General features: G+C 34.0%; 1 protein-coding gene across 1 annotated transcript; it reads right to left on the bottom strand.

Annotated features, from left to right (window-relative positions):
• Positions 1-17,744: 17,744 nt before the first annotated feature.
• On the bottom strand, positions 17,745-61,006 carry LOC132703646 (muscle segmentation homeobox). Its single transcript, XM_060673029.1, has 3 exons — positions 60,361-61,006; positions 20,133-20,320; positions 17,745-18,318 (listed from the first exon to the last, which is right to left on the bottom strand). The coding sequence occupies exons 1-3, from the start codon at positions 60,917-60,919 to the stop codon at positions 18,025-18,027; spliced, it is 1,041 nt and encodes a 346-aa protein (XP_060529012.1). The 5' UTR covers positions 60,920-61,006; the 3' UTR covers positions 17,745-18,024.
• Positions 61,007-72,089: the final 11,083 nt, after the last annotated feature.

Raw genomic sequence — 72,089 nt, 5'->3', positions numbered from 1 at the left:
TGTTAAAACATCAGATGGATCAAGCTTTAACACAAAAAGTTAAATTTATCATGACAATTACGTGTCTGTCAGATGTGCACTTACGGGAGTAAACAATACAAGTGTAATAGTGAAATATCTGGATACGGAAATGTTGCGACAGAAATAAAGAACCAAGCTACAAGAGCGTGTAGGGCAGCAGAAACCCACCTGTGACCTTGAAAATAAAAAGAATATTAGAGACCACGGAAATGAAAATAGTTCGATGAATAGCAAGAAAAACACTCATAGATAGGGAAAGAAGTGAAGATATTAGGCGAGTGTGCGGGGTAGACAACAACAATGACTGGGTGTTGAAATATAAAATGGAATGAGCACATTGATCGTAAGGCAGAAGAACGAATAGTGAAAATACAGAGGGACAAATCATCCGGACGAAGGAGCCTTGGTAGCAGAAGTTATTATTTTTCTAAATGGCTCCTACTATTCCAGTGAACTAGATCATTTGTTCAGATTTTGAAAGGATACATTTAAGCAGTTTTCAAGTTTAACAGCTCCGCCATTGTTTGCTTAGTTTTAAACTATGAAACTAACCAAAACTAACTTTCTACTTACTTTTTACTTTTCTCTCTCAGGTCTCTTTCATACTGCTAATGGTCACGAATTCTCTTACGACTTCTCCATCAGCAGAGTTCAAGCCGGAGAGTCCTCTGTCTACAGTGACCCGGAACACCTTTAAAATATCTTCTAAGATTCTCTCCTTATTCAATTTTGAAAAAGTATTTTTCTCTACAGGGCTTAAAGAAACAAGAGGCAAAGAGCAACCATCGGAACTGTGTAGTCTAATCAGAAACTAATCAAAACTAACCTGTATAGCTCTATAGCTATGAAAAGAGTCGCAATAAATTCTTTAGGTCACAGTGACGGACAGGCCAATTGGTGTTGAGTACTTTCTACCAAAAGTTATGTATGAAGACAACTCACAAGGGTGTCATGGCGTTTTTCTACAGTTTCTTCTAGAACCTATACATGCCTTCCTTGTGTGGTGCAGTCTCTGTTTCTCTTTCTGAAATTTGCAGGGGCTATCTGGGTATTATCAAAAAATTATTTCCAGGAGATCGTCTTGCCCTTTGCCGATGTTTGCTATTTCACTCATCTAAAGCTATTATAAAGACATCAAAGTGCCTGAGCTGCTCAAATTGTTAAACTTATTTATTGCGTTATTCACTCTAATATACTACTCCTACTACTATGCTACTGTCTGTTTAGATAATTGTGCAGGATTCGTACTCCTCTATGTATCGTATTAAGTCGGTTAGCGAACCGCGCATCAGTAATGTACTTAGCATCATCGGCTCCTAATATATAGCAAGTTAGCATCATCTGCTGACTTAATACTGCTATTTAGTGAAACGCGCGTCTGTTGTTGAACTCCGACTGGAATCCTGCATCCGACTGGAATCCTGCATCCTACTGGAATCCTGCAGATGTTTCGCCGAAATTTCACTTGGCATCTTCAATGCTCGCGCTCCGAAGACACTTCGAACACTTCGGAGCGCGAGCATTGAAGATGCCAAGTGAGATATTGGCGAAACGTCTGCAAGATTCCAGTCGGAGTGTCATCACATTTTTCCATCTGTGAATCAATACGTGAATATATATATATATATATATATATATATATATATATATATATATATATATATATATATATATATATATATATATATATAAGTTTACATTGGGATTTAAAGTTATTAACTAGGATTTGTTAAAATGGTTATTATGACCAAAATAAGACGTCACTTTGGTCCTTATGTAATGTTCATTATTAATTATATTATTAGTTTTGGTATGGACTGATGAATTTTTCAAAAAAAAAAAAAAAACTTCAAATGTATATAAATAATGTGGGTATAGATCTTAAATAAATCGTTTATTGAACATCACTTAGCAGCGTTCCCGCAATACAAACTGGGAGTATAAGTAATACTTCGATGACGTATTAAGCGCATTACATAGCGTACCCAGGGTTTAAATGAAAAGGCGTTCCTGAGATACGGGCGTCAAAAGGGGGACGATAAGGCCAATAATTGAACGAAAAGTTACCCTCGCTACGAGGGGGTGAAATCATGTTTAGATCGCACATTTAGATCAATTTTGTTTGTTGTAGCTTAACAATTGATGCCTTATAATCCGCGCTTTATACTACTGACTGACATGTAGATAAGAATTACAGGTCTTTGTTACGACAATAATGGAAAATTATTTTTCAACCCTCAGCGGTGACAACGGGCTCTTTTTCAAATTTTATCTGTCGATGTCGATTTTTGCGATGGATGTAATAACTGTATGTGGGTGTCGAAAATTTACACGTCAATGTAATGTTATTAATAAGGATGTATTTATAAAAGTATAAAATTTGAAATCGTCCTTAGCTTAAACAAACTAACATTTTTGTTCTATGTTGCAGAAGTATGTATCGTGTTCTGCACTGTCCCCATCCCAAAAATATGTAGAAGTGTAAGTGAGCGTCTTTTTTTTGACCAGTTGGTTTAACTTAGAAAAGTGTAATTTTATTTGCTTTCTTCCTAGAAGTTGCTAAAGGTGCAAAATATGGAAGGCGTTCCAATGCAAATCTCTCAAATAGAATAAACAAAGAAACGCTTTTCAGACACCTGCGCTGATAAAGTATTTGAACTCAACAAATATCAAGGATTAGACATTAAGAATAAGTAATTAATTATTTCCCTTTGAAGCCGTAGACGATAAAATTATGTATGCATCATGTGCTCGTATGTTACAATCTTCGGAATAAAAACGGGACTCTAACGACCAAATCATGACTGTATACTCTCATTGCTAAAATATTATACAAAGAAAACCAAATGTAGTCATTAGTGCAGAGAGATAAAGACAGATTCTTAACTGTGGTCCCTAACATTCAATGTGTGAATAGAAGATAGAGAATGAATGAAGAAGAAGAAGAAGATGAAGAAACTGGAGCAAATATGTAATCGGAAACATTTAACAAGAGTTAAAACATGGACTAGTAAAAAGAAAACAAGAGAACTAAAGAGCAAAATATTGAGATGCGTGCTGCATCGGTGCAACAAGATCTTACAGTAACTATTCAATATATTTTCGTAATATCCTGCGCATACATCACCATACTATTTAGAAAATATTATTTACAAATCTTCTGGATGATTCTGAGAACCAGTTTCAGTTAAGCTCTGAATAAACCAACAGAATGAGGGGCTAAATGTCAGCAAGTTGGATTTATCAACCACCGGCGCAAAATAGATCCAGCGGATGTTTCTTTGAAAAATACACAATATTATCAATTTTCCGACCATAACTTTTAATTTAGTGAAATTAAGTCTGCAAAAATTTGATTTAAACAATCTTTTATTCTAAACAGAGCTTTGCTAAAATTTAAATTATTAAATAAACACGTAAGCATACTAACGACCACACATTGTTTTTATATGTGTATTATTAATATAGGGACTTTTTCCTTATACAATTGAATTGTGAATTTGTGAATTTTTTTTTAATGTTGATGATGAATAATAATATATTATGAAACAATTTTGATAAACGGCTTTGGATTCACGAGTTTTTTTTTGGCACGAGAGGAGCGAGTGCTTAATAAACAAGTCATACAAAAAGTTTGTCAACTTGTTGCATAGTATACAGAACATTGGTTTTTGGGGATAGTTTTGGTTGAGCCGAGTGACGTGTGACATGAACGTCAGAATTGACAAACGTCAAAATTTAAGGCATGAGTAATATTGCCCAAACCATCCGATCGCCGAAACCCATCACAAATATCCCGGAAATGTCCGAAGTGGTGTAGGTAACGAAACTGGCGTCGTAAACTGACACTTTTAACATGCTCGGTAGGTGTATAATTTACTTACTTTAGAGAAAACAATATTGACCGCCAGCGAACATAACAAACAATCAAAACTGAGCAATGAATGTGACGTGCCTGCCTAGAAGGGATAAAGTGTTTTTTTTTTCATGACTGCCAAATCATTCAGCCAGCATCTAAAATTAAAGAACGTCTTTTATAACGTAATCCTGGGGATGATTAATTAAAGAATTTCAAACTTCCATTGTTCGCCACATGCATGTACCAGAAAAATGTATTCATCGTTAGCATTTTAAGTCTTAAAACTACAGACGCAGTCGCAGAATTTCTAAAAAATATTTCGCACCAAGAAGCGGTAATTTAGCAAGAGAAGAATTAAGCAACGCGCATTGTCATTTTTAACAGGATTTCCAATTTAATAATCGTTTTATAACTAATGACATTGTTAATACACGACAACAAACTGCCGCAGTAAAAGTGGTAACAACACAAAATGTTAATATTTAATTAAAACCTACTAGTACTTGCCGCAAGAATTACCATATTTCATGCATTAATGAGGCAATAGGCCAAATATGAAATTTAAAAAGGGACGTTTGTTATTTTATGTCGTACTTTATAATTAAACAGAATTTTAAAGAAAGAGATAAGGCGCCACGGATGTAGACAGAATATTTCTTATTCTTGTGACTAATTACTTATTTTTTCACATCGCACAAAATAATTAGAGAATAACGCATAGAAGTATGTATCATATCAAATAAAGTTTTAGTCACAGCCTTGCCGTATTCTACGTATTTTTCGTAAAGCAAAATGTTTTATAATATAAGTAATATAAAAATTTATTACTGCACTCCCTATTATCAACAATTTCAGCAACATTACTAACTTGTTCTCTGTTATGCCACTCAGTAAATCCTTCTCAGGGATAACAACTTCCAGTGCCTCTTGCTATACTTTTAAACAAGTATATCAACTACAACCATCTCTGTCAATACGTCGGTTTATTTTTTTTGCAATTTCCTATTAAGAACTGGCTAAAACTATACGGCGATGTGAAAATTACGTCTTTACTTTCTGCGAAGTCTTCGACAATAGAGTTCTTGGATTGTTTATTCCTAGTATAGATTTGACTGATTCATTGGTTAACAAGTTCTTCTAACTTCTAAGACAACTAATATTAACAACTGATAATTTCAATAATGTGTTCCTAGCCTTCCGAAAATGTGCGATTTTATGGAAAATTGTGTTTTTTGTCTAAAAGTTAGGTAGATGTTGTTTTAATTTTGAAAAATAAGTTCCCATCACTACGCGTACGAAATTTCATTGTGTGAATACTTAATACCTAATATCTGAACTGCAAACGATATCTAGCCAAAGTCGATTGAGAAATCGTGTTCTGAACAGTTTTGGACTAATAAAACACTGACGCAGATTCATTTCTGCACCACTAAAAATTAACAGTATATTATGCAACGAGTGCGGTAAACGTCACTTGACTCACGAGTTTATTTGACACGAGCGGAGCGCAGCGGAGCAAGTGTTTAATAAACGAGTTACTTAAAACGTTTATCGAACGTGGTGCATACTATTCTTTTTCTACGGCCGCTAGTTTTTGAATTAACAAACGTCAAAATTCAAAGCGTGGGTAATATCTCCGAACGCATCCGATTGCTCCCAAACTGGTGCCGTAAAATCCCGAAAATGTTCGACGTGGCTCAAATTCATGGGAAACGAAACGACGTGGTAAAGTGACGCTTCCCGCACGCTAGATCGATGTGTAATTAGGTATTTTACAGACGGGAGTGGAAAAAAATAATTATGTGGCTTATTGTGGGACAGGCCGTAAAAATTGTGGTTAGAAAGTGTAATTATGCCTGAGTTGGCAATAACTGACCTACCACCTTTCTAGACTAGTGCAAGCTGAACCGCCTGTCGGTAATTGAAATTCAATTAGGTCCGAATATTTCCATTGTTAGCGATAATGATTGTGAAAATCCCATCATATATGACTTAGCGCATTATGCAAGAACCTTTTGATGAATGACACGTGGCGATGTGTGACGTCGCTGCCAGAACTGACAAACGTCAAAATATTAAAATCTACAGAATATATCCGATCGCTCCTAAACCCGTTACTAAAGTGGCGGGAATGTCCGAAGTGCCTTACAACCGTGATCTTCAAGTGGCACTTTGGGCAAATTGGATCGGTGCATAAACGGTTATTTTAGAATACGGAGTACGAAAAAATATATTTTTAATTAATTTTATTAATTTTTCTTATAAAAATATTATGTAGGACAAGTTTTAGCAAATGGTTTCGATTTGGTAAATGTTTTATAACACTAAAAAACCCGATTTTGAAAAATGACCTATTTTCAGCTATATTTGAAAAGTTTTTTATAACCGCGCCAAATTTTTGAATATGACAACCAAACAATTCTTACAATGTGCCGCCAGGTGGAGACGCCTCTCCGCTATAATATGTTTGCTCATTTAAATATAAGTTTTTAAAAGAGTATTTGCATATTTAACATTAAACCACTGACCGTTAAGACATTATCTGGCATTATAATATAAACAACCTTATGTAAAGACCAATAAAAATAAAACGTTGAAAATACGTCGGACGTAAGCGAGCCGAAAAGTCGAAAACAAAAAGAGTTTTCAAGTTTGTAACACTGATCAGAATTTCGATAAAATTTAATTGACGCTGAGGATTTTTGACTAATTCGGATCAAGATAACGGCGTTAACAGCTACCAGTGTTGTTCTCTGGCAGTGAATCTGAACATGCGATGAAAGTATTTTCGGCCAGCTCGTTGAGCGCTAACGATTACAGACAAGTTATAAAAATAAATTGGGGGGCAATTCCGACGAAATTTTTGTGTTTTCGGAATCGGATAAATCGGTTTCTGTTCGCGTTTGCTACCGACAACCGCTGAATTCTTTTGTTCATTTCTTGTGTTTACAGATGAAACGGAGGAAATGCAACAATTTATTTTCGTATTACAAGTGCGAATTCTGTAATCTCTGGATATAAATTTATCTTCTGTTAAAAAAAAATTATATGTCGCTTAAGGAGCGTTCTGAATAGATTACTTTACCATCTGCTGGCTGCTGGCTACAAAAATCCACAGCATGCAGCCGATAGTTTTGTTAGTTGGTAAATGTATTTGAAAATAGTTCCTGTTTAAATAACTAAATAAAAAACTAAATGATTTCTGTATGAAACATATTGCTGCAAGAGAGGAGGGTCGCTGATAAAATTATTAAGAATCGGAGGAAACGAGCTTTGCCATGGTGTTCTGTGTACGGAAAAAAAAAGAAAAAGTAAAATTGGTTTAGAGACTTGAAGATCGCAGATATATTTCAAATACATTTTCCGTTTTAAGTCCTTCCAAAGTGACTTCTGAATTGGCAAGATTTAATTCTTCAGTCAGAGTCCCTGAACGATTTATCCGTGGATCTGTTATTTCTTGATTGGGGGACTTGATTTGAAAAACACATAAACATAAAGAAAATCACGTGATTCTTCTTCTTAAAGTGCAGTCTGCGAATATTACGTCCATCTACAAAATCACCTTCCATTATCAGATTAAGAAGCCCTACTACTTTGCATTATATGGCCTAGATAGGTTCTTTTCTTGACAATTATTAGTTATCCGCTTTCCTGTTGTACTGTACATGGACCCTTGAGTAGCCTCATTTGGAACTTTTCTAACGTGATTAACCAGCAGCTAATACTGTGGAGTAGACGTTACTCAACTCTACTGCTTTTGGAAGAGCAGTCTAGTTTGGTCGTCACTTTATTGTAAGTAAAAATAATTCAATAATGGATAATCCAAACTTTCTATGTGTACATAAAGCTCCTTTTTCAAGGAAGGCAATAAAATTGTCTAGATCAACAGTTGACTAAATAACTTGTTTCAAATTATCTCCTGACTAATGATAATAGCAAGATTAATTAAAAATTGGAAACAAACTATTAACACAAATAATGGATACATAGGAAAGAAAGGATCCAAGTACCTTGCAGTGAGAATTTCATATGAGGGTAATGAAATTCGTAATTTTGTGGGGGTATTTTGTCATTTTTTAAGTTAATTTTTAATAAGTTTACATTTGAGATTGCAGTGCCCTGTCAATGTTTTCCAATAGGTTGTAGGCGAGTGCCCCCTCCTCACCAAAACTTCTGTGGTCCATTCGGTGAGATTTCTTCTTCTTCCTTTTTATTTTACCTATTCGGTTGCTTTCAAAGTCAAAGTTAGCTTATTTCGGCTTTCAGGGAAACTAACAACTCTACACGAGTCGTTGTATATTTGACAACAGGAAAAATTAATAATGCTAATAAAATCATTGTTTAAAAGAAATAAAGATTCATTGCAGAAACAATTTGATTGTCAATTGTTAATTGTACATTTGGAACGTGGTGAATTTTATCATACCAAATTAAACTCAAATCGATATCAACGACAATTCGAAACACGTCCTCGCGATTAGTCGAAATTTGAAGGAATTTCTCTGTCACAAACTCGCATGGCAAACCTTCGAAACCAACTTATTTCTGCGTTGTTGCAATTAATCATCTATTGACAGTTTCTGGCAAGATGGGGCGTCCAAATTTGAATTGGGAGGAATATTAATTATTACGTGACGGAACTTGACGGCCAGCTAGCGAAGTGAATGCAAATGAGTTTACAAAAGAATCATAACTTACACATAAAGTCCTACATAAAAATGGTTTACAGTGCTTACGAAGTCGATTGGAAGTTGCCGTTATTCGGGTCTAGTCAATCTCCTAACATATATCATATGAAAGTGACCTAATTTTAGAACCGTAAGACCTTCAATGAACGCAAAAACAAATAATAGAACAATGATGCCTAGTCTACTTCAAACACCTGCAAGCATTTGTACTGCTCGCTAATAGTTTTGTGATTTAAATATGGGTGCGCGTAGGTGTTTGTAAATTATCGGAAATAAATTTGCTAATCTAATCTAATTTAAATTGATTTAAGTGATTACCCGTAACACCCCCCTTAATAATGTTTGTTTTTCTAATTATTCCCTTTCCATAGTCCCACTTTCTCATTTTATGCTATTTGAATTATAGTCGAACTTCGATAAGTCGAACTGCGATTTGACACATGAAAAGTTCGAGTTATCAAGACTTCGAGTTATCAATAAAAACTACAAATGCATGTACTTTTTTGTGAGTTAATGTTATACGTTACATAAATGCCCTAATATCTATGATTTTTGAACAAAAAACGAAAATAGTAGTACATATGTATGTATGTATTTACTTAATTGTATATGTACCCAGTATATATATAACATATGTATGTACATATTAAAGTTTACTCTTTCACCGCAAAAAAGTCAGTTATTTGTGACTGACGACCGGATTTATTAGTTTGATTTTCAACAAAAGCTTTAATTTTATTTAAACAATCATAGAGGGAATCGGTTGTGTATTCACTGGTTTTCAAATAGACAAGACAATCAACGAATTTTCAACCAATTCATTTGAAGAATCATCTTCCAATTCCTCCTTCATCGTGTCACTTTCGCAGTTATCTTCGATGTTTAACTGTACCGGTTCGGATCTGCATGACTCTGAAGTAACAATATCCTCATCCACATGTATAAAATCGTTGATGGTGCTGTTGCTATACCTCTAATGTTTGTCCAAGCTTTAAACTCGATTTCTATTTGGATTTCGTCTTCACTCTTTTCTTTCAGGCGTTCACTTAGGAAAATCAAGGGAATCTTATCTTCTTCTTCCCATTCAGAATACTGACCAAAAGCGGCTTTTTTAAAACAATTGGAAATTGTTTCAGGCTTAACCTCGATATTCCATGCGGTAGTGTAATTAGTGTAATGTTATTGTTTTTGTTTTCTGACTGAATAAATACATATAATTTTAAACTAATTCCAATACGTTAATATCCTACAGAATGACGACCAACTTTGGATGGAACTTTAAAAGGTAAAACCTTTTTATTTCACAGGCTTTTATTTGAGATAAATGGATCGGTAGTGGCATATCTCGAATTAGTAACTGTAATAAGTAAGTTTATAGATAGATTAAGCAAACTTGAGAATCGTAAAAGAATTTAGGGTAACAATTTATGTCAATCATTAAAATTTTATTTATTTAAAAAGAAATTGTGATCGGTTAGTTATGTTTTCCATTTTTTTTTTATTTGAAAGGCAGTATTAATATTTTACAATCACATAAACTACAATGATTGCATTAATTTAATTTTTGTAGTGCGATATTATCTAATATCACGTAAGCAACTAAACAAATAATAAATCATGCTCGTGATTTATCTTGTAACTGCTGTAACTGAATATTTTCACCATTCGCATCGATAGCCACAACCCTAAGTTTTATTTAGATCACTACGTTCTTCCTCATAGATTGACAAAATGCAACTTGCATCTTCTAGTACGCATAAAACAAAAAATTAATTCATGGTGTTTTGAAATTTCTTTATTTCGACCACATATTTGAAGCCCTCTGTATTTAAGATTATATTATCTTCAACAGTTAAGTCATAATTGCTGGAATATTTCTACCGAATATTTAAGATTTGTTAAAAAAACATTATTTTCCTTTTTACGCATTTATGGTACACCCTGTATATATGAAAATTATATTTGGTTACGCCCGTCATGGGCCGATGCAAATATTTATTTTTATTTTCTATAGCCAACCATTTCCAACATACCAACCAGGGATGCGATACACTGTGTTCTGTGACCAATTATTCAAACTTTCAGATCTTCATTTCTTAATTGAACTTGAAAAATACTAATCTATGTTAAGGCAAGAATATAACGAATCCTTAAACAGTGCTTATTAGGTTAAATGATAGAGACAATGTTTTTAACATAATATACATACATTGCCAAGTCGTAAATAATTTCGTTTGGTTGGAATTAACTAGCATGTCGGAGATAAAATTTTAATTTAACGCTCAAACTTTACGCAATAGGAACCGAAACAATTACATTTCCACGCACCATTATACGTCCCGCTTACTAATTAACAATTAACGAAAAACATAAAAATCTCAGCGTCCAAGTTTCCCAGAAACGTAATAAAAATAATACCTTTTAATAAAATCGTGTTTACCTCGGTGCCCTGTCAGTGTTTCGGTTTCGGTGGCCTTCGGGTGCCCCACGGGGGTCCAATTATGGGCCCATTCTGTTCTGCGGGCGGCACCGAGACCCCTAGAGTCAGCTGCTATGGCAATCTGCGTCGCCCGATACCCTATTATTTTCGACTTAACACTTGCTGACGCCTTTGTGGGATTTTTATGGAAATTGATTGCAGTTAGATATTTTTTGAACCAGTCATATTTTATAGTGCCGTTTTTCTTTACGTTGCTATTCTTTCTTTAAAGCATTGTTGTTGACAGCAACATTCTCGGCGAAAGCAGATCGGTATGATATAGAGGCATTCCAGTAGCACGAGTTTTGCCTTAAAAGCAACTCTTTTCTCCAATATTGGATTCGTCAACTAGATAGCCAAATTTTATATTGGCAATTATTAGGTGTATGGATCAAATACATTGTTAATCATCCTCGGCGAAACTTGTTATTTTCTAGCGAGTCTCTTTTTACAACGGTTAAATTAATTGTAAAAGAGTCTTTTTTCAAAACTGTAATCGTAAATTTTTGCCCTTTTCTTAACTTCTTATTTTACATTCTAGAAAAAAAAATAATACAAATTTCGTAGAGTTTAATATATCTTTTTGTTTAATTGGAAGCCTTGAACATTATTTTATAATTATTCAATATTCATTTACTTCCGCTGATTTAAAAAAATATATAATATAATATATATGGCAATGTTGCGATAAATGTTGAAAACATCCTCCATTTTCCCGAGTACATAGTTAATACCTTTTTTTATTATTTAGTTATCTAAAGCTTTAACTATCCAGTCAGGATTTAAATCATTAATTTTTATTCCTAATCCGTTCTTTAATGTCATTTAAATTGTTATGCCGCCTAAAATAAATTTTCTAAGCTATTGGCTAACCATAAAATGGTGCCGTATCGCCCAATCCATGTTCGATATATATTAATATTCTGTCACTGGAACATTATGAAAAGGGGCGCCATCCTGTTTTCTTAAGGATTTTCTATATCTTCTCTTAAAACTCTTAAATAGATTTCTCCAGTTAGCATCCAGTCCAGGACTTTTTCGAATTTTCTACCAACCCATAGTGTAAGTTTTTTCTATTGGGAATTCCTGCAGTGGTAAAAGTGAATTTGTCAGTCTATAACCCTTGACATGATTTTAATAGGCAAAAAAAATTGAAATAGTCCAATAGTCGCCTTTCGAGATTAACTCTCGCAAATGAATCTCAAAAATATGATCAATCTTCCTTAAGTCAATCCTAAATCTAATGCAGCAATTCTGGATTATCTGCAGCTCCTCCGATCTTGTTCACAAGAGTGAAGGCTAATGAAGCGAATTGCAATAGTTCAAGTGACCAACCTTGTCATTTGAAAACAAATCTTTGAGCTTGATATAAGTATCTTAATTTATAATTTAGCTGATTTGAATTGTTTATAAGTAGCAAACTAATAGCTAGAGCAATATTTTATAATGATATAAAAATCAGCTATTAACGTCGGAATAGCTAGATTTTGATTCTATACTTTTGCAAATTCAAATAATCCTGAATTAAGCGAATAGTTCTTTTAGCAAATTAAAAATAAAGTTTATGATTCAACGTATCGAAAGCAGCAAAACTAAACATGGTAAATTGCTGTTGTGTCATAGTTGGGCCGAAAGTCAGATTGAGTAGAAGAACGTATGTTATATTGCTAATCAAAAAAGGGATTCCAGTATATAAAATATTATCAAGAAACTTAAATGCAAAATATTAGCTCAGACGGATGCAATTTTTTTGGGAATCTTAGTTTTTTACAACTAATTTATATTTTACCGGATAAGAACTGCTTAAGGCTATAGCTTTTCCTGTTAGGTACGTTATTTACCTTTTAAATGAAATCGCTTTTTTGTGCTCTTGCATCTCGAACTTTATAGAGCACCCTCCCACCCCACCCCAACGCATTTCTAGGCAGCTGTAAAAGGTTTGGTTAGTTTGCCATTGATAAAATTTTTGCACCTACAAATTGCAGTTTTCTGACCGTTCAAAATTTTTCACGCACTTATCTTACTTAGTAGCATTTAACTCTGTGAAATCCACACATTATGTATTGATTTTCTTATTTAGATGGATTGTAGATGCAGCTTGAAAAAACTTGAGCCTGTAATTTCTGATATTGTTTTTGTCGTGTATTTTGAATGGATGTAGTACTGGATACTGAAGGAAATAATGAAACACATTCGCGATATTTATGTGGTATTTATGGTGAAGCACTTTGTCTTACATCCTCGGAATATAATCTTCCAAATGAAACCCCCTTCTACTATTAGTTCAATTGATATTCAACAATCTATTTATATAAAGTAAAATTATAATAAATATAATACACATACATTTATGTCGAAAATGCACTCTACATAGTTATAATACAGATGTTTGTACAGTTTATTTACACTTTTGTTTCGTTACAGTTTTATGCCAAAATTAATTTCTAAATATACAAATCGAAAAACGTATCTATAACCAAAGTATCCATTCATAAATCTACTAGGGCAAAACTTTTAGCACTTTTGAGAAATGTAACAATTTTAACATGTTTTTGTCTGCTTAAGACTGGGTTGAGATAAAAATACACAAATCATTTACAGAATTGAGTTCAGTTGACGTTATAAAATAATTTGCTGTTTGACCTTAGATTCGAATGCCTTTGAACCTCGACGAATTCAAATAATACAGATAAGCCAAATGAAATTAATTTGTTTCGAATAGAATCATTAAACAATAACAATTACTGTACCAATTGCATCAAGTTTAAAATTAAGATGCCTAATTGCTTATAATTTCTGTAATTAACATATTGACTGGCGATACGCAGTTCTTGGTTAAAAGCAAATATGGTCGACGTTTTGAAAATATTAAAATTTAGAGAGAAATATAAAAGTGTTATTTTTATATTATTGCATTTTTTATATTTTTACTGTCTTTCGGTGAAAATATGGAAAGTGACCTTAGTAACAGGTATTATATGTGTGTATGGATTGATTGTCCATGAGGACAATTAAAAAATCAAAGTTTCGAAATATTCCCAAAATAAATAATTCAAATTAAATATTTATTGAAAAACTCGAGAAAATTGCGCACACGTGAGGTTTAAAAAATGTTTCTACTTGTCTTCCACCCGTATCCGCCCTAGCGTTTATAGCTTTAATGAAGTTTGTAACGAACGCTCAATTTTTGGCCTCTTTCTGTTGGCACAGGCCGTCACTTTATGCAGACGCTGAATTAAACGCACCGAAAAAAAAAAAGAAAAGTCGCCGACAAAAAAAGGAATCCAAAGATATATAATTACATGACACATGTGCCTAACATAATTTTAAACAAGCTTTTAACTCTGGAAAGTAATCTAATAAATCTTCGGCGAAGCGAAAATAAACGTACTAAAAGACTGTATAACTTTACAACCAATTAAAAAGGTCTTAAATTATAATTACTAAACATCACGTGACAGTTTATAAAGAAATGAAGTACGAAGATCGCGAGATTAATGCGAAAATGGGAAGATGCGAAGGTCTCGGTTATTTTTGCAGTAGATGAATGGCGAATGTTGGAAAATATATTTTACTAGAAAATTATTACCTGTGCTTTAACATGTTATATCTCTCACATGAAAAGATCAGAATTGTTCAATTGTAACAGCATGTTGCAATTGTTCCAGATCATTATCGTAAGTACTATCTTAAATAAATTAAATATAATAAATAAAATAAATATAAAGTATACCAATAATCAATCTATTATCAAAGCTATCAAAAAGTTCCTTTTTTATAATTTTATTGTATACCTAAACAGAGTGTTATGAAAAGGTAGTTCAATCCGTTAACCATTTTGTTTTTGTTTTCAATATATTGGGTGTCAAAATTAAAATCCCTATTTGTACGATTAGTTGTAACTTTTTTTATTTAAGCTAAGATTTTTTATGCATTGTTTGTATATCTTTGAGTTGAATAAAAAAGTTATAAATTATACAATTTCTGTTGTTTCCTCCTAGTAATCTAAAAATCGTAACACACTGTCAGATTATTAAAAATTCCTCCTAAAAGTTAGACAAACCAAGAACCTCCAAAAAATAAACTTCACGCCATAAACAAGCTTTTATTATCACAAAAAAATCAAATTCTATTTTTTCAAAGAAACTTCCACATTCTACTGTAATATTATTTACAAAACTTCTGGATTCCTCCTGGGTCGGTTATTATTGAATCGAACTTGCTGACGTTTCAGTTAAGCTCTGAAGAAGCCAACAGGATGATTGGCGAACGATTCAACATCAACCGACGCAGGAGGAATCCAGAAGTTTTGTAAATAGCAATCTAATTCCTTCTTTTAAAATTAATATTTTAATTATTAATTAATATTAATTTTTTGAACATTTATTTACTTACTTCTCGATATTCATTTGTAAAATTTATGTTCGAAAATAAAGACAGTATTATTATTATTATTTTTATGATTATTCTGTAAAGTACTTCATGTTAAATATAAGCTCATTTCCTTAATGAAGAAGCTTTTGCTGCTATTACGTGAAATCCTGTCTATGTTTATTGAAACCTGCACTGATAATACTCAAACTTACCATCACTAAAGACTACCGATGAACTCATATCCAAGGAGTCAGTAGAGTTACAGTACATATTAATTGAAGATAGTGATAGCCCGATCAAATAACCCCCCTCCATCACTAGGATTTTCACTAAGAAAGAATTAAGGATTAGTGTTGGCTGCTGGTTATTAAGTATACTTAAGCATAATTTAGTGTCAATGGTAGTTATAATTCTGTCTTCGTCAAGTCTTACTCATTTAATTTTGTTATTTTGAATTGCGGCTTTTTTATCAATGTCACTGGAATAAATTTTAAGCAAAATAATACTTCTTGACAACCCCGAGAGCCAAGACACTTCAACTGAATTATGTCCTACTCGTAGTCCAATATGAAACAAATTAACGGGCTTAATAAAAAAATAACCCCCATACTAATGGGACGGCTAAGTCCGTTGTGAGCAGCTTTTTAGAGTGTATTAAAGCGGGAACAACCCGCAATTAAATCATTAATAAGCAGTTCTCGCATGTCAGCTTCGTACTCGATAAAGTAAACAGCAATTTGCATACAGGTAATTAACGATTTAAAAATGGCTTTAACATTGGGAACGCACGCACCCGTTGGTCCTATACTTCAACATTTAACTAATTTTACTGGAGTGAAGAAATTTGGTTTCATCAGTTTTGGAAGGGTTTTGCTTCTTACCGACCGAAAACACGTTCATGTTCAAGCTATTTTTTTAAATTTGCAGTACTAAAAATAAAGTTATTGGCTTAATGTCTGTAAACTAGGGTAACAGAGGTTCCAACGAGCATATCATAAATAAATAATTTACTAATCTAATCGTCCAATGCCAAATCAAATTTCTCCGGTTATCACATAATTAATTAAGCAACTCGTTTTACAGATACGGCAGCTTGGGACCACCCAATATAACAACAAACAAGTCAATATCTCGCGCATTTTAGCGCCATAATATTAATTGCTATGAGCGTGGAGGATCCTCGAGATCGGAATTGAAGGAGATAAAACATTTTGAGGTCATGCAATTTTAAAAACATTTAGTTAATTTATTCAATTCGTAGTTAGCGTTTAATTACCTTCGACTTTTAACTTTTCCATCAATCCAATTATCCAAATTTAACTGTTAGGCTTAAAGAGAAATTGAGAATTACGAACAATAAAGGTAGGTACTTGATAACTTACTCTAATACCCCAATTCTACGAAACATCAAAAAAAAATATTTTTTTATTATTCTGATATTGGCACTTTTCCCACTGAATTCACAGAGTGTTGTCAATAAAAGATTTTAATTAACTCAGTATTAACAAACGATTTGCACGGGCATCTAGTTTATATCATTTTTTATACATGTGTGCGAGTCACTATGTTTCTGAATCGTTTCTTTTCACCCTTATCTCAGCAGCATAGCTAAACCTGCTGGTTTTGTCTAATTGCTGAATGGAAAAAAATTTGGCGTGATTAGGCACCAAAACAAACAACGCATAGTAAGAATTACTATTGCATTTTGGACTATAAATGTTAACAACAACAAAGGTTCTGTAATTTTCATGGACACTGTGTTTAAAGATAAGTCATTTCATTCATAAATAAAGTTCCAAAAGGTCAATACATAACTCGATAAATTAATCTTTTTGGCACATATAACCTTCGAACTTTCATTTTTCAAAATAAATAGTTCTATGTACAAAATAATCACAAGTTTATAGTTTATAGTTGCATAGTCACAAAGTTTGTGGGAAACACAATATAATAAAGTGATTGCACCCATTGCTTGACGATTAACAAATTCAACGGGACATTAAAAATGTGGAACCAGATTTAAGAATACAAAATAATGTCTGCAATTACAGAACCATAATCAGAGTCACTGGAAAATCAAAACAATGAGTGAGTCCCAAGGGAGCAATGAGACTGGTAGGTTCTAGTAAAATTTTGAGCAAACATTTTCAAAATATATTCATGCTAGAGGATTGCGGTAAAACACAAAAAGCTGCCAATCACATAATGGTGGCAGCGAAGCAATATGATCGCCATGTCATTAAGAGCTGCTGTCAAATAAAAACATCTGTGGCGTCAAACCTGCCAAATGGTCAACGTTGCTCTGCAACGATAACTATTTTCTTATGGGAAAATAAATTTAATGCACAGTAATTATTGCTTTCCCGCATATTTTGTGACTATTTCAACATTCCTGGTAATATTTGCGAAATTCTATATAACAACAATTTGGAGAAATGTAAAAGCGTCAACAAACACTTAAAAAACATATTCAAAAAGTCTTTAAGAAAATGGGTGTTGCAAATTGCATAAACTTTTTCGTTTTCGAACCCTGTTTGTCGTTCTGTAGAATTTCTTACCAACCTCAAAGACAAACTGTACAATAAAAACGTTAAACTCGCAATTTAGGACATTCGGGGGCTGGGGGTCCGAACACATCCTTGTGGCGAAGCCGTCAAATGTGGAGCGGAGGGCACGGGAGGTGGCGCCTGAGGAATGAGACTCAGGGGACCCATAGGGGGCCTCGCACTTAATAAAGAAGCCAACGGATGAGCCCCCGATGCGAAATAACCCTGCAGGGCTGGGTGGGGGTACAGGGGATGCGGGTGGCGTGTTAAGGACGCCATTTTCAGCTTCTCCAATTCTGCTTCTTGGAGGCGTTTCGCTTTGGCTCGGCGATTTTGAAACCATATTTTCACCTGAAAAGAGGAAGACTTGCAAAAAAAAAATGCAAATAATGACCAATAGATTAGAATAACTAAAATTTGCAAAGTAAATTATAAAACAAATATTTTCTAAAATTAATTAATGCTCTTGACCGAACATTTTTCGAAATTTGCTGGATATTACCTATTCGGCATTAAGACAAATATAACAAAAGAATCAAAGTTTAATTGTTGCCCGAAATTCAAAAAAATAAGCAACTTATTTACCTCCCTCTTGTTTAGAACTAGGTAGGTATTGCCTGCTTCTTCCGGTTGGATAATAAAATATAAAAAATAAACGATTACTGCCTTCTAGCACTAATAGCACGAACAGAAATTAGAAGTTTCTCTAAATATTAAACAATACTAGACACAATTTAAACACTGTGTTATAGCACAGAAATTATAGCTGCAAAATTTTGCCCCAATTGGAAGCTGGAAAACATTTGAAAAATTTGGATTCTAATTCTGATTCTTTTTCGTCGAACACAAGCTTTTTTTAATTACTTCTTCTTTGACTGTTCGTATTCAGATGAAAATGATTGCTTATTAATACCTTAATGGGATCAGATTTAGAAATTAGATTACTATGGAAAAATTCATAGTATTTAAATTGCAGGAATAATACAACTATTTTTAAACATACACAATTTAATGATATCCTATCTGACTTACAAAATAATATACAGGGTGTTTTTGAAAAAAAAACGCGCCTACATTCGGCCTGAGATTCTTCATCAAAAACAAAAAAGAAAAAAATAGCTTACAAGAATTTTGTGGGTGGCAATTTGGCAATCTCAGTTATAATTGCAATTAGCTCTTTAGTTTTGCTTCAACTAGATTAAACCCTCGGAAGGTATCATAGAATAGTTTCGTCAAAGAAATATAAGCCACTTATTTTTTTTCCAATTCTTGTTATTTAATTTATTAAAAACAGAACTTTTTCTCGACTCTTAAGTTTTTTTTTGTATGTTGGCATATGTTTATGAAAATTTTTTTAACCCTTTAATCACTAAAGAAAATATTGAAATGTTGAAAATGATCACCCTCAACTTAATTGCAGACATGTAGCCAAAAACGTAAGCATTTTTGCACGGGCCGTTTTTGTTATGGATTGAACACCCGTACCTTTTGGATGACTAATTTGGAGGACGGCCACATGACAAAAATTAAAAAGAAATCAGAAGAATGCTGCCAATATGCAATAATCTATTAATTAAATAAAATTAAAATTAAATAACAGAAAACTAAATTATATTGTAGTCATCTAACTACCTATTCTTCTAGAGTGTTGATTTAAAATTAGTGGGAATTGTTAGTTATGTAATACGTCTAGACTTCCCAACGCTTTAGTAATTTTTAACATTTCTTGAAGGTTTTCTTTTACAAGTACAATCTAAGCATATATAAATTATCCCCGACAAACTCTAAGGCATCATTTGTGTATAATTTATTCATTTCTTCATTCAACTCTCGTTTTCAGCCAGTAAAACGCTGTCCTAAAATCAACATAGCTGTTGGCAGTTCATCAATAGAGCAGTATTCTGTTAAAGTGTGCCCAAATCCCATTAAATTTTCAGCAAAAAAAAAAAAAGTAAAGTATGTGGAGATCGCAGTTTAGCTAGAAATTGCCACAAAGTGAGTATGAAATTTTGAAGCATGCAAGATAATTCTTCGACTTTCAACATGGCAATAGGGTATGTCAGATAATACAAATAAAAACTATTAATTCAGCAATTCAGATAAGCTAATCAACGTCTAACTAAAAGACGAAAACTGATATTATCACGCTGCTTATTTATTTTTACCTGCGTCTCAGTCAGTCGCAACGAGTTCGAAAACTCCGCTCTTTCGGCTATACTAAGATACTGCTTGTCTCTGAATTTCTTTTCTAAAGCTAGCAGTTGTTGCGTTGTGAAAGGAGTTCTTGGTTTTCGGTTCGGCTTGTGCTTCCTCAGGTTGCATTTCAGCTTCGGACCTTCGCCATTGGAGTCAACTGCAACAAAGATAACGTTATAGTTTCAATTAAGGTGTTACCAATAGAGTAAGTTTTTTTTAAATTTAGTTTGAAATACGAGAAATCAAATTTTTTTTAATGAGACTTGTTGTTTACTAGATTGTCCATTACTTTCTACCAATAATTGCTTTTTTACAATGTTCAAAAATTCTGTTAGTTTCAATTTTCGATTTATATACAATCATGCGTAACAGATGTGGCGGACAAGTTCAATAGAAAATATTCAAAACGTACAGGATAAGCAAGACCTATAAAAAAGAATAAAAATTTCAACGAAATACATGCCAAAATGGGACACCTTATACGATCAACTTCACTATCACGAATTAGTTAGTCTTAACATTTACTCGTATTTTATACTATTTGGAATTCTTGCAAAGTTATTATTTTTATTTTTTTCTTTTTTAATTCTGTTTCTCTATTACATTTTTTAATTATCTTTTTTACCAATAAAGATATTATTATTATTTTTTATTTGTTCTTTTTATGATTTTTATAATATTATATTATATATTTATATTTTGACGGCCGAATACCGAAATTCCCCGCCGACTGCAATAAAACACCTGCAGTAGGTAAAGTATTTTCAAAATAAGTACGATTTTATCCAAATATTTTCACTGCACTTTCACTTCGTGGTCATTAAGATTAAATACAATAGGCTACCAATATGTTATTTTGTTGCCAATTTAAGGATCGCTCTATCCTTTCAATTCTGTATTCTGTGTATTGAACCAAGTTTCATATAGGTAAAGTATACTTCTGTTTTCTGGTCTATATTGTTTAATTTGCTCTTTTTCTCAGAGTTCCATCTTCTACCCAAGGTTGGAAATCATCATGGCAATGCCTACCTTGTTGGCAACCGCTCTAAACAGTTCAGTGCTGCTGCAGGGAACCAGTCCCTCAAATTTCTCAGTCAGCTTACTTTTCGCCTTCTGACACTTCGTCTACCTCGGATCTTCCCCTTTACAATCAGTTGCAACAAGCTATATTATCTTGGTGCCCTCATTAAATGTCCTAGGCATTCAAGTTCGCTCCTTTTGATAGTTACAAGAATTTGCGGCTCGCATCCCATCCTTTTGTAAACCTCAACCTCAACGTTTGAGATAGTTTCGGTCCACGATATTTTCATCCATCTGTAACACCAGAGTTCAAACGCGACCAGTTTATTGGCTTGCATCTGCTTTAGCGTCCATGCCTCCATACCATATAAAAGGGTAAAGACTACGTAACATTCTCACATGCAAGATCAAATTCATGTCCCTGTTAGTAAAGAGTTTTCAATTCGTGCTTTTATTTCTTTGGTCTGATCCATGTTTGAAGTTATCCACGTTCCGAACTACTTGTGCGAGTCCACTCTTTGGACGTTCGTGTTGTTTAAGCACTAAATAGATATTTATGCCAGGTGATTTAGTAACGACCATAAATTTTGTTTAGATCTTTAGACCGTATTCATTGCAGCATGTATTTATTCGATTCATTAGGTTTTGCAAGTCGACGATAATAACTATATCATCAGCAAATCTAAAATTGTTAAGAGTTTCGCCATTTATCTTTATCCGGCGAATGCTTTTTGGAATATAGCCTTGCCTCGTACGCCCCTCAATATTTCAATATCTTCGGTATATCAAGTCAACGAACGCTAGGTATATATCCTGATTCATTCCCATTTCTAAAACCGAACCGAGTGTTACTTATGTCCGCTTCGAGGGTTCTGCAAACTCGGTTCTGTACAACCTTACGAAACACTTTTAACGTATTATTTATCAAGGATATGGTTCTATGGTCGGCACAGGTTGTGAAATTTGAATTCTTAGGGATCGCAACGAAATTTGACTGAAGCCAGGTCAACTATAAGTTTTATTAGTTTAATTGGAATCTTATTTCGTCCATTCCGCTATTTTCTCCTTTATATCTCCAATTATATTCTCCGCGCTATCTTTAAGAATATGTTAATGATTCCTACTCCAGAGTTCAGTCATTTCTTAGGTCTTCTTATGTAAGTTCAAGCTGCCATATTTTTTGTCTAGTTCTTTTATTCAGATAGGCATTTTTCTTCTTTCTGGGCTTCTTTATATTTACATGGTTCATTTGTTTTGTGTTGTCTTCTTTTTTCCATCCATTTTTCCATCCAGGGATTTCATTTTCCTTTGGCAGGCTTTAATTTCTCCTTACCAGTTCCAGCATCCTGTTTCTCTTCAGATTGTCATTTACCATTTGCTTGGTCTTGTTGTATATTGGTTCTTCTTTAAGTCTTCTAGGATTCATATATTGTACAGATGATGTTCTTTGATTGCTTTTAATTTGATGTTTATGGATGAGATAACAGGGTTATGGTCCCATGATATGTCTGCGCCTGAATAAGTCTTGGTTAATTGATGATATAATCTATTTGATTTCTGAGAATCCTATGTTGGGAAGCTTAAAGAAGGTGCAATTTTAAATTAAACGAGTCTATCCCCGCGCTCAACTTGTTTCTTGTCAATTTTGCGGTATTTAAATCCCATTTTACAAGTAAATAACTATGGAATATGGCATTTTCTTCTAGTTTCCTTTTTAAGTATGCAATGTAGGAACAATCTGGTTTTGATAAAGAGAATATATTTTCTTCCATATCTTATCTTGGCCAGATGGTGACATTGAAAATAACAGTGTTTTTTTTATTTCATTCAATAATTCACTGTTAACATTATTTTTTATCGAAATATTAGCGTTTTTGGAGCTAGGCAGGTTTCTTTTGAAACTTTTTGTTTAACCAATCCTTTACATATTAAATATTCATCAATATTTTTCACAATTTGCCTTGCATCGAATTAGCGATATACAGGCGTGTTCGAAACGATTTTTAAAATGGATTATTCAACGCTGCAACGGATATCAGCTGACACGTAGTCTACATCTGATACCTTGAACCATCACAAAGATATTCTTTTTCAAAGATCTAACAGCTTTCGTAGAGAGTTCAAACGCTCCTTGCTCCCGGCTCAGTTTTCTGTAGTACGCTAGTCGGTTTCTCCTTTTATTTAATAATTAGTAAAATTTAAATGATAATCTTTACATCGTTAACCTCGCTTGGTGTTAAAATTCCCGTTATATTTTCATGTTGTAATTTCCGTATATAGTAAAGTATATATATAGTTAAATATGAGTAGCCGTAAGATTAGACTTCGCTTTTTTTAAGTTTGCAATAGGACATTTAATTTAAAAAAATTAAATAAAATAACGATATTCAACCATAGCAAGTACTGTGCTTGCACCATAATAATATATATTGGGACAGTACGCGACACATATCTAAAAAGACAATCATCTATTTTATTCCGTAATTAAAACAGGATACTATATTATGTAACAAATTTGATAGATGCCATTTAGTAACGAACGGAGCCAGTGCTTGACCATGTACGCTCAGGATTTCTGCATTTCTCTTGCTGACGTCTCGCCAAATATGCTGTAGACCGATTTCTCTGAAGACACCTTCAATACCAGACGGCTGCAAAGGGGAATGGGGAGGGGGTTTAATTACTTCATGGATGATCGTATCTCAAATGGAAGAGACATTGAAAATTATGTCACAATTAATGTTCTAAGAATGTTTGGTGATTTTGATAATCTCGAATGTTTCATCGATAGGAGAAATTGTGTTTTGATCTTCGGAATAAAATCTCGCGTCTCGTCTAGTGACAATTCTAAGAAACTGCTGATGTCGTTATTTGTCGAAGTCAGACTGATCACCAAATATCCTAAAAACGTAAGCCGCGACGTAGGTTTCTATCGGTTTTCTATAATGCCATAATGCAATGAACCCGCCCCTCCATGCCATCGTCAATATTTAAAGTGAATGCGGAGGAATCGATTATCAGTTTCAGGGCCACAAGTTTCGCAGAATGCCGAAGTTCTTTGAAAAAAATAATTCTGAACCAGTGAGTTTTTCATAAAATTTCAGAAATGGTCCTTAAAAATCAGATGTGTTCCCATAAAAAAACGACTGATACGAAAGTGACATTTCACAACATCTTGTGCTCAAAGTGGATAATATGGTTAAACACAAATTATATTAGAACAAAAAAAGTTCAGATTTTCACAGTTTTTAATGCTTTATGACAGCTGTTTCGGCAACACCGTGCCTTTGTCAAATACAAAATATGACTATATTCCCACACTTATATATAAAAACAGGTAGTAATGGATTTTTAATTACAGGTATAGGGTTATAAATTTAAATTTCACAATAATCAAGTAGCAGCTGCATTTCAAAAAGAAAAAGGTAGTTTTCAAATAAAGAATTCAAACTTTTGTCTTGTATTCTACAATTTTCAGTAGCCACCCATCACTATCAATATCGGAAATTTGATTTATACGTAATAGTTGGACCGGAGACCGATTTAAATCCAATTGGTCATTAAGTAATAAATTCTCATATCTCATTTTGTTAATCTCCATAGCTTCTAACAAATTTAGTTTTTTAAGTTATGGAGATTAACAAAATGAGACATTCGAATTTATTACAGTTCTCCAACAATACTTATCAATAGGTTGGATTGGATTGGATTTACTTCTAATGGCCACAACTACATTAGGTCATTCGACCAGCTTACGACAAATGTCCGACAAAAATCCTAAAGGATACCTTCCTAAGAGAACAGTTCATCATCCTCCAGGTCGATTAACATATACAAAATGGAATTTCAACAAAAAAAAGTTCTTTGACCGATAGCAAAAAATGGTCTTCCCCGCTACCCTCGCGGACCATCCGGGCCCATCCGGCTTCCATACCGGCGTTAACAGGAAAAATCAGCGGGGCCGACAACTATTACAAATTTAAAACGTTCACTAACACTAAAAACACTAAATCTACTTAGCGGAAACCGATTTCAAAACTTTTGGGGACAATAACAAGGGATTCTGTCGGGAGCGAACGGAGGTTAATCCGCCATGTGCACTGCTCACGACAGAATCTAGCAATAGGTTAACAACGCAAATTGCGATATATCTGTGGCAGGTTCATAAGTTGCATAAGTAAATAAATATGGCGGCATCTTCGTCGGAAGAATTTCACGTGTATTTGATCTCAGCAAAAACCAATATTTACCCAGTATGATTGCCAACAATTTAAATAGACTAATATACCATTACGTTACGTATGCTTATCCGCAATTTAAACAAAATTACAAAATTACAGTCGTTCGCTGGTACAGCGTCGATCTGCAGTAAAAGCCGTAAACGGCGACAATCGTGTTCAGCTTCACAGTTATTAGTCAATAGTCAGTCAGTCAGTTGTTCCGGGAAATTCAAATCGGTGCGGTTTTCTTGAAAGCGATTGCTCTCCTAATTGATTAAAATCGACATGTTTGCGCTGCCATCTACAGGCGCGTCGAAAAAAATCCCATTTCGCCAACTATAAACAAACCGGCGGCGGCCATAGGAAGATTGCAGCAAATAGCTCCGCTTGTATAATAGAGCAATGGCTTTTTATTGGTTTAAACTGTCCGGTTATTTTAAACGACCGTTTTGTAAACGGCAAATGGCTATTAATTAAGGAGAGTTTGTTTTTTTATTTGGCGATTATAGTTGTAGGTATAAGGCAAGACGTTGATCGGAATTATGGCGAGAGCTAGTTTCACGGGGGGTATTTGTAGGAGAACTGAGACGCCATTATGGGAAAGTTCGGTTTGATACGTTGAATGTTTTTCAGTATTGTTCTATCGATACTGAATAGAAATCCAAACATTTACATTGCATCCAATAACGGTCGGGTGATGAGATTTATTAAGGTAACTTCAGTACCATATTAAGGCACATCTATGTAAATCCAACAAAATTCTCTCTGGTTGATTGAGCGAGTATTAATTTGAACTTGGACTCACACTTCGATATTAACATATTTGCAACAAAACAACATTATAAGATAGTCGGTAATGTTATAGACGTTGATATCTACATTTATATCTGCACCCTCTAGGAGCATTTAGTTTTATATATTTTGTACGTTCTGAGCCAGTGCGGTTCAATTAGAAATTTTCTGGAAGATTCCTAAGTGGTCACTGCAAAATATCGATCTACTTCTTTAGGGCGACGTCGTTTTTGGTTAGTGTAATTCACGCAGTTTTAACATTCCGTTTTTCAGTTTTTGTTTACACCATTAACATTAGTTAAATTTTTTGTTATTAATAATGTCCAATAAATTCGAATAACATTTTTCGAGCCTGTCTACCAACAGAAGTGTGGTGATTTGGATGCCTACTTTTCACAATGTAAAAGTATTAAATTCCAATTGTTACTTCAATCCTCCTTCGTGTAAAAAAAAATAATCTGAATACTTTCGATTCCTAGTTAGTAAAAAAAAACTTAAAGAATGACCACCAGAACAATATTTATAACAACAATAATATATAACAATATAAATATTAAAAAATCAAGTAGCAGCTGCATTTCAAAAAGAAAAAGGTAGTTTTCAAATAAAGAATTCACACTTTTGTCTTGTATTCTACAATTTTCAGTAGCCACCTATCATTATCAATATCGGAAATTTGATTTAAACGTAATAGTTGGATAACTCAACTTACAAATTACAAATTTTTGCTCTACAAAGTTATTCAGGTTGTCGTTTCTTTACTTCATGAACTTAATGTTGGATTCTAGGGTTATTCTCACTGGAAGTAGTTACTAACTAGTTTATTGTGAACAAGTACATTATTTTATGTTTTTATTCCTGAGAAAATTTTGATTTTGATGTAAATACTGCTTTTCTTTATCAAAAATCATCGAAACCATCAAAAATATTTTCAGTTAGCACTAAAATTGACATAATTTGGAATAAAACACCGAAATAGTGAAATTTAAGTTTTTTCTAACCACGAGAACTTCTAACGAATTGTTACCGTGGGAAACTCTGTATACCCATTAATTAATTTCCCCGTTTTTATCAAGCTGCAAATTCAGAACAACCTCGAGGTCTGAAATTTCGACAATGGTGTGGTATTCAGTGCATATTTGATATGCGGGTTTTACTGCAAGTTGATGTTTGGATTTCAGTTGGAACTTTTAATACGACACGTGCTTAAGAACACGTATTTATTAATTTAATTTTATTTATTGTAGCAGATACAATTCTAGCAAGCATCCAAATGAAAATCACCCACCTAAGCCCAATTAGCGAAAAACATGTTTGTTCTCTCGTCTACACAGTAAAATTTCGACGTTTGTGAAACTAATTAGCATCCGGTTCAAATTTTTATAAACGATGCGCGTACTGTAAACGACCGACGCAAATTAAAAGTGTTAATTAATACGAAGCAATTTCAGTAGCGTATCATTGCGAATTGTGAAGCGTCTCGTATCAGTTGGATAATAATACTGCGAGCGTAACTTAAAACTGACAACATTCGCTGACTGTGGAAAATTGGACTGTTATCGCGTAAATGATAAATAAATGTCAAAAGGATTTCAAATAGCTTTATGCACTACGTTAGATAAAAAAACAAATTACATGCTTTAGTAACACAAATTAATATAGTTCAAATTATCTCAGAGTAAAAAAAGAAAGGTTTAATTTCGTGATATCATTTTTTTTCACCATATTTTTAATTTCATTGGTTGTTGTTAAGTATAATTACAAGATGTTTGATGTCTACTAAGTGACAAGAGAATATAAACCTATTAGCATGGCTTTGTCATTGACTCTCAAGTGCTTTTATTTAATATAACTCAACCGTGGTCAAAGTTTACTGAAACACTTAATAAAAAGTTGTATAAGAAGTTCAAAGAACATGTAAAGCTTTTAAAAGTATCATTTACTCAATTTTGCAAAAACTCAAACTCAACTTAAACCACTAACATACATTTCCAATTTAAGGAAAATTATGGACAAGGGATACCAAAAAAAGGAAAGATAAAAATTTTAATATTGTTTTTTTAATTTTTGTTATATATTTTTGAAGCAATAATAAAGGGGTAAAATATGATAATTTTTCCAAAGAAACAACTATACTAGAGCTGTTATTCTTCACACAATTTATTCGATTTTATCAATCACCCAACATAGTCGCTTTTCGGAGAAAATTTTCTATTGAAATTTGAAAGCAAATTTCCGATTTAAAATTAAAATTTTTTAAACCTTAAATAATTAAAATACTGCAAACATTCACAAAAGAATCGCACGACACTGGTGTAATTCTCAACTGATGTTAAATGATCATCGGCCAGAAGTGAAAAGAAAAAGAGCCAAATCTACAATTTTAATTAACGATATAAAATATCCTTTATCAGACTAATTAAAAATAATATACAACAGTGAATTTATTTACAACCATCATTTGTAGACTCCCGACATGTTACACATAATTACTCGAATATTTTAATTTGTTTTAATTAGCGCTTTTCATACCTTCCAATTTAATTATGGATCGTTTGATGCGTACCCACCGAGTATTTCTCTCTGCTTGACTTAATTGAGAGTTATGCGGTTAATTTATACGCATTTATGTTTGGTAAAGGAAGTTATTAACGCGTCAAATGTTTGGTGTAACGGAGTAGTTATTTAAACAATTTTGAGGAATTTACAAAACCGGTTTCCTTGACGCACTGTAAATTAAGCGTATTTTGTGGTAACTGAAAGGTTACAAATCTTTTCGCGTTTACGTACTAAAAATACTAGAACACTAGTATAATAGTTTTATATAACTTTTTGACAAATTTTTTAATTATTTTTGGACAATTTTCACATTTATATAGGTTTAGGAAATCTGCTTTTAATTTTTTTTTTCGGAAACATTTGTTAGTTTTGTTTAGTTTTGGTTAGTTTAGTATTACATTATGTCTCTTAAGGCTCTCTCACACTCACAAGATTATTTATGTTGTTAATCTGTATCGAAAAAGTTGACTTCTTGAGATATTGATTACTTCAGTATATGTCGATCAAACAAACTTGAGCAAGCATTTTAAGGAAAAACTAAAAATGCAATAATACTCAAAGTATTCCCGCTTTATCTCCTGAACCACATCTAGTTAAACAGTCAATGTTGGCTACTTATGCTCCTCCAATCGGCCAAAAATGTACACCTAATGCTTGGAACAGAAAGGAAGAGCACTTTCCACATAGTTTCGTGTTTCTCCAGAAGCCGTATAGCAGCATATACATATCCATTTAAGTTTTGAAATCACACAGGATTACAAAAGTAGAGAACGAACAAAATTGGAAGAACAGCGAAGAAATATAGATGAGATTCTAAATTAATATGACTTGGGTCGATATGTGCGGACGATCCCATGATTTTTCTCAGTAGACTCTGTTTGGTTAGGTCTCGTAAACCCAAGCTCTTACCAAGGCTGGATCCCAAAGAAAAGAATCCAGCCGAGTCAAATTAGATTACCGCACAAGGCAACGTAACGGTTGCATGTACAAATGCCACCGCACGTGCCAAGTAAAGTGATGGTCGTATCAAAACTACACATCTGATGTCTGTTATGTTCTGAGGCGCAGCCTACAACAGTTTTGGAAGCAAGTGCTGTGAAAATTAAACCAAAATGCTCTCGTTTAAGCATTTCTTCTTCTTCCTCTGCTTATCCATTAATGGTTGTTTGCGACCGCATTTTCCATAGCTTGTCTATATCTGGCCGTGTGCCAGTCCACTGTCGCGCGTTCCTCAGCCATGATATTTTCTTTCATCCCAGTCCTCTTCTGCCTACCTGCAGGTATGCAGTCTTTCTTTTTTTACAACGTTAAAGAGTTCGCGATCTTTGTTAATGGTATCTTAAGAATTCTGTGGTATATCCACATCTCAAATGCTTCCGATTTGTTTATAGCTTTTCTCTTTGTGTCCAGCCTTCAACATCGTACAGAAGCACTGACCAAACATAGCAGCGCACAGATCTCAACCAAAGACCACAAATCCTAACCTAAATTTTTCCACCCGTTTTAAAGCTTTTCTTGATCTTTCCTTGTATTTTTTTTTTGTAGGCCCATTTCCGAAAAGGGGTATCTTACATCGTTGCCCTCTACAACCCCCATAAAGTTGCCACTATCAGTAAGAAATTATATTTTTCTACTTCCGTCTGTAAAATACTTAATTACACACCCATCTAGCGTGCGAGAAACGTCACTTTTCCACGTCAGTTTCGTTTCCCACGAATCTAAGCCACTTCGGGCATTTCCGGGATTTTACCGCACGGATGTTTTCGAAGATTTTTCCCACGCTTTGAATTCTGACGGTCATGTGAGTGAATATATTCTTATTGTTTTGCAAAAATGTACCCAACAACTAACTGTCGTAGAAAAAGTATAGTATGCGACACGTTCGGTAAACTTTTTAACTCATGAGTCAAATGACGTTTACCGCACTTGTTGCATATATACTATTATAAATTTCGTAAGTGAAATTTACAAGACAGGTCAAAAAATGTTCGTCTAGGGTAAATAGATTATTATAAAATAAAGTTAGCTTAATTAAAATTTATAATAATTTGAGCTGTCATAATCTTAAATGCCTCAAATTAGAGATTTGGTTCTCTACTCTAAAGGAGCGCATAGAAGGACCATGTTGCCTATTACCCATTCCAATGATTCATTGTAAGTTTATTTTTCGTGTTTTTAACATTAATTTAGTTCGTTCAAACATTGTATCTGTATCTTTCCAATTTAATAAATTATATGTAGAAAAACTGAAAACTGTTCTTTTTTTTATAGTAGTAGTTATCGGAATAAGTATCCGGGATTAGGTCAAAAAATAATCAGACATTATTTTATTTTTATTTGTTAATGTGGACTTTTCAAAAACATTTAGCAAAATTTCATAAAGAATATTTATTTAAAAACAAATTTTAGAAACGGACCATTTTAATAAATTCTAGAAAATTAAGAAAGTTTTAACTACAAATAATGCAGTAATGCAATTCGATTTAGCCTAGAAAGTAGCCGAACTATCTTGATTTGTTTTTCTTGTAGTTTAATAAGCCGCGTATCTGTTTTCAAACCATTTACGGACAAACGACAAGCAATCGACACTTTGCGCAACAAAAACGAACTCAGCGACGCCGTTTAACGTAAGTAAAGTAGTCCTATAAAAATCCAATAAACAAATAAGATAATTAGTATGAAATTAACTGGAGGGAGAACCGGGTCGTATCGCCTTAGCGGTCCCATAATAAAACGAGACGAATATATTTGGATGCGAGCTTATCGGTCCCATTTAATGCGTCGAAAAAGAGTGGCCAAGTTGGGGAAACTTAAAAACATCGATTTCCAATCATTTAATGGACATTTTATTCAAATCGGAATGTGTTAATTAATGTATTCTAAATGATCGGAGAGATTAGTTCAATTAAATTGGAAGAGCTCCCGGTTTTAGACATTCCACGCGGACCGTATCGAATTGAAACGGACCCATTATACCAAATTGGTCGGGTCTAAATTATTGGTTCGATTCGAAAAACGAGCACCTGGGAGCTGAAAGCTACCGCACACGTAATTGAGTCTGTAATGATTCGAGGAAAAAGCGTGATATTGAGGCTTACGTAATTTGTTGGATCTCTATAGCTGGATTGGTAGCGGACACGAACCACACGAACCGTCACCGCTGTCTGTTTATATATTTTATTTCGCTCATTGGTAATAATCGATGATACCCAATATAAGCTAACAACTACCGCTAATGAGGTTATATCCAAAGAAGGTAGAATTTGGTATGTTAGAATGTTACAGTGTATAAAGGGAGGGAAAGGACAATCCTATTGACTTTCCACTGCTATTAGCTGGTCTATCACTGCGCCGCAATGCAGGTTCTTATATCTATCAATTAAGGCCTCGTATGAGGTGCATTATTTTTTTTGGGTGGGCGATATGTCCCTTATACCACCGCTGAATATAAGAACGGTATGTGTTCCACAATTTCTTTATCCTTCAGGTACAGCATGCACTCGTGGTCGTCCGCGTATTTACTTCATGTGGTGTTTGAGGTTGCAGTCTTGTGGGTTCTTAGGTTTGCCCTGCGCAAGTGAACTTCCCCTACCTTTCACGTGTGGAGTTCGCCTGCATTCCTGCCAGGTAGATCATTCAGTTCAAAACTTCAAAGCAATGTGGAAGATATATCATGTTATTATATTACGGAAAATGATTACTTTCGGGACTTAGACACGGACTTGTTAAACGAGCAAATAATCTTCTTTATTATTTAAACGAGCAAATTTCTATCTAGAACATCCTCCATATAGCTACTGGAGGTATACAGATGCTTATGAAGCAACTATGAAAAAAGAATTGAGAAGGTCCATTCGACATGCGACATGGGCAAGATTTAAAATATTATATTTATTATAATATTTAAAATATATTGACATTTTCTGTGTAAATGGAAACCACTAAGTGCTGCCCAGCATGAACAAAGTAAAAACTTTCAAATAGTAGACTAGCACACAATGTACACTTATGTGATTGTAGAGTGAAGAAATTCATTCATGAAATGAGAGGTACAAACAGAAATGCCGTAGCTCTTTTGAATTTGTAGGTACAGTGTGAATTTTATAATGTTGCGTTTTTAGACACTATTTGCAGTTCGGTTATGCGTTAATTTAGTAAATATGTTAAAACTGAAACTCGCATACTTTGATATACGCTAAACTTGTGTTTTTAATATATTTTGCTTGTTATTGGCTTTTCAGGAATATGTAACACATAGGAGGTGTTTCAAATACCTTTTTTTTAATAGCTTATGGAAAAAAGTGTCCGTTTTTGCAATATACTTTAGATATCAAACAGTTATGACATTTGGTAATTATTATTTTAATTTCTATCTCGTCTTCCTTCTGCTATAGGTGCTATAGAAATTACATATTATAAGGATGTATACTTTTAATATTGCACAGGTAGGTACAACTTAATTTTTACAATTCGTAATAAAAATATTTGCTTATTAATTCAAATAGCTATCATGTCTCATATATTTTTCAAAAGCTAACATTAAATCTAATAAAATTATTAAGATATACAGAGCGTTACATTAAAAAACAACAAGTTTAGTATACTACGCCATTAGATTCTAAGTAAGCCCTATCCAGATCAGATCGATTGCTCGATTAGTTATTAGATAACCGACCTGCAAAGAGTGCCTAAAAATGCAAAATTTTCAAAATCATTCTGTATCTAAAAATGCAAGAGAACTGTTCTATTTCAGTTTTGACCACCTTATGGACCTTATGGACCCTTATACTCAGCTTTGATAATAATGGAGATATGCCGTAAAACCATCCAAAATGGGACTCACTGAACATATGTTTATAATTATCATGATTTTATTTAATCTATAAACGTTCATACTACATGAAGAAGTAGTGAAATGTCTTGTTTTCAATGAACGGCGTATACTGGAGTCTCCTTTAAACGTAATATTTTTGGTAGTTCCTAGTGCTAAATGTTCTGGCCATTTCAAAAATATTAGACATTTTCGGGCAGAAACCTATTAATAATACTTTAAATATTTAAAAAATATATAATAATTCATAAGTTGATTGAACTCATACAGATTTCCTAATCAAAGGCTTTATAGAAAGTTTTGGCCTTAAACTATATGTATGTGAAAACAATTAATTTTATTAAGAAAATAATTTTAAAATTTTAATGAAATAAAAATTCTGTTTCTTTTAAACATAATTGTTTATCAGTATAAAAAACCTGGATGTAATAGATTACCGCAGTGGCAGCGACGTAGCAATTTTGCAATTTTTGATGTAAGAAAATTATTCTCTAAGTGGCAATTTCTCCTTCCTGTTTTAAATGGGAAATTCTTCATCGTTTAAAGAACCTTCCTTATAATTAATTCCAATAATTAGCACCGAAATAATAGACACAACAAAATAGTAGAACCTAATTGCATAAATGTATCATACATCATCTAGGCATTCCGAAATGAATTAATGAACTCTATTTAGCATTAACATTACACTTAACAAGCAATTATATACTGGAAGGAACCGTTTCTATAAGAAAAAATATACTCGTATAAATTAAAATTATGAATAAGCTCTTCCGGTGGCGTGGAAACAGTGGGATTTCTATATACCACATAGTCTAAAACAGTTTAGACATATTTATAAACAAATGCGAGCAGCGTTTACGGCCCATTGCGAGTTAATTGCCCTCATATTGCAATATCCGCGATGGCAAAGCCGTATAAAAAGCTCATTATGTCATATGTCGCTAATTATCGTCGATGCCTCTGCCTTCTGCATTATAACGGGGCGTGCTACGTATACATGGCGTCCACAGTATGCACCTCCGAAAGAAAAAATTGGTTTTTAACAAAAATGACATTAAGCCCGTTAAAAATATTATTGCGACAATTGAGAAAGCATTTAAATATTATTTCGCTACTGTACAGATTATAGTTGGCGTTTTATCTTTCTGGAATGACGTCACGCTGGTTTCAAATGACGTATTTCTTATATTATTTATATTTTAGCATTTTTAGCTTAGTTTATAAAGAGTCACAACAAATCAATGTCAAATTTGACGAATATATTCTGAAAGAAGAAACGGACATTGACTCTTACAAAGAAATATATTTTTTTTATTTGGGCTTAGTTCGGAATATCACAAATTAGGATATTCACCCATTTTCCGGCAGCCGCCGAGGAAAATTTACCGATACCAATTTTTCCACGCACACAACACCCAAGGCTCCCGGTAGGAATCGAACCCACAACCTCCGGCAAGCAAACGCCTTACTAACCGAGCCATCCTCGGTTACTATAAAAAAAACAAAGTTTTTTTTTTCAATTTTTATTTGTCCTGTTAGATGATCTACATCAAATAAAAATAACTAACGTCATTGCAGTAAGGTAATGCCCCAACTAGTCATAAATACCCTTTCATTTGTTGGAAAAATATACTGATGGCCAGACCAAACAAAAATTGAAGCTTGTCTGAGTACTATGTCGCGTTGTTTACGCTGGAAGTCCTATGAAAGTTCTAGAGAACTAGGAAACAGAAATTTTCAGAACTTGATATACGTATTCTATATTTTTGAAAAAAATTTGCATTGGCTCGTCTAACCGAAAAAAATAGCAACTATGGAATTGGACTACCAATAAAATATCTAAACAAGTTTAGGTATCAGATAATTCACTTAGGGTGCTAACCAAAATTTACTCCTGCGATAGCCATATTAGAAAGTTATACTAGCGCCACGTTCGATGACGCACTTGCAGACAATATTTATCATAACCTAAAGTAAATGTAACACGTTGTTCTTTTATATTATGTTAAATATTATTTATTTAAAGAAGTCTATCTAACAGGCATCAAGGCCAACTAAAATATTTGTTTTTGGTGTTTACAGAAAGAATGTGTTACTATGTCTAAAGTTAATACGGAGAACAAAAATATTTGTCTTAAGGTTAAATATAGCAATTAAATAATGCTAATCATGGCGATCACTAAATCTATTTAATAATTCCAAAAGCCTTGTGGGGGATATACTCCGTCCAACTTATAACATACATACTTCAAAAACTTACGGTGAATTTTTTCCAAGCTATTAATATGACAATTGTACCCAGGAGACCAAACTACTGATGCATAATTCAACTTAGACCTTGAGTTAGATATTATTTTTATCACTTCTGTATTTTAAAGTCTCTAGTACGATAAATCCATGGCCTTTTGAGGTTTCTGAGAGTACCTGAGGAACAAAGGATAATTTCGAGTCGAATATTATATATAAAGTTTTAGAACGGGAGAGAGTTGTTGTAGGAAATGGTCAATTCGGGATATTCAAACAAGTCCGAAACTCAACAATATATTGACACTACAAAACGCAACATGAAAAAAGATGAATCCAAAAGTACAAAGTAACCACGCGTCTCTTATTCTAAGATAACCTCCTTCTTAACTAGACCCTAGTCTACATTCGATCGTCGGACCATAGATGTAGGATATATTTTATTGGTTCGTTTTTCGATTACCAACACGCCCCCTTAATAAAATAATTCCTTACAAGGTTATGATCCATAACAAATAACACTCATTTTAGCTTTTCTATTCTAAACCTAAACCCAAACGTAACGTTTTAAATTTGACGTATGTTAATGGTTTTGTAAATAAATCTGCTAGTTGATTTTCACTCTTAACATATGTTACAGTTACAATACAATAATCGATCTTTTCTTTGATAAAGTAAAACTTAACATCAATATGTTTTACTCATTTATTGTTTTCAGGAATTTGAGCTATACAAATTGCTGATCGATTGTCTTCATATTGTTGTTGGGCTATCAACATGAAAACCAAACATGCTTGAGTTACTGCTAGACTCAACGCTATGTATTCTGACTCTGTTGATGATATTGCTACTCTTTGCTACTTCTTGCTGGCCCAGGCGATAGTACAATTAAACATCTTAAATATAAAACCTGTGGTGGATTTGCGATCAATCGTATCTCCACCTCAATCGGAATCAACATATCCTATTAACAAATTTTTGTCATCTGGCTTAAACATTAGTTTTAAATCTAGTGTGCCCTGCACATAACGCAAAACCCTTTTTAAAGCTTTGTATAAGTTTTCGTTTGCTTTGTCTTGAAATCGACTTAACAAATTAATGCTCTCACATAAATCAGGTCTAGACCCCATTGCGGCGTACATTAAACTTCCCACAATACGTCTGCATAATTTTTGCGATGCCAGGTCAACTTTTTCACATTCAAAAATTTTCAAATCTATATTACTGTCTAAAGGCGTGTTAATAGATTTATAATCCTTCATACTAAAACGAGATAACACATTTTTTAGATATTCTTATCCGTTCGTAACTTCTTAATTTTGTTCTCTGTTTGTGTTTCTACCATATTCAAATAATTCTTGATGTTCTGTCCTGCTTCTGACTTATTCTTTAAGAAATACACATATCTACAATTGGAAAAATTATCCTTCAGCATCAAAAAATATTTTGCCTCTCCCAGTGATGGTACTTCAATAGGCCCTTCCAAATCGGCATGTATAAGCTCGCCCATTTTTTGTAACTCGTGACTCACTATGTGAAAATGACAGCCTGTGCTGCTTTCCTGCCAAACAATCTTGACAAAATGGGTTGGCAACATCCTTGTATTTTATTTCATTCCTTCTCAATACCTTCTTTACTTGATCAAAATTGACATGGGCTAGTTTACGATGCCAGTTTGTCAGACTTTCTGTTATATTGCATAGTGACATACTCTCTGGAGGTTTAAACTTCATTTGCTATAGTCGTCCTTTTCTCTTTGCAACTGCCCTCACGTGTCCGTTTTTATCTCGGAACTCGCTGTCTTGTTTATTAGACTGCATTATTAGACCTTTATCTAGAGCTGTACTCAATAAAAATAAATTTACCTCAAGGTCAGGTACAAAGAAAACTTCACATAGATTCGTTTTTATCCAGTCATGACCGTTCCATGCTTGAACTTCTACTTTTACAATTTCTTGTACTTCTAGCAAAGAACCGTTCCCAATTTTTACATGTCTTCTTTCTTGGAGTTCTCGCATTTCTATAAAACTGTCCTTATCAAAACACATATGTTCTGTGGCTCCGCTATCTAGCCACCAGTCACATCCACCATTTGATTCCCCAATCAAAGCTGATAAACAAGATACTCCTACTAACGCTTGTGTAACATTTGCTTTTGCATTTTTTTCATCGCTTTCTGGATTACCACCTTCTTCCTTTTTCTTCTTATTTTTTTTTTAAATCAACAGTCTTTAATTAAGTGTCCCTCTTTTCTGCAGCAGTGACATATTTTCTTGGTCTTCTCTGGACAATTCTTCTTTATATAACCCTTTTTATTGCACTGAAAACATACTATATCTTTGCGTTGTTGTTGAAACTTGTTTGACTTAAATGTTTTTGTGACTAAAGCCGTCCCTGAACTTGCTTTTTTCTTCTTCTACTAACAATCTTGACACCAGTTCTGACAAAGTTTGTTTGTCTTCTGGCATGGATTCCCATGCTGAAACAAAATACTTTAAACTTTCGGGTAGAGACATAAGTATCTTTGTGATTGCTATTTTATCGCTTATTTATTCTCCTTGCAGTTTCAGATTTCCTTGAATTTCTTCAATTTTCGATATCAACCACCTATGCCATACTCCAAGCCAAAAAACTTCTGCTGCAATAAATGTACACTTATCTGAGACCCATTTTCATAGATTGTCACCAATTTTTGCCACATTTCCGCTGCTGTAGTACATGCCAACACATGGGTAAGGGGCTTTTCTTCCAGTCTACACACAATTATGTCTTGAGCCTTTGCATCTTTCATAATCCATTCTATACCTTTCTTATCCGTTTCGTTGCCAGGCGGTTTTACAGAAGCCTTGTTAAAAACTTCAAATAGTCCCTTGGATTTTAAACACACCAATGTTTGAAATTTCCAAAGTGTACAATTTTCTCCATTCAACTTCACGACTTGCAACATGAAAAAGGTGAATAGCAAAAGTACAAAGTAACCACGCGTCTCTTATTATTATTATAGATATAGGATATATTTTATTGGTTCGTTTTAAGATTACCAATAAGAATTTTATCAAAAAGATGATAGTCACATTTAATATTTAAAGTTATTATTTAGAGACCAATTGTTTATTTGCTCCAAACTACGCTGGAAGGTAAGACAATCCTCTGAACACCGGATTTTTTTAAAATTTTTACGTCGCCCGCAAATATAAAAAAAACTAACATCAAGGTCCCAATATTAAGCTTGAGGAACGCCCGAGGAAGTGTGACCACGCACTGGGTGCGGTTAGACAAGTTTATGGATTAGAATAGATCTAGGTGATCATACATACGCTTTTAAAAAATCAAGATAGATGACGTCCATTTGAGAATCTTCATCAATCGCCTCAGAAATATACTGAGACGTAGTCGTTAAATTAGTAATCTTCCTTTAAAAGATTCATGTTTTTGGGGCACTATTTGGTTTTTAACAACATGAAATTTTGCCCTGCAGTCCTTTCTTTTTTATGTACGGGGATAATTTTAAACATTTTTCATATACCAGGAATGGTTAAGCGGTTATGTATAAGCAATGTGAATTTAGGTTTAATTACTTTAAGAGCTTTTTCCACCTCATATTCGGAGATCTTTATGTTTATATTTTCAGAGTGGTGTGAATTACTAATACCTTTAAAATTGTTGAGAGAACCGACGTTAGAAAATGACGGTCGAAAACATAGTGCATCGAGTTGAGTATATCTTGCCGAGTGTATAACTATTAAAATTCATATAACGGGGTACACATGAGTTGTTTTTAATAAACAACCAAAAATTTTTTGGATCTTTTGTGACATCCAGCTTTCTTTTTTTATTATATATTATATTTGAATTGAATCAGGGATGTTACATATATTAGCTGACTTTCCAAAACGAGAAACACAAATGTTAATAATTTCATACAGTTTACTATAAAACAAGGAGTAGGACTCAACATCCGATTCATGGGAAAAAGAAAAGAGAGGAAAGAGAGAGGAAATTGAAGTGACAAAAGAATTGCAGGATGATGATTATCTTGCTGAACTAACACATCTGTTGCACGTTCTACCATGAAATAGTTAATAGTGTTATGCAGGACTAAGTCCTTGCTGACAAAATTACTTTGCAAGAGGTAATCTGATGATATCCGATTTGGTTGTCTTTTTAATTTTGTGAAGAAGTTATCTGAATCACCATTGCATTTTTCAAAAATCAATACTTAAATATTAGCGAACCAAAAACAGTCGGTGAACGAATAACTTTTCTTTGGAAGGTTTTGTTACAACTTAATCTATTAATTATTTGGCAATAACAGTTAATTTTGCCTACTTAGTTTAAATTATTAGTTAGGTAGATGTTGTTATGGTCTTCAAAAAAAAAAAAAATCATTTTTGGGGCAATATGACAAGTTTTATGTTCATGCATTGTTTAACCCCAGAGAATGGTTATTTTGGATCACTTAAAGACGTTGATATTAATTTTTCTTTATATAGTGGTAATTTTGTAAAAAAAAATGTAGCTTTTTTGTGCTTCAAAATTACTGACATGTGAATATTCACAATGCGAAATGTAACATCAGAGTGTTGTAACTTACTAACAATAATTTAAAGTGCGTTTCAAATTAAATATCAGTACATGGACGTGAGCAAATTGTAATTGCGCCAGTTGCGTAGAATGTTGAATGTAATGGTTATTTTAAATCGTAATTTGCAACTTTTAGCTTGTCAACTCAGTGGTCAGTCATGAAAACGTTGTTTCCGCAATTAATTAAATTAAATAATAATAATTATTATCGGGCAAAACCTAGAACTGGACTTCCTAATAATTGAATTTGCAATTAGCCACGATCAACAACTATTGTTACTGAAATTTTGTAAAAAATATGGCAAGGTCTACGACTCACTAAGGATCTACAAGACATAGGATACATAGAACTAAAGTTAGTCCAAACCGCAAGACTAAATTAGAGAAATCGCTTACATATTCAATAATTATTATGGGTGGAAACTATAAAAATAATATCCTACCGATCAAGCTTGCGCAAAGTGTCTTTTTCCAGCGTTAGCTTCGAAAGCCTTGGTCGGCAGCCACTTTGGATATTTTCGGTACTTTAGTCACGGGTTCGGTTAGTTATAATAAGATTTTGGCCAAGGACAATGAACCCCCAAAACTAATAGTCTTAGAGAAAATATAGTTTGCCACTTGTTTATTGAATATTAGCTTCGCTGCGTGCCCAATCAAACTCGTGACTAAAACTTTTTGCATATTATACTATAACGATTCATCAAAACCTCAAGTCTTTTCATGATTTTCCTTAGTGTGTTTACTTGAAAATTTGGGATCAATTCAATTTTTGAAAAATAAAAATTTAACTGGTATATTCATTGTGTCCAACTCTAATAAGTAACATTTTAATTTCCTACCAGAAAATTCGTTGGTGTTGTTACACAGCTCCTTCTAAAGTTACAAATTAATGTTTAATTTCCTTGATACCTTCATTACAATCAAGCATCGGTTAGACTCGGCATTGGCATTTGGCTCGATAAATCATGATTTTCTAATGAATTTGATATTAAATTATATTTGACTTGAGTTTGATTTTGATGCTTTTGGTCGGGTTGTATTTATAGGCGACAGTGTCACTAGTTTATTCAGTAGAAATAGCTTCATAATACATTTTTTAATAATTACTTAGATTTTTACCTCATGCTATTTGGTATAAAATGCATGCTTTAAATAAACAAAACAAACAAAATGACTTACCAGGTGGCAAATATCGCAACTGTCATTTGTTCTCTATTTTTGTATCGAAGTACACAACAAGATCGTTAACTTAAAAATTTATTGTTCAAATCGGAAATATTTCAATCGAAATGCCATAAAAATGTGTCCCAACGGTTTTACCGCCGTTCCATTATTGTAACGTTGTATTTGACTTGACATTCAAAATTTCAAAATTGTTGTCTAAAGCTGATTTATAGAATTCGCAAACGAAAAAGAAATTCTTATAAAGTTCAGGAAACAAATTCTGCAATGTTTTTCATAGAGAAAGTGCAATATTGAACCGAATACATAACGGTAATCTGGGGTGCGGCCATAATCATAATTAATATCACATCACAACAAAAAACTCTTTGCAAGACCACCTATATCCCAAAAAGGTACAAAACAAAATTATTTCAATAGCAGTTTTAAAGTAAAGTTAGTTATAATTGCCTTTATTTTACTATTTTTCCTTTAGTTTTAAACATCAATAAAGGATCATTGTTTATTATTTTGATTCTTGCTATTATCATGTAGCTCTCAACAGCCTATGTGAGTTCGTCTCATAAAAAAGCTTAAATAAAGGTCAGTTCAATCATTCACCGTAATATCATTGATTGATTGAATTTATTTTTGTTATTGTTATTATTATTTTTAGCTTATAAATTTACTATTTCAAAACGTGTCAAAACAATTACCCTACATATACTATTGGATTCAGACAGCCGGGTGGGTAAGATATTAAAATGAAAAAAGAAAAACCACAACCAAATTGCTCGTCTGTCGTTCGGGCAAATTATCGAAAACCGCAACCAGCATAAATATTTATCGACCGCGCTGCTTCGCATTGAGGCGATCAAAAAGCGAGTCCTTAATAATACAAAAATCCATCTCGAAATTGTCCCCGAGTCAATTGTCTGTCATCAGATTATCCTAAAATATTCCGTGGATACTAGTCCAGTTCCTATCCTATAAATCTAGTCTGGCTTGTCGTGGATCAACCGAAACAAAAGCGAATCCTGTCAGGGCTAACCCAACTAAAATCTTCGAATCGAATTTAGATCCGTCAAGCTTTGCATGTCGTTGTTCCATTGTTTTCGACTTTTGATGGATTTCCTTATGATAAGAAATAATTGGTTGGATTTATGTTCCGACAGATGTGTAACGCTGAAAGGTGAACGTGACGGACGTAATGATCTATTTGTTAGTTTATAAATTGATTATAAATTGACATAACCGTAGATTTGTTTTAACTGAAAAAAGCAATACATCAAAAGAAACGTTTCAGTGGCACTGAAGAATCTTATGACACTATTTTTTCATATCAGATTAATACAGAATTTTACGTATAATAAAGGAAAGGAATAAAAATGAACTAAAACAGCCTCTTTTAACTCAACTTCGTCGTTAAACCGTTATCAGTCTGACGAAGGGATTAATTAATTAATCTGATTTAGATTCGACATAGTTTTAAATTCCCGTACCAAGCAACAATATATTCTTAAAGAGCTTGTAGAAATTAAACTAAACCACCAAATAATAAACAGAGTTTACTTCAAACCAGAAAACAGTCGTTATCGGAAAGTGTGAGATCTACTTTAAACATGATTTTCGAGAATCACTTTCCCGTTACAATAGCGCAATTAACAAATCGCGGGTCTAAAACGGAATGCTTTGTATACAGAAAAGTTCGACAAATCGACACCTACGTTACATACGGGGTAATGCACAAATGGCGAAGATTTATTGGCGGAAATACAGTACTATATGAATGAACTTTGCAACTGGTTTGCAAAATTATGATATTTTGGGTAATTGTCTGTTAATTTTCTACAAAATTACGGGAGGTGTCATTTTTGATCACCAGCTATGCGTCACTCTGTATTAGCAAGTTTTCAATTTTAATTGGATTATTTAAGTCTAGGAGGAATCAGTAAAGTATCACGCGCACCGTTTAATTCAGTAATTAAATCTGCAGAGATTCAATTAAGTTTTATTTTATCGTTAATTACGACAACCGAGAAATAAGCAATTAGATTCCAACAAGAGAAAGAAAAATTCGTTGATTTATCACTAGGAATTTTTAACCCGTACAGGAAAGAAAATATTGATTTTCGAGTAGACGTTAATTGAATAGCGGTCGTAATAATAATAAAAATTAAATGGATGCTACAAATTATATTTAATTGCTCGATTGGAGAATGCAAATCAACAAAAACTTTGTCAATGTTTCATGAGGGTCGACAAATGGTTAGGTTCAAGTGCATAAACTGCAAGATAATTTGCAAACCTTTTGAGAGAATAATGATAAAATATAAAATTAATTAAAAGTTTAGTGAACTAAAAGGTTTATTTTTTAACTAAATAAAGCACATGTTTCATAATTGGAAATCCAACATCCTTATTTCTTATTATTTTATATCTATTTGCCAGTCAAATCGAAGAAACTCATTGCGTTTCATTTACTTTGGCTCACATTACAAATTTGTTATGCAGGCACGTTGATTTTCCAGGTAAAGGTAAAATTATAAATATAGAAGTAACCAATAAATAAATCCATTGAGGCTGGGATTGTCCATGAAAAAGTACCAATTAATATCTCTTTTAGTGGTGCAAAAGATAGGCTTTGTCAAATAGTCAGTTTTTACATAATTATTCAGTTTCAAATTTTTTTCGAAATACTATTTTCCGACGCCACCACAGCAGAAAGATAACACTATCAAATGTGTATTATGTATTATAACTAATCAATTATTTTCTTTTCTATTTAGAATATATCAAAACGAAAAACATATGATTGTATTGTCAGGCCTCTTTCTCTAATGCATGGACAAAAAAATCGAAACATTAAATAATGTGATTAATTTTAAAATGTGGCATCGGTAGTCATAGGCGTAGGCTTTAAAGTGAAAGTAACATGAGAAGAAATGACGCAGCTTCACATTTAAAGGGCAACTAAAAAACTACGCGACCTGTATAGCGAGTCTTAAATGTTGAACTAATCGTAATTTTGGGTATAAGACAAACTAGTTTCTGTCAGTGACTGTAATTGATACGAAGCCAGTTAACTGGAGTGAAAGTTTTAAATTTTGGTTTTCAGTGTCAAGTTGTTTAAGAATTCAAAACATTTCTTCTATCTGCTATTTATTTATGTTTTTCCAACCTTTTTTCAGGTGGCATTATAAAATTAATGACACTTTCCTAAAGCAGTTTTTGGCCCTTTTCAAGATCTACATCATCCAGTATTTTACTTTTCTAATATTTAGGCATCAAAAACTTAAGACAAGACTGTTATATTCTCCATCTGACTTCCTCTACGGACTGTACATAAAAGAATCTTTATATGGAACGTTACCTCAGCCTATAACTGGAAGCATCTAGATACCTAGCCAAATTCATTTATATGAATTTGAATGTACATAATATTCTTATAAAATCTTATAGTCTTTGCTTTTTAAATTGTGAAAAATGAGTATGAATGTTTCATTCATTAAACAAGAAGCTTTACTTACAAAAACTTCGAAATATTCTCGATAAAGGATATTGTTTAAATTGAATGAAAGAGAAAAATGTACTATCAAAACTAGATTGTTACTTCTAGATAAACTGAAAAGGAAACTAGAAGAAGATGAAACCAAAATAATTATTAACAGTGCCACCTCGATAGAGTTTGTAAAATGGGATTGTAAATACTGAAAATTCGAATTTCGACGGTTCCACACACTCGATACAGTATCCAACGGATGGGTTGATTCAAGTAAAAACTGACAGAAGAAACCACCTTCAAATGAAGGAAAACAAATCACCATAATTCACGGTGGATCAGAAAAGGGATTTGTTCCAAACTGTAGGCGTCTGCGAAGAATATTTATGACCCCAGCTTGGACCAACATGAAGATACACAACGTTTTGACACGGATTTCAAAATATCTATTAAAAGATATCCCTGATAACAGTATCTTTGCAAGTGTTAAATCCGTATACTATTAAAAAAGATTACGTATCTGATAGTTTGACTGACCAAATGGGTGATACTGTTATACCTCTTCTTCCATATTATGGTATATTCAACCCCGTAGAACAATTTCTCCATGACTGAGATGAACTTTTTCTTTCAAATAATGAAGTCAAGAATTGTTCCCTTTAGTATTGAGACACCATTAAGAGACACGAGTAAGGGTGGTTCGGCATTTTATCCCAATTACCTAAATAATAAACGATAAGCGGTAACGCCCATCGCAAGAATAAATAGACGATCTTATACGAAGCTGCAAATCCGAAATATTCGAAGGGAACGCGTCCGATGCCGGGGCATTCCTCGTAGTCGTCGTCTTGGAATGCCAAACGGCACCGTTGTTTCTGTCTCGTCCGTGATAGATGATTATTAATACTTCCAAAACGCCCCGGGCAATAAATATTTAGTAATGATCGTTTAGTTGCCTCTTTAACTTCCGACACAAACTCGGCGGCGCGGCGTCTCTTTCTCTCGCACAAACGGACTCGAGAAATTCGTGGATCGTTTTTTATTTGTTTTTGATGTCGCGTTCACTTAGAAATTGTCATAGATGTATCGTTCGGCGGTGTTTTTTTTTTCTGTTCATCGCCGGCTCCGAGAACAGATGTCGGTACATGTCTTAAATAATAGCCCATTACTTTATCTCTCGTCGGTGTCACGTTTAATTCCACGTTATATGCGCGTTTTCGGATGATGTGCCTTCGGTTTTTTATGGGATTTTTATGAAACATGACAGATAAGTAAACCTGGACTATTTTGGTTGCGTTAATTGATGCGAAACGTGCGACGCATGAATATGATCCCAATTTACTTCTTGAAAGGTTTTGAAATGATGGTAAGCACTTATTTCATTATTTATTCGATATATATTTTAATTAAGATTTCATTTAGTGGTGGCTAATTCTTAAAAGCAAAGTAAAGCAAAGCTGATATGTGCAATTTAACAACCTTTTGTAAAAATTTTCTATTCGCCATTAAAAGTAGCCGACGGTTTTGTAACACACCGTTAAATCCTTAACTTATACAGGGCGTTTGGAAATAACGTTAGACTAAGGAAATGAAACGTCATTCTACATGAAAAAGTTAGACAATTTTATTAAATGAATGTGTGTTCTAAAATGCACAGTTTTCGAAATACAGGTTGTAAAGTTTAAAAAATATATATTTATTTGTTAGAAATTATAAATATCTTAAATATCTTTAGACCGATTTTGTTGAAATTTGGTAGTGCTCCTTGTTGTGCCAAGAGGCTGATTTAAGATTAATGAAATTAAAATTATAGAATGCAGTGGCGTCAACAAAAAACAACAAGCGTCCAGAATGTGCCCCACTGACTTTTTTACCATTTACTTCTTTTTGTCGTATCTGCTTTGTTTTGAAAAAAAAGTTTATTGATAACGGTTATCAGATATTGGTAAAAAGAACGACTAGAATTTGTTGCCAATTAGGGCCGTACGGTAAATTGTTTTATTTTCTCGAAAACAAAAGATTTTTAAATGTTTGACACCCTGTATCTATGTATTTCTCCACCAACCCCTACCCACGCTCATATGAAAAAACGTTCTTGTTTTCTCATGGAGAGCCTCCTAAATTTTTGGAACGTCATTTCCAGACACAACATAAAGCACTACATTACATTTCTTTTCCAGGAGTATTTTGTAAATTAGTTAATGTTTATAAAAATATAATAAAGCAGTGGTGTAGATCACGAAAAACATGACAAAATTCGAGATGTACGATTTTTGCACCGGAAAATAAACACACCGCGGTGATTTGCATAGACGAAGGCAAGTAGGCAATGTTGTTTGCGTCCTTGGGTTTTACATTCAATTTAAGCGTTCCCTCTTATGTCTCCATTTGTATGTCGCGAAAAAATAGCGGCAGTGTTAATAGGTTAGATAGGATTAGGAATATATAACCTAAGGTTAAATCAAAATCAATACAAATATTTTGCGTTGGCGGTCATGTCCATTTAACTTTAGTATATTTAGTAAATTTTTATTGAAATAACGGCGAATGTATAAGCACCCTTTATTGTTTTTTGAAATTAAACAAAACGCTTCGTTGTTGTTGCTGTGAAAATATTACAAGAATAAATCACGTGAAGAGAAGATTACAACAATAAAAAGAACTTTTTATATCTTCCTTTCGATTACTATATAAAACCGGCAATTAAACTGTTTAATTAATCAAAATTAACAGCAATTTATAACTGTAGAACAATTGGATCCAAAATTTTGATAAAACTGATAAGAGGTTCATATTTCTGTATAAATGTATATTTCGCTGTTGACTGAGATCTATTAAAAAGGACGATAAGGTGTAACTGAAATGATCATCTTGCGTAGAATGAAAGTAATAAAATTTGTTTTATTTTGGACGATAACTGCTGGAAGACATTTTTAGACATTTTATATATTTTGTTTAATTTCGTATTAATCATCAACATCGCTGATCAAATCCATATCAGAACAGTTATATCCATTATTGGAAAAACTAATTCCTAAATTTTATAAAAGAAACATGAAACTCAAGATAATAGCATTTATTGACGGGGTGCGTAGTTTTCAGAGGGCGAGCCGGGAATTGAAGCCGGCTATGTTGAGACGAGTCAGGATTTACGTGGTAGAGGGTCAGAAGATCTTTCGGGGTTGTAGTCAGAAACTCAAAGGCAAATGGAATGCTGGGAGTTCTAAGACAAGCCAGCTTGGAGAGACTGGACTTTAGAATCGTTATTAGAATGTACTGTGATAAAATTATAAAGGATTGTCAATTATTAATTATTCACTGGTTCTAGGACTATATATTATAGTTAATCAATTTTATCCACGAAATTTATACATAGTTATAATTACGACCCGGCCATATGTACTTTACATATATTGTTCACATGTGATAGTGACTTCTTTAATGCCATTGTGGTTTATCTAGAAGTAGGAAAATTATTAAGCGTTTGTTGCAAGATTGCCATATGCGTGAACAATAGTTACTTGGAGGATACACATGCATTTCCTCTAGCATCACTTGTTTTCCAATGTTTGTATGTCAATTTTCTCGTCTAGTTGCCTATCTGCATTGCAAAATGGGCTGTATATTTCTCGAATCTGAACGCCTGCTACTGCATTTTTATATGTTCATTCCCCAAGGAATAGCTGAAGGAAATGTAGGGAAATACTTCCTTAAATATTGCTTACATTTCGGTGGATAAACCGACTAATTTCTAGGGCTTACTTGGGACAGCTCTCCTGGTAGGTTTGTGGCTTATATTTTAATTATTCGTGTCCACTTGACTAGAATTTTATAGTGAAATACTATGCAATACTTCCGTGTTTACATTTTAAATTCTAAGCGATTTCTTTTTTTCCGGCTTCACCGGCGAACATCTGATTTGCTTTATTTAGTTGTTATTACCACTCATCTTTCAAATACTCACTTCATAATAAATGGTCTACTTAAAAATGTACCTTTTACCAAACGGACAGCAGCATAAATATGTACATATTTTCCTGTTACTTGGTAGAAAAGTTGATATAGTAGAGAGAGAGACAGATATAGGGTTAAATTCACTTAGATGTGTGCTCAGCGGTTTGGTGATTCTGTTGCTGTCAGTATTTTTGGTTTTTTTAGAGAACTATCTTCATTTACTCTGTTAGAGGATTTGAACGCTAGCTACTGCCCACCAAGCTTTCCCCCTCAAGAATATTCCTTCGAACACTCGTACTCTCTTTGGAGCATCCGTACTCTCCTTTGAGAGGGCGCGTGTTTTGGAAGCACCCGTATCAGTATATTCTGGACGGCTCCAGATTTCGAAGTTCCTGTGTTATCGGGATATTGGCGCACATTTTAACCATTCCCTCACCGTCGGCTCACTTAGTAGATCTGCACGAAGCCACGCCCCTTGTAAGCTGCACTGTTTGGGAATAAAATAGATGGCGTCCAATTTTATGTAAGCGCATCGCGGGATATTACTACGCCTACCCTTTTTTTTTCTTTCCTCCTTTTCCGTTTTGTTACACACGGTCATTTAATCGATAGTTCTTGCTATATCGAAACGGAGATTCAATAACCATTTTGTTTTACTCTCGAAAAGTTTGTGTACAAATACTTTAACAATTTTTATATATAATTATTTGCGGAAAATTGACGTACTTGCAATATCAGTACTCAGGTACGATGGTTCTCGAGTTAGTAATAGTTATTTATATGGCCGTGTTAGTCGTTTTTTTGTGTGTGTTTCTATTGTTTTGGAAATTTAGTGAATTTACCGTATTAAACGAACGGTCTACTTATTGTGCATAAGGTGATTAAATTTCGAGGGCAGCAGGATTTAATTCGTTACGTCGCGGATTTGTAATTTCCTATTTTCGCTGCATATTAAAAATAACGTAGATCAATTTTCGTCTTTTTTTTTACTGCCCTTAACTCTCACGACTAACTTTTATCTATTGTGCCAATTGAAATTTAATAGTAGATTCGATCGTTAATATTCTTCTTCTTTCAGGCCATCTGAATGACTGGAAGGTCTGCTACTTCCTGGCGCCTCAAGGTTAAACAGTGCTATAGTTTCTTTATTATTCGTGGACCCTCCCCCCCCTTCTCACTCCAGACCTCTGCGCACTACGGGTAACTAATTTGCAAGCACCCAGCGGCGCAGTTTTAAAAGAAATTACTTCTTTTAAGTCCTTTTGTTTTTTTTACATTTTTTTTTATCATAACTATTTTATTTAATTTTTGATGCGAGCGGAAGATGCGTGGCAACGTCAGCCAGGTCAGACCTACCTTCCGACTCGATGCCTGCTTATGCGGTATCTTTAAATTTTCAGGTGACTAGCCGCTTCTTCGGCAAAGTATGACATTGTGATCCGTTGGTTTAGAATTATGTTATAACAGTTATAGTTATAAATATAAACCCTATTTAAAATTTGACTGTCGGTAGATTAGAACTTCCTGTTATCTACCTGATCAATCTGTTGATAGCTCACAATTCATCTGATAGAATTTCATACGGTTTAGCCAAGTAATAGCGAATAAATTAGAATGGTGATTGCCGAAAACTGATTTAACAAAGTGTTTACAAATTATCAAGGCGATATGTCCTATAATACTATGCTGACGATTGTGCAAATCATTTCCTAAGTTGGGCAACCATGACACTCATCTACGCTATCTTTTCCGCAGATCTTCTCTAGGAACTTTTTATTATATGGTTACGGGTTAAAATACTTTATCATGAAATTATGACATTTTTGGGTTTTCACTCTTGTTCCCTGTCATTTCTTTTTATATATGAATGAAGCTGCTGATTATTTATTTTTAGACCGTACGGTTCGACAGAGAAAGAATTGCAAGCCCAAATTAAAGTCGCCATCAAGACAGACTCGCCTGGTATTTTATGTCGACGGCGCAATGATTATGGATGTCTTACAGTTCATTGCGAGCTTTGCCAAATATCACCACAGAGTTCATATAGCAGGAACCGGAGAACACAACATGTTTTTTTTATTTTAGTTTGATTTTCTTTATTACTAATTAATTATTTTATTTTACCCGAAGCAGACAATTCTTTAAAAGGTCAGAGAAGTCTGCATGAAGAGAATTAAATGTTCTAAAATACTTCCTTGGGGAATTCCTCCGCCAAGAATTATGTACTTGAAATACACCCTTTGTCTCTTAAGTTGGAGTTAAGGTTTAAGGGAAGCGACACTTAAATAAAATTTAGAGCGGATTAATGCATATTGAAAGCATTCCTAACTTCTTACATAATTCGTTTAACCAATAATAGGTTAATAATGCTATAGCTATAGTTTCGAATGAAAATTCCAAATTAAGGTTTCGAGTAAGCCATTTGAAATTCAAATCCCATACGGTGTGTATACAAATGTCGTACGCCAGACTTTCATCCCACTATCTGTTATAGTTGACCACTTTTGCGATAAGGCAAAAGCGAAGGCGTAATTGTTTTTGTCACGGAACCCCATTCTAGCACGAAACGGTCTCTAATTAAAGATTCTTAAATTCAGGCGGCTAATGCTTTACCCCTAGGTCTTAGGTAGGGAACAGGTCCGTACCTGTCAATTTTACACTATTCGAATGTATATTTCTTCTGAATAAATCACATATATGTCCCAATTTTTTACATATGAAGATTCAGGTGCATATGATTGTTACAATATCATCATAATTTCATTCGCAGGTCAGTCAGAAGTAGTTATAAATGACCCGACGCATCCGTCCATAAACCGAAACTTCTAATCACTGAACAGCTTGTCAGTCGAGGTCAAACGTCGGAGATGGAGTGACCGCCGAAGAAGCTTACTGCTCATGCTAGCATAACGTTAGGAAGCAATTCACACCCACCACGAACTTTAGACCCGAATCAGGACAGTAGTTCCTGCGGGGAGGAAATATGTAAGCAGTATCTACAGCCTACGTCCAAAATTAGAGTTAGAAAGAATTCTGGAGAAGTCTGCTACTCATGCTAGTGAAATATTAGGAAGCAATTTTAACCGAACCCAACATTTAGATCCGAATCAGGACAACAGTTCTACTCAGATTATTTATGTTAATTTTTAAAAAATTAAAACTTACAAGGCCAATTAAATTCTGTTACTAAAAATAAATAAAAAACTCACTAAAGGTAAAATGAAACAAAAGCACTCCTAACTCCAAAAATATATAAAAGAACAACAAGGAAAAAGTTTGTCTTCCGACGACATAACCAAACCAAAAACAAAATATAAAACTTTGACATCTTTGACTTTGACTTTTATGATCGCAAACTTCGCGTTCGAAGACCAATTTAGCCACAACTTGTTTAACCTGTTGAAAACAGAAACAAATTTGCAACTGGTTGTCAGTTTCGCTGTGCGCACGAAACTTATATCGCACTCATTAAACTAAAACATCCCTCTGTGAAGTTCAAAAAATTACAAAATCGCCAACATCAGTACCTGAATAAAATCTCAAATAAGAGTTTTCGTGCCTCTCAGTAAAAACACCATTGACATGTTTGATCCTCTAAGGGACTCAACAATAATTATCCTTAAATAAAATACGTAATACCTGATATTTCTATTAAAAAATGGAAGCTTTCCTTTGTACACAATGTTACTGATTTGAAAGAACTTGTCACAGAAAAGGAAAAGCAAAATAATTGAGCACTGATATGAAAATGAAATTGTTTCCGACCGGTGGTATTGAGGTAAATTCGGCCCTGCATACAGGGCAACAAAACCACTACAACGCACCTAATATCTGTCCCGGTAATAAATTAGATACAGGACTATTTGTTACATTAAACAGCTATTTTATACGGCCACAAAGGCGGCACTTCCTATTATATTTTCAGGTGGTAATATATTAATTCTATTAGATTTCGTTTCTGTCCGGCGCTATACGATCTTATTAGCGAGTTAATGGCTCTATTCTCTTCCCTTTTATGTTCCGACGTCTATAACTGTATAAATTTGGATTTTAATTAAATAGTTGGAAATATTTTGACGCGTCATGGTCGAAGCATATGCGTAACGGTAATCACGTTAAAATATATATTGGACGTCATGCTTGGATTTTTTATTGATAACCGAAATAATAGAAAAAGAAGTACGTACTAGTAATTTTAAAATTATATGCGTGCACTGCAATATTAATATAGGTGAAGTTTTAAATTCGACTCTCGCCATTGGGTAGTTCAAATAAGTTGCGAATATCGGACTTTGGTGTCACAAATCCAGCGAAAATTTATTGATTTCAAAAATTGAAAACCTAATATTAATGTATTAGTGAAAGCCTAATTGATCGAATTTAACGATTGTATTTAAAAATAAAAGATTTATCTCCACACATTTTGACTTGAAATAATCCATGTAGCTCGATTTGAGCTGTTTTATCGCGGCTGGAGAAAGCTGCGTAGAATTTAATAGAAGTTTTTCGGTAGGCGTTCAAGATACCTTATGGTAGGTACTTCTTGCTATAGAAGCATGCTAAAGGGAAATAATCATCAAAAATGCAGTTTTCTAAACACTACCATTTTTTTCTATGCAGCCACTTGTGAGGTTAACGTGATAATTAAGCATATTGACATGATTTTCCAAGGAACACTTTTCTCTTGAAGAATTTGTACGAACCATTTCGGAGGCGGCCATGTTCAAGAGCTGTTGTAAGAAATGTTCTCATGCATCGCTCCAAATATCTCGACAAGGGCTGTTCACAAAGTACACCTATTTACGTAAAAATTGCAGCGCCCGCTTTTTTTGCTTATAATTGTTGTAGTACGTACAGAAACATGTAGGTGGCGCTTTCTACAAATTAAAGCCATACTAAAATGTAATTCAAATTTTGAATGTAAAATAAAAGAATACCAATTTGCATCTAAATATCGACATTACAATAAACAAACATAAAAATTTTACACTCTGCATCTCCAAAACCAACCGTATAGAAACAAGAATTGCAAAGAAAGTTTTTTTTTCTTGCTGAGATGTACTTAGAATTTTAACTGATTTTTGAGTTGTTTCGCTTAATATTTTTAGTCACCATCTGGAAGCAATGTTCTTCTAACTTGCACTCCTTAGCCCTTTGCTATTTTTTTTAGAACCTATTCGCTAGCCCAATTCATCCTAAAAAATATTCTTATATGGTTCAGAACAATTTATTTCCAAATTATAACCATACTTCGGGGTTACGTGCAGGTGTGTGACCGTCTTGTCGACTTTCCACTGGTGCCAATCGATCTATTGCAGCACACTTCTAATTTTATACTTCTCACACCAAGCATTCGTTGGAAGTCCGTTACTTACGTCCACGTTACTCAAGCTCCAGGATGTCAGCCTCTAGTTTTGAGTATCTGATTCTTAAAACTGCCGTGCATATGCTCCATGCCTATGCCGCACTCATTGTCGTCCCGTCCATGTAGTTGTTGGAAGTTTTGCAGGACCACCGTGGAGATTGCAAAGCATTCAATGCTGCTAACGTATCTGTAATCATATTAATGTTCCTCTATGTGAGTTGTCTTTCTACAGCTTGTAATATTCTGAGATATGTACCAAAGCTGATGTTTATCTCCATTATTTCCAATAGATGCCGACCCCAATATCTTCGTTGGTTTTGGAACCGTCTGTGAACCAACATCGCTTTCCCAGCAGGTCATTCTTGTTCTGAACCTACTCTTCGATGCTTCTTGGTAGGGCGTTTTATCCCGGACCAACCCTAGGTACTTCGCCTCGGTAGAGAAAGGTATCGTTTCACCCTGAAAAAATGGAGGTTTCGATCCACCCTCCAAATGTATGTGGTGTCCAGGGCAGCTTATTCGACGTACTGATACTTATCTTATTTTGTTAGTGTTGGTAATTTATATTAATTTCAGAAGGGACTCCAATAAATGGCCTTTGAAAGTAGTTATATATCAAGTTTAAAACTGAGTCCCAATAAGAATTAACTTGGTTGCAAAGAAAAATTTTATAATTGGTTTTACATCAGAAGTAAAAAAATAGTTTGTCCATTCCTTATTTTGATCAGCAAAAACCGGAAACAGTACAAATGTTAATAAAATATTTCATTGAATAGCAAATTTGACTGCCATCAAATCAAGTGCCAATTCTTGAAATTGGTTTGCAAATAAGAGAGAAGATAATAATCGGGATTCAACGGGCCACCGGGTTTTTGCAAACTTAGTACTTATTTCATTGCAAATAGTTTTCGTGTAGTTTGCGTTAACACTTACGTAGACCTACTTGAAATTATATAGTTTTAGAGTTAATGATCTACAAAAAGCACACAGTTATAATTAAATAGACTTGACAACCACCGACAAGTAATTTGTTTCGAACAAAAACTCTTATGATGTTAACAATGTAAAAATTTAATGTTATATGCGTGCATACATACTATGCCTTAAAAAAACGACAGACACGAAGCACAATACAGAATGTATGCAAATAAGATATCCAAGATGTTTGTAATTCAAAATAGCTAATACATTTAAATACTCCAACTCCAAAGCTAAAATATCAAACCATCTATTAATTGTAATTATTGTAATGTGTAATGTATCACTTCTTCATTGCGATAATTTATAATGGTCACTTTTTATAAAGTAAAATTGAATAAGACGAATAAACTGTTTTTGACCTTTGACCTCATATACACTATAAATGCGTGCAAAATAAAAAAGTCACACAGCTTGCATTTTATTTCAAAATGACTATCCAAAGTTTTGTGAAAAAGAAAATGGACGACGATAAAAAAAAATAAGATACCTATTTGAGTGAACATATTGGCTTTGAATTCTAATTAAAAACGCTTTATTAAGTTTTCTTCATACGGGATAACAAACTTTTTAAACACACATAAATTCTAAAAATCAACAAGGAAGTTTTCAGTTTATTGTTATCCATTTTGAATAACTTGAAAAATATTCATATGTTATTTAAAACCGTTAAAGGAGTGGTGCGCTGAAATAGGTTTTTTCAGCGTTCTTTATGCAAAGCAATAATATCTCCGGTGTCGTAAAACTTAATTTGAAATTATAACCGACAAATTTGTATTCCAAGCCTGATGCTTGCTTTCTTTTATTTTCTTTTAATGACGCTGTCGAAGGTCGTGTCGAATTGTTGTAAAATTACGACATTTTCTACCGATTTCGCTACAACAATGATTTCTGACATTATAAGTGAAGCGTTTGTCCTCAACTAAAGCAAGTTGCTTGCTTCAATCATAATGTAGAGAGAGAAAGAGAGGTGGGTTTAAACATTGTGAAAAGTTTTTACAAAATGATTTCGTAATTACAGAGATGTCTAATAATAATATATTTTGTCCCACATCAAGAATAGATGCTAATCTTTAGATATTCTAAATTAAGTTTGCAGTTTGTACATCAATCTTTGAGACATTTTTAAATGTTTGCGCATGCCAGAACACTATAACAGAAAATGAAAGGCGACACAATTTTTTATTGTTATATTCCAATGCCTTTTTTTTAAATTTCCATATTTCAATTTTGAAAATTTCTCTAAATTTTATGCAAAGGGTAAAAGAGAAAAGTTTGAAGTCAGGAAATTCATTTGCGAATTGTAGTGGCTAATTGAGCACCTCGTGCAGGGGTGATTAGTAGGTAAAAAAAAAGAATATAAAACACATCAAATTCAATCAAGTTTCCTGTTATTCTTGTCGAAATTTGAGCAACAAAAAAAAATCATCCACCAGGGATGTAAAAGAAGCATTGCCAATTGTTTGCTAACAAAACCCAATAGGATTACGCAAATCAAACATTATTAAATAAAAAAAAAATAACAATTAAGTAATTGAAGATTGTAGTTCTTGAAATTAGAACTATGCTTACATAATTTGATTTGGATATCTTTTAAGGTTTTGAAGAAGTGTATAGAATTCGATAATTATTTTAAAAGCTTGATACCGTTTCTCGAAAATTGCTCGTTCGTTGTCGTGTGTGGTGCATAAGAACTATTTTTGTCCTTTTTCAGGATTCAGGTGTGTTTTATGTTTTTTTTAATCCAGTATCTGAAATATATTTCGATATAGAATAAACCTCTTGTATCAGCTTTCATGTATTTACATTTACATTATTCTTTTCTTTTCTCTAGCATGTTTTTGTAGATTGTTACTTTATGCTATTGCTGTTAAAACGTTCAAAGCAATGAATGTTTTTATTTAGTATTATATTGTTTGTTTGTCCACGGGTTTTCCCACTATCTTACAAAGTACACCCACAGTAATAAACAGCAAGAAAAAAAAAACAGAAAATCATTATCAACAGCGGTTTAAGGTATTGTTTGTTATTTGCCCTGTGATGTTCAGTCACCAACAGTGCAGAGGTCTCCGAGTTTCACCGGAATAGCGAAATTTCATGACAAGCCATCTGCATCCCTTCTAATTTCTAGGGTATCTATTTTTAGTAGTGTTCTCCTCTCCCGATGGTTGACTTGATCCCAAGCAATTCCCATATTTCATACGATGTACCTAATAAGTGTTTTACATCCGTGCAAGATTAAATAGTAAGGAGTCACTAACATTTCCACGTTGTTTTTTTCTCTTCCTCCACGTTTTCTATCTGCTACTCTGTATATGCGAACCGACATGAAAAAAGAAAGTCACCACAGTCGTAGGTACCTATACTTCCACACACTTCCACAAATTTATATTCATTGTCTACGCTCATGTCCGTCTGCCGAAAATTAAGTAATATAATTTCGAAAGTTGTACGTTGACACGCCGTGCCGGCTGTTTATTTAACGTCTTTGTTTTTTGGAGCCGTCGTAAAGCCCAGAGTAAAACGTAATTACCGTGTGGGCATCCAATTTCGCGACAGGTATAAAAGGCGTTCCGCCACAGCCGCCGCCGCCGCCGCCACCGCCGCCGCCGGCGACGCGCCGCTCTTAAAAACCCGCTCGCAGGAAAATCGAAATATGAGTTGCCATCGTTTTAATCAACTACGCTCTTGCGACAGCACCAATGTTACAGGGCTAGCAGTTAAACTATTCAGAGATATTTGACATAAGTTGTTGGAATCTCAGACGTTATTTTTGAATTAGGTATGTGAAGACTATCTTAAACATCGAACTCGAAGTTTGTAAAAAATTATACAATTTGCTCTAATATGCTTCCTGAGAAAGTTTCATGCCTTCAAAAGTTTATTTGTCAAGAGTCGATAAAATTATTGAAAAGCGATACTAACACGTATTTCTAGTACGATAGTAAAAATAGAAAGTTTTGTAGAAAAGATTATATTAGTGAGAAAGGCTAACAATAATGTTGAAAACTATACGACTCTATAAGCAGGAAAGGAAAAGGTCCTCTTCATTTAGTAGTGAAAGGCATCCAAGGTATTGTTTGCCATTATATTTACGATAGAGTTAATGATTGAAGAAGAACAATAAAAATCTTGGTTACCAATACCAACTTTTCGAAAATTTCTATGAAAGTTACAATCACCATTCGCTTTGAAAATGAAATTCAAAATATTCAGGGAAATGGTTTGCCATTGGTCCCTCACAATGAACAAAATCTAGCTCAAAGGATTTTTTTTTAAATTGCAAATGCAGTACAATCTAGTGCAGCCCTAAGAGCCCTACACTCTTAGACTCTGTATATTGTTGAGGTGCACTCAAAAGATGTCCGCTAGTTTTGATTTTCCAAGAGGACCTACATTGCTTCGAATAAATAGAAAATAAAACGCTTTTCTTGTACCTAGCAAAAATTGGCAAATATATTAAATAACATTCTGAGATAAAATCAGTTAATTTTTTGAACACACAAAAATTAGATCAACGTTTATGTAAAAATATATCAATTCTATATTATAACTAACCAAAAAAGTGAATCAAAAATTGATAGAAACATTTTTTCAAACTTGATATGTAGTATATGTATAAAGGATTTTCGCAAATCGATTATAGAATGCTACACTCCAAGATTAAACAACAACCCAGACTCGCAACCGGTCTATAAATTGGCTACCCCGCCTTTTTCCCAAAATAAATATTTAACGACGGGTAAGCCGGCGAGGGAAGAAAAACACCATAATATTCTTCAATTCGTTATAATTCCTTCGAACTCAGTGATAACAAAGCAAGTAATTCCAGAGTATTGTTAAAATTCTTTCATTCATAATGTACATATCAACTTCTATTAACAACTATTACATCTGGTACATCTAGAAAAGTTTACTAAGGAGACCAAATCAAATAACGTTTAGTTAGTTAATAACCTACTACTTACGTTGCGAGAAATTTTATTTTCTCATTTATTCGTAAAGGGCATCAGCTAGTTAAAACCAGGCAAGTTCATGAAAGAATCTTTTCGTCTTTCATTATTTAGACAAAAGCGAATTAAATAAAGAATTTACGAACGACAGCTGGTTTACAAAATGCCCTCTTATTGCGACTACGATCTGGTTTGTTCACTTGGTAATTTGATTCCGAAAATTGAACGATGTTGCTATTAAGCACCTGCAGAATATCAGTGAAATTTAGGATTGATTTGCTTGCAAAAACACAATAAACAAATCACTACATCTCTTATAGACTTTTTCCAGTTAATTTTTAAAAGTGCGTACTGTACTGACAATGCAAGTACCTAATTATCCATCTTTTCGACATTATTGCGTCATTGAACGGACGTGGCTTTTACTTGATGAAAATCCATTTATCAAAATAAATAAGAACTAAAAGTTCAGATTTTCACGAAATTATATATTATGACATGACAATTGTTTCAACAACATTTGATAAAGACACAATTGTCATGTCATAATATACAATTTCGTGAAAATCTGAACTTTTAGTTCTTATTTATTTTGATTATTGCGTCACTCTATAGTAATAATTAATAATGTCTCACCAGTACTTTCTTACTGACTTTTGCTTCTTTCGAGATCTAAATTAATCGTAGGTACGTAACAAGATACCCAAATTATTCTGGTAATAAACCAAGAACATAGTAATCGTAGGTTACAGAAATTAATTACCTAGGAAATTTACTTGATGAATCAAGACATCTTTAATAAAAATCTAAACAAAGTGCTTACTGACCATTAGTTTTTATAATCAAACTATTTTTGAAATGGCTTTAAATTAAGCGTCTATTCGCTTTACATCAAAAGTGAACCAAAAAATCTTTTAAATAAGTATTACGGAAATCTTCCCTGCACGTATATTTCCGGATCAGTCGAATATTTAGGCAGCTTGTATCAAACTGAACGTGATAAAAGAAAGTACACTTATTTTCCAACTTACCGGAATTCATTGCAGGCAATCCAAAAGGTGCGCCCCCTTGAAAAACCGTTCCGGGTCCACCAAATGGCCCCACAAGTCCTTGCTGGGACCAATTTTGATGAGCCGCTTGGTATACGGCTGCCAACGCGGAAAACGGTGTCGGTCTAATAGGACCTTGTCCCAGCATCCCATCTTTTTGAAAAGTCCTCTGATTCGGGATAGCATCCTCATCTTTATTTCGACTGTCGTTAGATTGCTGATCCGCGTTTAAGTCTTCAACGTCAACTATCGAATCCTCCTCTTGATTCGAATCGTATTCTTCATCCGATGTTAAATTATTGGGACTACTCGGCGCTGCAACTTCATTTACCGGGGGACTATTTTGTTTTACCGGCCTCGTATCGGCCAACAGGGACGCTACACTAAAACTAATATGTCCGTTTTTGCTAGTCAAGGGTTGCTGAGCACTACTGGTCGCATTGTCACCAATATTTTGCATAGTTTCTCCACCTTTATTGTCAAACGTTTCTAAATTTTGGACAGTCATTATTTGAGAAGTATCTGGCTTGTGTTTGAGCATAAGCAAAGTTTACTGCTGACACCGACGCACTTCACATCCTAGGGCGCGCTTAATTTATTACCTCCACTTTACTAAGTAATCGTTCAAAGATGGCTATAACGCCGAGAAGGTGCTTAAACTGAACTGACCAAGTGACTGAAAGTAAGCTATCTTCCGTGAATATCTGAATGGGAGGAGCTGAAAGAGGGGCGTTGCTGCAGCCACTCCCACAATTTAAACACGTCGTTACGAATATCAGCCAATAAGGTTTAGCCGTCCTTAACTACCTTGCAGTCGCACACTTCGGCAGTGGTGGTCGGAGTGCGTTTTATTGAAGATTGAATGCAGTATTTGTTCGGTCCGCTGAAGCGATACCTCTATACCGCTTGGCGCATTTTTATTATGGCCTTAACTAGAATTTTAAGAGTTAACACTTGTTTTGAACGGTGTAAAATTGGTCCTTCAAGTTGCTGTCAGTTAATTGCGGCTTGTGGAGTGAAATTTCGTTACGCACGTGCATTGATACTCAAGTTCTCGGAAATTGTTAATATTATAAGTTAATAAAAGTCTTGTCACACATATCTAATTATTTGGAAAAGACGTACATTTTTGATATTTGTTTTTCACAATTATATTTAAGACAGGAATTCTGTTATGACCGAGAAGTGAAGACTGATTTATTTTGTTGACCATTCTCGTGTTGCTGAGAAAATCCAATAAAGAGTTTGAAAAAAGTTTAAAAGTGAAACTATATTAGAAAAAACTTAAATAAATAAACTTAAGATGAACAGCCTTCGTGAAATCATTGAGATAAATTTATCTATAAAAATTAGTAATAAAAAATGTTCTCTATTAAAAATGATTTATTTATCAAAATTAACTTGGAGTAGGAAACATGTCTCTCTATTACAAAAATAATAATAATTTTTTAAAATTTAATAATGTCTTAACATTTAACACTAAAGCCGGGAACAGGTTGCATCAGAACATGATAAGTCAGAGCAATCTGTCCCTGGTATAAATGGTAATATCACTACTTATGTGGAACGTAGTAATTCAAAGTAAATTGTTCATAAGATAATATTTACTATTGTTTCCGAGGCTATATTTTTTTGTCTCCCATTTTGTTGTTGAATATTTTTGATAACAATTGACTCTTTATGAATTCAAGGTGAGGCAAACTAAAATACAATGCGCAAGATACATTTTTTTGAAAGAAGAGGTTTATGTACGTCTGCATATTGTTTTCAAGACACAAAAACAGGTGTCATTCACTTTTGTTGTTTTCGGTTTTTTTATTAAGCAACTAAAAACACAAGTGTTTTGTTGCTTTCTTTATTGAACTTTTTTTTTCCGCGAAAAATAAAAACTAATTAGTAAAACCCTTTTTCTACAACCACATTTGTAAAATACTTTAAATCTCAAATTTCATATTTTCCCAATCCTAAAAAAATACAAAGTCAAAATATTGTGTCAAGATTATTGTGTTCCAGGACGTCAGTGCACTTAATAATTTTTATTTAATTCGGCCAAATTAGCTACTATACCACTGACAAATTGAACCTTAATGGGCTAGAAGATGGTTTTGATAATTTATGAAAGAACGATTTGTTTTAGGTTTGCCGCCGGTATCTTGGGAGTATGCATTTCCGGATTACCTTTAAAGTTTGGCAGTCCATAACACCCTGCATTACTATAAGCTATCTCTTTGTGTTATGGATTATTGGAATTGGCCCATTAAAACACTGCATTTTTTCACTGAGGGGACTTACATCATGCCCCCAGTGTAAAAACAATGACAAAACAACGCTCATATTGCACATATGAATAATTACCAAAAAAAGAAATAAACGAATATGTACGAAGATGAATGCATACGAAACCCAGACAACAATCATTAATAACATTCATACACTGTTTTATGGAGGACGGCAAAATCTGTTTTCATTTTCCATTTCACGGTTAGGTGCACGCAGTTTGACGGATATTTTGTAACGATGATGAGATGCTGCTTTTTTACATCCTCCCGTATATACGCCGCGCACCATGTGTAACGTTATATTATTTCGGTGCATAATTTTTAGCACATGTCTTGACGGTTTGATTTACGTGCAATTTCTGCAATATTCAAGATTTGAGATAACTTGGCGAGTGTGATGTGTGATTAATTACGGCATGTCTTCGATAGTGTAACGCACAAAGCTGAGCCAGTGTGATTGTCATCAATCTGGTTGCAAGATGAAGTTAGGCACCAAATAATCAAGATTTAAAACTTAATTTCATCCTAAGTCAAGCTTCTTCAGTATCTCGTATTCATAACATTTATAGCACTGTGAAATCTAAGATGATCGGTAATAAATCATCACGACTATAAATTCAACGTGGTCGCGGTGTCCACAATATTATTAGAATTGATGGTAGCGAGGATGTTTAAGAACACTTTTTGAGACCATAATTTCTTGATTATAAATGAGTTTTATATACAGCAGATTATAGGCAACCTTTAGACGAATATCCATACAGATAATAGAAGAGTTGTTAGCTTTTAGCCTCTCAGTAATTGCGACCCAAAGGATATGTTGTGATCCATAATTAAGAGCTTTATCTAGGTTAGGTTTCTCTGATTATATTAATAGTGGCTGGCTGGTATACCTCGTTAACTCTAGCTTGGTTGCGACAAGCATCGTTGATAAGCCTTCACAAAGACCTATCAGAATTTCTTGACAGAATCTGCATTCTGTAATAACAACACTTCCACAAGTGCAGTAAGAGTTATTTATTATTTATAGTTGCCATAGCCATAGCACAATCTATGTAATGTAACTTTTTCTCTTTAGGAGGGAAAAAGAGGAACCGAGAATTCAGAGACCAGCCAGTTACAGGCGCTGAGAACTCGACTAAGCTAGCTTTAAGAAACGGGAGCCCAAAGGCAAGTCGTTATCCAAGTCGGCCAGCGGATACCTACCAACTGAGGTTTTCACCTCAATGCGGCATTCTTAAATACTCGAACATTTTCTAGCTAGGCGCTTGTTTAGAAAGCTTTTGGATTCTATTACACCAAATATAATTATAAACCTGATTTGAATCCAATCCATAGGTTATTGCAGATTGCAATATTGCAAATTGACAAAACATAACAACAATAAAATTCCTGAGGGATGGTCTTATCTGTTGTTTATTGTAATAAACTTATTGACAGTTTTTGTACTATTTAAAAAAAAACGTGATTCCCTTCAATATTGGCTTCAAATGGCTACAGCGAAATACGGTAGTGAATATAAAAAATTCTCAACGTTCTCATAGATCCAACAAAACCTTAATTTCACAAGTTAACCATCTTAAAAAGTAATAAATTTTTTAAAAGTGGGAACCGAACAAATGCCGGTCAGATAAAATCTAAATTTCATTTAATATAACAAAAACACATATTCAAATGTCATCCAAAGGTGGGAAGGCTTAGCATGTAATTTGTCCGTTGTCACATGTACACGGATGACAACAATTGATATTTTACTTATATTAGGAACTTTTTGCTAATGACCGTTTCATCATAAAAGATTATTTCCTATCCAATGAGCCACTTTGAATATATCGGTTGCATCAATTCTGAATCCCACAACATAAAAACTAAGTATAATGTTTTTATTTAAAGGAACTTTAAATAAAATAATGTTGGCTTCTTCAGAGTTTAACTGAAACTGGTTCGCATTATACTCTGCACCTGTTTATATATATTTTTAAGGGGGCGGAGCTAGGGAGGGACATGAATATTGTCTCCGATGACATATTAGTGACCTGTAAAGATTATTTGGTTGCTTATAGCTTTCTATCTCGTGTGGGGTTAACTAGTTCCCCCATCGGGCGCCTCCCCAGGTCGCGGATCGGGGAATGTCTCCCAGATATGGGTGGTACCGGGGAAATGAAATACCCGGGGCGGACCAAAAACTAGTGAAGCGTCTGTTCTTCAGGTGAGAAGCGGCTTCAAACGACGTCTGACTCCATGTTAGGGGCGGTCGAGGACCAGAAGGAAAACTACAGAAGGCAACGGGAAACCACTGAAGTATTTTCCCAAGAAAACTACATGGAAGAAGTTGAAAGTGAACGGCCCTCAGTCTCCGGCAAAAAGAGGGTGCTAAGAATCCCCGGAGTCAAAAATAAATTTAACATAGGATCATGGAATGTGCAAAGCCTGTTCGAGGCTGGAAAACTCGCAAACACCATCAAAAAAATGCGAAGACTAAACCTAGCACTGTCAGGAATATGCGAAACAAGGTGGCCTTCCTCTGGACGTTGCATTACTGACGACGCAGTATTTTACCATTCTGGCAACGAAGATCAATATCACAGACACGGAGTTGGCATTATCGTGGATAAACACCTAAGCAAGGGTGTAACAGATTTTATACCATACAATGATAGAACAATGCTACTAAAAATTGAAGCAAAACCAATAAATATCAATATAATTCAAGTATATGCCCCCACCCTAGACAAATCCGAAGAAGAAATTGAATCCTTCTATGAGGACATCAAACAGCTCATAAAGTACACGAAGCCGCATGATCTGAACATTATCCAAGGAGATTTTAATGCCAAAGTGGGCAAAGTGGACAAAGGAGAAAGGAACATTAGAGGAGACAGACTAATACAATTCTGTCAAGAAGAACATTTTAAAATCATGAATACTTGGTTCTCCCTACCTCCGAGAGAATTTTGTCCTCGTTAACAAGAGGTTCAGCACAACCGTCTCAAGAGCGCAGACGTACCCGGGCGCCGACGTGCCATCCGATCATTGTCTTCTAACGATAAGCATAAAGCTAAAACTAGCTTTGTGCAAGGTCAACAAAGGTCAAATAAGAAAATTAGACACCTCGAAATTACAGCAGGAGGAGATAAAGTCTGATCTTAGGAACAAACTAAACCAAAAATTGAAACAAATAAAAGACCAAACAGATCAACAACCACTGGAAGTATGGGAAACAGTTGAAACTACCATAAATAACGTCACAATTGAATGTCTGGGATATGAAAAAAGACGCAGCAAAAAGAAATGGATGACTGACGAGATCCTACAACTAATGGACAAACGCAGACAGCACAAGAACACTAATCATGATGAATACAAGAGACTAAACTCACTAATAAGATCCGATATTAGAAAGGCTAAAAGGAAATGGCTGGAGGGTGAGTGTAAGGAAATTGAATACTTGCAACAAATACACAATACGCGTAAAGAACACAAAAAGATGAAAGAAGCATCTGGAATGTATAAAAAACAACCAGTTAAGCGAATCATTATCAGGGCCACCTATATTGAGGGAAGAAATAAAGAAAGTGGTTATGGAAGCAAAAGATCATAAGGCTACAGGACCAGATGGTATACCAGGGGAGGTTTTGAAACCTGATGACGACAATATTGACGTCTTGCTCAAAATATTCAATTATATCTACAATACAGGACACTTTCCCCGAAGCTGGTTAAGATCAACTTTTATACCCCTACCCAAGAAAAGCAACGCCCGAAAGTGCAAAGATCATAGACTCATAAGTCTGATGAACCACTCCTTAAAAATTTTCCTCAAAATAATACACAGGAGAATACAGCACAGATGCGAGAAAATTATCGGCCCTAGCCAGTTTGGATTCAAATCAGGTATGGGAACACGTGAGGCGCTTTTCGAACTCCAAGTCTTAATACAAAACTGTCTAGATGTTAATAAGGACATATTTCTATGTTTCGTCGACTATGAAAAAGCTTTCGATCGTGTACAGCATTCAAAACTCATGCAGATTTTGAGAAAAACCGACGTCGACGACAAGGACATAAGGTGTATCGAGAGATTGTACTGGGGTCAAACAGCTAATATTACCATACAAAACATTATTACTGAAGATATTGATATCCGGAGAGGAGTTAGACAGGGATGCGTCCTGTCTCCATTGCTTTTTAATTTATACTCCGAAGCGATATTCAACGAAGCTTTTCAAGAACAAGAGTTGGGAGTGAAAGTGAACGAAATACCAATTTCGAATATCCGATATGCCAATGATGTTGAGGAACTACAGAGAATGTGTACTAGGTTATGTGGCAGCAGCAACGAATACGGGATAAAAAATTTATGATAATCGGTAGGAAAAAACCAATGTATACAGATGCCACAATTCAGATAGAAAACCGAAATATAGAACGAGTAACACAGTTCAAATACTTAGGATGTTGGCTGCATGCAGGATGGAACTTGGAAAAAGAGATTAGGTGCAGAACAGAGATGGCACGTGCGGCATTCATGAGATATGAAAAAATCCTTAGAAATCGAGACCTGCACCTGTCTCTTCGAGTCCGATATGCAAAATGCTATGTTTGGTCGGTACTTTTGTACGGAGTGGAGGCATGGACTGTGAATGCAAAAATGATCAACAGAGTGGAAGCCTTCGAAATGTGGACCTACCGACGTCTTCTGAGAGTCCCGTGGACGGACAGAGTAACTAACGACAAAGTACTAAGAAGAGTTCATAAGAACAGAGAACTACTTACAGCCGTAAAACGCAGGAAAACGGCCTACCTCGGACACATTTTTAGACATGATAGGTATCAGCTTTTACAACTCATATTAGAGGGTAAAATAGATGGCAAGAGAGGAATAGGAAGGAAACAGATGTCACGGGCAAGGAACATTAGACAATGGACAGGTCTAAAAACAATTGGGGAACTTGTCAACGCGGCAAGAGATAGAGACCAATTTCAGCGTGTGGTCGCCAACATCCATTAAGTGGATATGCAGCGTGATGATGATGATAGCTTTCTATAGATTCTCACATTTTTCGTTGGCAGAAGAATTGACTACATTTTAGAATTTTAGTTTTGTCGAATAAAATTTGATATCCGGTTTCTTGATTGTGTGCGGCAACTGCTTATGAGTTTATTTGAGTTTACTGAGTAATGTATTCTTTGCCGCATGTTCATGGAATGCTGTAAACTCGTGGTATCTCAAACTTAACGTTGTCTTTGACCGATCTAAGTTGTTAGAAGATTTTTGGGTTCGGTTTTGACGTTATATTTCTTAAGAACTTTTGATATATGGTTAGTGATGTTTTAAACGTAAGGAAGAACAACACTAGCAAATGTGGGGTTGCTTTCAGATTCACTGTCTTTAGAAGGTTGTGGTGTGATGGAACCCTTAATATCTCTAATGTGGAAATTATAAGAAGGAAAATAGACGTAAGGAAACCATTACATTAGATTAATAGGATATTCTGGCCAGTTTCGTCTCCTATTCGGGAACAGTCAAATTTGGGAACAAATGTCGGGAACAGCTATGGGTTCTCCATCATCACCAGTCATTGTGAATATATTTATTGAAGCCTTTGAAAAGAAACCACTCTACCACCTTCCATCTAGGTTGATGATACTTTTATTATTTGTTCTCACGGTCAAGAATCTAAGATTTTCTTAGCCATTTAAACTCTATACACCCTGACATACGTTTTACCATTGAATTAGAAACTAATAGTAACCTCTTATTCTTAGATAATCTTATCAATAGAAAATCAGACCTAAAATTGTGTTTAAAGAAAACCTACGCATACAGACCGATAACTTAATGTCACATCACCATCCACCTCAAAAATGGTCGGTTATCAAGTCTCTTATTTACAGAGCCGTTAGACTATCTCAACCCGAGTCACTTAATCCAGAATTAAAACCTTACATCTGCTCTTCTCCCTAATAATTACAGATATTAAGCGTTCCATTACAAAATATACTTTTTCCACTCCCTTCTGTAAAATACCTAATTATATAACGATCTAGCGTGCTTTTAGTGTCATTTTACCACTTCAGTTTCGTTTCCTTCAGATCCAGGCCACTTCGGACATTTCCGGTATTTTGTCGCACGGGTTTGAGACCAATCGGCTATTTCGGAGATTTTACCGCACGGCTTGAATTTTCACGTTTGCTAATTCTGTTTTTCTGTTCTGTTAATCGTGTTGTTTGGTAAAAATGTATCCAAAAACTAGCAGTTGTAGAAAAAGTATAGTATGCAACACAGTTGGTAAACTTTTTTAAGTCACTCTTTTATTAAATGCTCGCTTCGCAACGCTCCGCTCTTGCCAAATAAACTCGTGACTCAAATGCCGTTACCGCTTACTTGTTGCATAATATACTACTACCACAATCTTCCAAAGGAGCCCCCACACTTGTCACTGTTGACCTTCCTTACATTCAAAACATCACTGACCACATATCAAAAATTCTTAACGTAGAAAACAACATATTCGATCCGTCAAAGACAAAATTTCGTTTGAGATGACCAGAAGCTTACAGCATTCCATGCACATGCGGCATATAGGCCGAATACATAGGAAAAATCCGACGAAAATGATCAACAAGGCTCAAAGGATATGAAGAACCTTAACGACAAATTAAACTTATATCTATAAGCAACCAAACAATCTTCAGCGCGCCTAAACTCTTTACCTTTCACTAATATGGGAATCAGTGGTTCGAGACAAACATCCTTTAGCTCCGCCGCCCACAAACAATCTATAAGCAGGTACGGAGTAGAATGCGAGCTAGTTTCAGTCAAGCTGTGAAGAAGCTAACAGGATGCTTGGCGAAACGCCAGCAAGAGGAATCCACAAGATTTGTAAATAGTAAATTATAATATAATAGTAGTAACGTGGTACAAAAGCTACCACCAGCTGTATATTTCAGTCAATAACGCCAATATGTACCTATATTTTAATGACATCTTCGATGTTTTTAAAATAAATCATCGAACATTTAATTACTGATTAATTGGCGGAAAAGCGTAGCGGGAAAAACCGACTGCTGGTGCCCTAAATCCATCGGTTGTCACTAAACGTCGCGCAAGTGGATCCATTATTCACTCCTTTATTTCGCTCATTATTTGTTATGGCTTCGAATTTCGAATTCTGAGAATTCCGATTTATTGACGGGGAATTTTTTCTTCGTCCGCGTATCGACCGGAAAAGTGGGAGAGGGATAGGCGATTACGAACCGGAGCGCAACAAAGTGAAAAGGCAACATCACAATGTAACTTAATGAGCTTTGCAAATTGCTTGGTGCTGTCTCGAAAATAGGGACAGTCAGGACCGGATTGGTTTCGGACTCAGGAATGAGTCATTCAAATAACTTTTCGTATAACTAACTGGTGCTATAATTACTTATAATGACCACATGTCTAAGGTATTATTATAACACGTTTAAATATTTCGGTGTAATCTTAGACGTAAAAGTGTTTTCTAGCGAGAAATTCTAGAGATTGTGCAAGCGAACAAATTTTAAAATTGTTATGTACGCTCGAAAATAGAGCATGCTTCAGCAATATGGCAACCAATATTTAAAACATATATTAGTCAAAATAAATTAAATATATTAATACCAAAAACCAAGAAAGTTTCTACTTTTTTGAAATTTTTATGTGAATGATTTGTATCTGGCTAGGGAATTTCCACAAAGTCATCTATTAGAAATGTTCCCTCACTGTTAAATTGTAGGAGGTACTTTTCATTCCATTTGGGGCTATGGGGCTCATTAGCGGAATGCCCTGAATTGCAAATTCAAGTGAGTTTTCATGTATCTTTAAGGTCCTTTGTTTCACTAAGTCAACACAACAAAATATTATTTTGATCAGAGGTCTCTTCTACCGGTTAAAGCAATTATTTAATGACTTTTTTTTCTGTCCACATTAATTACCTGAAGAGGATATAATTGAATAGTTAGGATAAAATTGTCTCCTAAATGGATGTTAATCTGTAAGTTAGTTATTTCAATAATAAGTAGATATATAAATGTATGTAAGATATAGTAAAGCTTCCATTAAAACAAATTAAGAGAAACTTGCGTTGGTTAATTTAAAGACATTGTGCTTTATGGCAAGACATCATTCCCAAAATTACTGGTAATTTCAATGGATTATCATTGTATTGGATAAGATTTAAAATAATATCTAATAGAGAAGAATAAAATATAACTTTTTTTTTGGTGTTTCAATAGAGTAATATAATAGAGAAAAATAAAATGGCATTTCAATTCATAGCGTCACTTAAAGGTATATTCTGAATTTTATATAAAAAAGTTAGTATAAATATGTCTTCTAAACTTTGTCGTTTTCTAGATCAGTGGCGTCACGGAGGGCGTCCTCACAGCTTATGCAATGAAAAATTTACGCCGCTAACATATTTTTAAATGTTGATGTTTTTTAAGATTAAGCAACTTAAAAATAAAACTTATCGCTTCATTAATGTAAAAAATTTAAATGGACACCACAAGGACACCAGGAAACTGGGCTGTTGGGCAGTAATATTTTGTTTTTCTCAGGTCTGAATAACGCAAATAAATATTTAAAAAACAATTTCATTGTTTTTCTATTGTATTTTTTCTTGTTTAAGTTTGGCGATTGACAGTTATTTTTTAAGATGTAAGTAATTTTGATACATAAAAATAACAATAGAGAACAGCATTTAAAAAAATATACTTAAAATTTATCTTTTAATGAAAACATGAAACTAATTACAATAATATAGGAGCACCATAATTAAAAAATGTATTCTGGCATCCATCATCCATGGATAACAATAAGTCGGCATCCTTTTTTGTATTGTTTCATATTGTCATAAAATATTTTCTAAAACCCAATTTTTTGTAGACCAAGTATATCCAGAAAGTATATCTAGAAAAATTTTTAGTTGAGATATTAAAACTGAACAATTCTAACTTTTTCTATGTTATTAGTATTATTGCACATTTTAAGCACTCTAAAATTTCATTTTGAAATTATAATTTTTGTCACAACAGTGAGAGAATAAACGAATAAACATCCACTAACATCCACTCTGCTATGCTAACTACTATGTTTATTATAAATTTTGACCAATTTTCAATAGGCATGTATAATATGTAGCCAAGGATTCCACAAAATCAAAGCAAAAGAAAGTTTGGAATGTGCAAATGCCTTGTATAATTAAATAAGGGCCCTGGTATTGTCCCCTAGTCCCTTATCTTATATATAAGTTTTAAGGTGCATTTCCTTTATATGTGCATACAGAATAGACGTAAACATTACAAAAACAAGAAATTTGATATATTTGAAACAATTTCAAATTTTGTAAATATTTATAATAAAAAACAATGGACCAGGATGACTGCTTAGCGGGACTCCGTTTCTTT

This window comes from Cylas formicarius, unplaced genomic scaffold, assembly GCF_029955315.1.
Source record: "Cylas formicarius isolate icCylForm1 unplaced genomic scaffold, icCylForm1.1 PGA_scaffold_6__28_contigs__length_40554024, whole genome shotgun sequence".
Taxonomy (NCBI): Eukaryota; Metazoa; Arthropoda; class Insecta; order Coleoptera; family Brentidae; genus Cylas; species Cylas formicarius.
The sequence above is the reverse complement of the archived record's forward strand: the minus strand, read 5'-3'. Positions and strand labels throughout refer to the sequence as shown.

Coding starts and splice junctions, on each gene's coding strand:
- LOC132703646 (XM_060673029.1), bottom strand. CDS start 60,919: ATGCTCAAACACAAGCCAGATACTTCTCAAATAATGACTGTCCAAAAT. Junction 20,321..60,360: donor ATTGCCTGCAATGAATTCCG/GTAAGTTGGAAA, acceptor TCTTTGTTGCAG/TTGACTCCAATGGCGAAGGT. Junction 18,319..20,132: donor TGCGACTGACTGAGACGCAG/GTAAAAATAAAT, acceptor TCCTCTTTTCAG/GTGAAAATATGGTTTCAAAA.